The sequence below is a fragment of the Bidens hawaiensis genome, unplaced genomic scaffold (assembly GCF_021521415.1).
Source record: "Bidens hawaiensis isolate Kalapana, Puna unplaced genomic scaffold, B.hawaiensis_p1.1 tig00001143_1, whole genome shotgun sequence".
NCBI classification, from domain to species: Eukaryota; Viridiplantae; Streptophyta; class Magnoliopsida; order Asterales; family Asteraceae; genus Bidens; species Bidens hawaiensis.
This window is the reverse complement of record NW_027491065.1, coordinates 11,922-84,010: the sequence shown is the minus strand read 5'-3', so window position 1 is coordinate 84,010 and position 72,089 is coordinate 11,922.

The window sequence follows — 72,089 nt, the reverse complement described above, 5'->3', positions numbered from 1 at the left end:
GAGAAAGTTGCCTAAGTGTCATATCTTGTATGCTTTGAAGTTATCAATGAAATACATGCTTAACGTTTACTTGTTGTGTTCAATCTCAATAGATTCCGCACTTTGAGATACAAGATGTAACATCGAGAGATCCTAACTGTTGTCTACAACATCAAGTCATCACCTTTCAAGTGGTATCAGAGCATTATGGCTCGTTACTAGCTTGAACACTTCAAGTTTTCAAAGGTTTTCTCTCCAACTACAAATTCAACTGTCAAAAGTTCTCCAAACTTTCACAAGTTGTTTCTTACCTATCCGTGACAAATCCTTCAAGTTTTCATCCAATTCCTACAACATTTGAACCTTCAAATTCCCAAAATACCATTATGAAGATCTTCCCCGTATATGTCATGTCTCATTATATGTTGATCACGTATAACATATACGGCATATAACATATACGCAGCATATGTTTTAAGGTGAATACTTATACATTGACCATCTACATATCCGTTGACCATAACTCATTACATATCCGTTGACTTTCATAGACCAACATGGAAAATCTAAGTGCATTTATGTTACTGTCGTCTACCCTGCTTCAAAACATTAACCTGGAAAATGATATGGGGACATCTAACAACCCTTCCAAGCTACTTAGAATGGAAGATTATCCGTCGTGGGCCGACGAGTTTGAGACGTATGTTCAAGCTTTGAACTACAAAACGGACAGCCGTTGAGGAAGAGTACATTATTCCTAAGAATGAGAATGGTGAAAATTATCGATTATCTCAAATTGCTGATGCGGATAAAGCTTTGTTCCTAAAAGAGAAGAAAATGTTGAATCTCTTTCAACAAGCTATCAAAGCTGAGATCTTTCAACTATTGCATGCATTGTTGAACAACGATCGAGGAAACCCTGACATGAGAAAGAGTAAAATAGCACTGCTTAAGAAAGAATTTGATATATTTACTCGAGTTAAGGTAGAATCTTTTGCACAGCTGATTGAGAGATATTGTTATCTAGTGAATGAAATGAAAAGGTTAAAGATTGACAAGCTAGAGTATGAATACATTGATAAGCTTGCGGATGCATTAGCTGAAGAATGGGGTACTTTTATTATGATTCAACAATCAAACCCCATTGCATATGCTCGTCTAAATCTTGCAAGTTTTATTGAGAAACTTGAAGCTCATGACCTGGAGCTCAGAAAGAAGCAAAAGATGAAATCAACCACTGTATCACAAGATGTGGATTATACTACAAGGGTTCACAATCAAGTGCTTCTACAAATCCCAAGATTCCTACTGCATTCTGTGCTGAACAAACTGGTCAAGCCTTTGCAACTAGTGTACCTGCTACTTCTGTTACTCCACAATATAGTAGTAGTTACTCAGGGACCATTCCTGTATCTCAAGCTTCTAACACACAAGACCCTGATGTGTTACAGTGCAACACTGATGTAAATTTGAAGAAAACTGGGTGCCTAACCACTAAAACTGTCAAGGAACATATGGCATTTCTGGGTTCAGTTCTGGAATCTTATGAATGTTTAATTGCTGAACGGATTGGCAACTACAATATGACAAAAGAGGATTATGATCAGATCGATCCAGAAGAGATGGAGATGATTGAAATCCGTTGGTGCATGGCAAGTGTGATAAGAAGAGCACAAAGATTCAAAGAGATCACTAGAAGAAATGTATTGGATGGTTCCAATTCAACGCTAGGCTTTGACAAATCCAAAGTGAGATGTTTTCGATGCAAATAAAAGGGACATTTTAAAAGAGAATGTACAAGCAACAATGTAGAGGACAATGCTGCAAATCCATTTGGAAGGGATTATTATAAGCAAGAAATTTATCATCGCCCTTCTCAAAATGAGGTTGATTCTATCAAAGGCAAGAAAGCAGAGGCTTCTACTTCTCAGCAAAAGGCTGCTACTGCACAGATGGACGAGGGGTTCAACTGGAACTCGATATTTCAAGCTAATATAGCTAAAGTTGTTGAGGAATGTGAAAAGGTTGAGAAGGTTGAAGTGAAGCTAGTTGAGGATGTGTTTGAAAAAGAGTGGGTGGATGATGACAAAGAGGATGACAAAGTTGATCAAGATGATTCTGATGAAAATCTTCCAAGAACCTATGACAGAATTCACACGGTTTCATCTGATTATCTTACCTCATTATTTCCACCTGATATAATTGAAAGTTTTGCAAGTTGGTTTAATGGTGAGGAAGTGACACACCGCAAGATAGATTTAGGAGAGGAAGATATTATGGATGAATCAGAAGTCAAAGAATCAAGTAAGGTTGAAGATTCAAAGGAGAAGTTGGTTGATGGAATTGTTGAAGACATGACTGATGAAGATTCGGAAATTTTAAGTGAGCAACCAACCGATCAAGCATTCATGGAAAATGAGGTAGTTCTAAATTCAAATTTATGTGAAAAATGTGAATTGCCTTGCAATGAATGTGACTTTAAGACTCTTGAAATTGAAGAGTTGAAAAGGCACTATGACAAAGCATTGTTTGATCTGAATGTTGTTAATGAGGCATATTTGAAACTTCAAACGTGTAAAAAGAATTTATGGAAAAGAATTTTACAAGATCAGAAAACCATTTCAATGTTAAAAAACACGGTTGAGTACAAACAAATTGCCATCAACAGACACATAGACGAAAATGCAGCACTCAAACTTGAGCTTCAAACACTCAAGATTGAGACTGAAAGGGTTAATTTGAAAATAGTAAGCTATGCTGCATCGTCATATGTTCTTGATCACATTATCCCTAAAAATTCATCAAAACATAATGATAATGAGACTGAGAGCATAAAAGAGGATTATCATGTTGTGCCTCCAAGTATGTGGAATGCTTATATTCCCATGAAACCAAAAGGTTTCAAAAAGCACTAAATGTGGAACTCAACACTCCACATCATGATAACTCAAAGTCTACTGATGATGATTGTGTTAAATTTGAGAAGAATGAAAGTTCTAGATGTGATATGTCAACTGGAGTAAAAGTGGCAAAATCAATGTTAACCGAGGAAACGGTTAAGAATCATGGGTTGGTTAAAGAAAAGGAAGTTGTGGATTCGAAAAGATTTGCAAAAATAAGTTTTTATAACAAGCAATCTCATCGATTTAAACCACTTCAAGATAGAAAGATTGCGTTTGTGCATGGTAAGACATCTGAATCTGAAAAAGAAGCTTTTTTTAGAAATCAATCGAATAAAGAGTTTTATCGGTTGAAGGCAAAACGTGATCAGGTTGAAACTACATCTCAAATCAATAAGTTTATTGATAGGAGACGTTGTTTTAATTGCAATGAGATTAGGCACGTATTTTACGCTTGTCCCAATAGATATAAACATGATCACATTCTGCCTCAAAAGACTGTTAGCAAGAAACCTGGCCTAGGTTATATGAGTGATAAGAAACCAGTTAGTGTTCTTGAAAATGTAAAAATCTTAAAACGGGATGAGTCAGTTAAAATTGATGTTGAAAGGGTTGTTAAAACTGATGATTCAAAATCAAAAGTTTCAAAAACAATTCAAACAACGTTTTATAATAAAAGGAAAGCCACAGGTCAAAACTGGGTGGTAAAAACTATTGATAAACCACTAGAGGTTGTTGAGAAAGTAATAACTGAATCTGAGTCACAAGTGACCAGTGAAGATTCATTAAATGGTGATTCAGATTATGATGATGTTAAGTTGTTATACAAAAACTTCAAACAACCCACGACCAAGAAGGCTTGGGTTTCCTTGTTTTACTAAAACTGTTGACTGTATATGTAGGGGCTTCCAAGATCCCAGATTCTCGTTGGATAATGGTTAGTGGAGCCTCTAGGCACATGACAAGTACTCTCTACTAGCTGAATGATGTCAAATCAATAAGAGGAGGGTATGTCGGTTTTGCTGGAAACCAAGGAGGACAGATAGTTGGTGAGGGCACATTGACGAATGGGAAAGTAACATTTGAGAATGTCAACTACATTTCAGAATTGGAGAATAATTTGCTGAGCATATCACAAATTTGTGATAAACACTTCTCTACTCATTTGATTGACCGAGAGTGTTTGATTTTGAAATCGGGTTTCAAAATACCTGAAGAGTGGATCAATTACGCGTGTTCCTAGAGAGAATGATCTTTATGTCATGAACATGAGCACTGCATCAACTTCTTCAAGGTCTGCTCAATGTTTCATCTCAAGAGCATCTGAACGGGAATCAGTTTTATGGAATCGGAGGACGGGACATATAAGTGTGAGGAAGATGAACCATCTGGTTCACAAGAACATGGTAGAGGAAGTGAAATTAAGAAATTTTCAGTTAAGTGAAGAGTGTTTGGATTGTAAGAAGGGAAAGCAGACAAAGAAACCTCATCCGAAGAAAAATGTCAACACCATCAACTTACTGTTCGAACGTCTCCATATGGATCTATTTGGTCCAATGAATGTCAAAAGTATCACAGGAGAACTTTACTGTTTTGTGATTACCGATGATTATTCAAGATTTTCGTGGGTAAAGTTTTTGGAATCAAAGGATGAGTCATATGATTCCTTCATGATCTTATTCAAGAAGTTGGAGAATTTGTATAATCTACCAATCCGGAGAATAAGAAGTGATAATGGGATGGAATTAAAGAACAACAAGATGCTTGAGTACTGTTATGACCGGGGGATTCTTCATGAATTCAGTGCACCGTACACTCCACAGCAAAATGGGGTCACTGAACAAAAGAATCGGATATTGATTGAAACAGCTCGAACTATGCTTTCAGATTCGAAATTACCAGTTAATTTTTTATCAGAAGCAGTGGCGGTAGCTTGTTATACTCTCAACCGGGTGCTTACAGTCAAGAAATTTGGCAAGACGTGTTTCGAGCTACTTAATCGTCGAAAACGTAATCTGAAGTGGCTTGAACCGTTTGGATCAACGTGTACTGTTCTTGAGCCGAATGGCAAATTTGGTCCCAAATCTGTCGAAGGTTTCTTTGTGGGGTATGCTAGTCCACTTAGACGTGTCTACATTCCTAGCCTCCACAAGATTGTCCAAGTCCAAAATGTCGATTGTCAAAGATACACTCCTACCGTTCAATGACCAGGGGATTCTAGGCTATTTGATTATGAAAGCCTTTGGGAGAGTTTCAAACTCCTTGAGGAAGTTCTTTCTGATGAGACTTTGACGATGTTTTACAATCAATAGTTATCAGAAGACAATGTACCAACGCCTGAAGTTCGTGTGTATGTTCCTCAATATATACATGATAATGTTCAATCTGATGACATGCCAGAGACTAATCCTGTTTTTGATAATGATGGTGAATCAGCCGAGGAGATTATCGAAGCCATTTCTCCATCCATTATTTCTGTTGAAGAGAATGTGACTAATCTTCAAATTGAAGAGTCAGTACCTACCGAGGTGGTGCCGAGAACTATATCCTACCATCCCGAGGATTATATAATAGGAGACCTGAATGCTGGAGTGCAAACAAGAAGTCAAATCGAACAGAACCTCCAGTGTTTTTACTCAAATGTTTCTCCTTTGCAAAATCAATTCTCATTTAAATGTTTTATTTCTCAGATTGAGCCGAAAACGTATAAAGAGGCCCTAACAAAAGTAAGCTGGATCAATGCCATGCAAGAGCAGCTTATGCAGTTTGAGAAGCTCGGGGTATGGAATTTGGTTGATTTACCTGAAGATAAAAAGTAGATGAACACCAAATGGGTGCTCAAGTGTAAACGGGATGAAAATGGAATCATTAACAGAAACAAGGCAAGACTTGTTGTGTTGGGATTCAACCAGAGGGAAAGTATCGACTATAACAAAGTGTATGCACTAGTTGAAAGGCTAGAAGCTATTCAGATCGTTCTGGTGTTTGCTTCTTGGAAGGGTTTCAAAGTTTATCAGTTGAATGTGAAGTCAGCATTCCTTAACGAGAAGATCATCGAAGAAGACTATGTGGGACAACCACCGGGGTTTGTCGATCCGATCCACAAAGACAAAGTGTGTCTCCTTGATAAGCCCTCTACGGTCTCCATCAGGCCCCGAGAGCTTGGTATGAGACATTGTCCCAGCATCTTTTGGACAACGGGTTTATCAGAGGAACCATCAACTGTACACTCTTCACCAAATCTGTTAATGGACATCTACTAATCGTGCAGATATATGTCGATGACATCATCTTTGGGTCAACAAACGATGTTATGTGCAAGAAGTTTGAAGAAGTAATGAAGAAAAAATTTGAAATGAGTGCAACAAGGGAGATGAAATTCTTTATTGGACTTCAAGTAGAACAGTTGTCAGATGGTATCTTTATCCATCAGACAAAATATGTCAATGACGTATTGGAATAGTTCAACATGTCTGATGCATCTACAATCAGCACTCCTCTACCATTGAATCATGGTATCGGTCCTGATCCCAACGGGGAGAAGGCTTATCAAACGTTATACCGATCCATGATAGGCACATTGATTTATCTTACTGCTTCCCGGTTAGACATCATGTATGCCACATGTTTGTGTGCCCAATATCAATCGAATCCGAAGGTTTCATATCTCATGATCGCCAAGAGAATTCTACACTATCTCAAGGGATGTCAGGGGGTCGGTCTCTGGTATCCAAAGGACGATGAGTTTGTGCAGAGGGCATACTCATATTCGGATTATGGAAACTGTAAGCTGAATGCCAAATCTACGATGGCAGGGTGTCAGTCCTTCGGAAAGAGACTTGTCACCTGGCAATGTAAGAAACAGACCACGATATCGTTGTCTACCTGTGAAGCTAAGTATGTAGCAGCTTCTAGTTGCTGTTCTCAGGTTCTTTAGATACAATAACATATGCGAGACTACAGTTTGAATTTTCTTATTACCCCTATCTTCGTAGATAATAATCCAGCTATATCAATAACTAAGAATCCGGTAAACCATCCAAAACTAAACATATTGAGATACGGTATCACTTCATTCGTGATTGCTACGAAAGGAAGTTGATTACCGTAGACAAAATTCACACCGATGAACAAAAAATAGATCTTTTCACCAAAGCTTTTGATAAGTCAAGATTTCAATACTTATTAAAATTAAATGGTTTAAAAGTTTTGGGCGATGTTGAAAGGTGGGTTACCGAGATAGTCGATGGGTCAGATACCTTGTGATCCTATATATCATAGTCAAATTTTCTTTTGTAAATAATTATTCATATAATTTTTGATTTTAGGGGGAGAAAATTTTCAGAAAATCCAAAAACATTAAAAAAAAATCATAAAAGCCAAAAACAATATGAAATTTGAAAATGTCAAAAACATTAAAAAATGTTGCTCCTCAGAAAGTGAGTTTTTGAAGCACAAGGGGAAGATGATAGTACATTGATCATCTAGTCCCAAATCCAGTAAGAAGTAAGCATAAAAGGTTGTGTGCTTAATTGTATTGGTGCATTGGTAGGCCTTTAAAAGAAACAAGTTAAGGATAGTAAGTGATGAAAACTTAAAATTTCATGTATTGATAATGAAGGCAGAAATGTAATAGCTGGTCATACTCAAGCCTTTTAATCAGAATGATTGTTTAAATTTGTTAAAACATAGCTATCAGTAAGTGGTTAGCGCTTCAACGATGCATGGTCTTATGGCCTTAAATCCTGTATTGATGGGATGCTTTAAGGTTCCTGGATCCATTTCGATGTAGTTTATCATCTAGGTATTCATTTCGATGAATATTTAAACAAGCTTTAAAAAGCAAACCCGCAGACTAAGTTGCTTTATAAGTCATTAAACTTGATCGCACAAGTACTTATGTACTAAATTCATTACTGACTTGATCAAAATCCGCTGTTAGACATACGTTGTCCCCTTGCTCCCGTCTTATTACCATTAAGAAACGGACCACAAGGGACACAACGTATGCAAGCCGACAGATGAAATCGTGCATACTCATCCATGGGAATGGACCTTAGGGTATTGCTTCATAACGGTGGTATGTCTTGTAGTGGGGATTATCTACTGATATGCTTTAAATAAAAGTCTTTTTATCTTCTGATTCGAAGGTTTAAGTCAAGTTGGGGTGACTATTTAAAAATCAAATTATGCCTGAATCAAGATTAGAACTGATAAATTATGAGATTTTGTGCCTAATTGAACCAATTCAATGTATCACAGAAATTCCTGAATCATTTGTTTAGAAGTTTTAGGTAGAAAACAATACCAATGACTGACTTAACACCAGTCATAATAAAGGCTAAAAATAAAACTATGATGGAAGGGCAATTTAGTCAATATGATTCCCTGCTCAAACTCTCAAAAATATGTGGTTTATGTATTCATTTGATTTGATATTTGTTTCTATTGAAAAACCAAAAAGATTTTCTTTCTGATTTATTTTTCGACTCTTGATGTGCGGGTGAACTATCTCTCTGGATTTTTCATAAGGCAAAAAATCTTGTTAGGTTTTATCAAATCAAAATCAAAAGATCAAAACGTTTATCTATTTTGTTCAAGGTCATTAATTTGGACTTGGTAAGATAGTGATTTTTCAAACTGAGCTTATTTAAGTTATTCTTATAATGTACAAGGACATTGATTGTACTTGTGACATTACATTGGTGTGAATTAGACGAAATGACAACATGTGATTATGCAACGCATAAGTTGCGAAACTTATACGGTGCATAAGTTATACGCCACATAAGTCTTTCAACTTATACGCTGCATAAGTCTGAATATATATATAGAGTTATATGAAGCACATGATACTTACACGCTTGAACTTGCTTGAAAATCTCGCTGTCTTGATTCACTGCTTTTCATAATCTGTTGGTGTTATTGTGGATATTTGTTTTGGTGATTTGCACACCACTACAAATCTGAAAGGTGAGATAATGTTTCAGATCTGAATATGAACAGTAACCTTGTTCACGGATAAGTCAAATTGATCTGGATAATCTAGTGTTTGATGCTAGTTATTATCATTTGATCTTTAGATTGATATTTTGAGTGTTTTGATAGCACTTAATTGGATTATAAGGGGTTTATTTGGTTAGATCTATAATGAAGAACATATCCGTTCGTATACTCAGATTTTTTACCAGTTAAACATTCTTATATCATAAAATTGAACTCAAATAAATAATGAACGGACATTAATGATAGATGTATGATAATTTGTATGTCCTAATGAGTTGCAGATTAATAATTTTGAGTTTGGTCAAAAAACAAACATATACGCCGTATATGTTTATACATATACGGAGTGCATGTTATGCGTTGACCAAAGTCAACATTCAATGGACTTATACATTAGTAAGGACTTATACGCTATATAGAACATATACGGTGATAACTAGACTTATACGTTGTTTAGACAAATACGTTAGTCTGACATATACGTTGTAATATATATATATATATATATATATATATATAAGCTGATTATACACTTATATGTTCAATCAAGACTTATACGTTGGGTTTGACATATACGCTGAGTGGATCTTATCCGTTGATTGAATTCAATGTTAACATGTGTATTTGTTCTGTGTTTGCAGAAGGGTAAGAAGGCAAAGATTACTGATCCGAAGCACAATATCTATGCTTATTTGAACGAAGAGGATCATAAAGCTGAGAAGTTTAAAGTAATCATGCCTTTCTTGAAGAGATCCAGAATCTACAAGGCTATTACACATTCAGTGAATCCATATGAGAGCATTGTGACTGATTTTTGGAAAGAATGCAAAGGTGTTCGGTACAAATATCATATCTACAGTACAAGGTCAGAAGATTGTCGTGAATGAAGCCCTGATTAGGAAAGTCTTGGAGTTTGGGGATGAATCATCAGATCCAGTTGATTTGGATGAAAGAATGGTTGAAGGATGTATGCGTAGAATGGGTTAAAGAGATTCTCTGAATAGATTAGCCTTAGTCATGGCCATTCAAGTATTTGTTCATATTATGGTTCATTGCCCTGAACATCGGAAAGGTGGTTACGAGGAGATTTTAGATTACCAGATGACCATGATGGCTGCTTTGTGCTTGAACCTTAAGTACAACTTCTCCCGAATGATATTAGATAACATGAAGATGAATTTCGGAGATGAACAGTGGTTGCAGTATCCGAGATTTGTACAGATTTTCGTTGAAGAGGTATTTCCAAAGGTCAAGAAGGAGGGACCAAAAATCTTTCTTGATCATATCACGGGCAATAATATGTCTAAGCTTGCTACGTATAAGAAAATCAAAGAAGTTGACATTCCAATGTTCAGAGGATTATTTGGACAACCTAAGAATCCTGATTATATTGCACTATCTGACAATAAATGGAGGAATGATGGTAGTGATTTTGACCGGGCTAAAGAAGAAAGATTAATCTTGGAGTTTAAACCAGTGGGTAAACGTTTTATCAAGTTTGAGTCTGATTCAGAAGGTGAATTTGTTACACCTAAGAAGAAAAAGCAAAAGATTGTAAAGAAAGAAGTCATTACACCTGTTACTAAGGAAGAAGTTTACTCAGCTACATCTGAGAAGGATCCTGAAGAAAAGAGTCAGATTCTGAAGGCCGAAGGATGAGATTAGCTAATCCAAGAGCTAAGTTTGAGACGAGGGCTGAGAGTTCCAAGAAACATAAGTCTACAGATGAACAGGACGAATCTTATGTTCCTAAGAAGGTAGTAGAGAAGCCGGTGAAACCTAAGATGGTTCGTATAAAGAAGAAGTAAAAAGGGCTGCATCACCAAAGTTAAAAATCATTGATGAGCTTGATATTGAACAAGAGATGACTGTGACTCCTATCAATCCAGCATTTGTAATTGAAGAAACAGCTGTTGATCTGGGCAAAGATGATAACATTTTAAAGACACCGGTTGTGGAACCATCTCCACATGTTCAAGTTCCACATGTTTCACCTAAAGCAGCTAAAAAGGTTCCTGATATTAGCTTACCTTCACTAGATGCAAGCTGTTTTGGAGATTTTCCTACGTTCAGAGATCATGACTCGTTGAAGGCTATTGTTACCAAACAAGGGATTCGAACTGATAGTTTGGTGATTGAGAATGAAAGGTTGAGGAAAGAAAATGCTGACCAAAGAAAGATCATTGAAGATGGTGAGTTGAGAAGAAGGCAACAAGCTGATTTGTTACACCTACATATGAGATACTTTCCCTTAATTGAAGACAAATTGGGAATTAATCTTGTTGAAGAACTTGGTAAGTCAGAAGATAAAGTGTTCACAAAAGTTTATGGTGGGGAAGCACTTACCGAGGAGATTGACTTTAAGATTCAATATGATCAAGATCGTGTTGAGGCCAAGGGCAAAGGGGAGGTTAATGAGCCAACTGTACATGTTGATATTCCTGAAGTTGGTGGATCATCATCTGGATTTGTGCATTTTGATGAACCAGAACAAGTGGTTGAGCGGTGTTGGAACAGATAGTTGTTGAACCGCTAATTGAACAAAGTGTTGAGCCAGTGATTGAACAGGTTACAGTAGAAAAAGTTATACGAACTGAGCCAGAAGATGAAGAAGAAGAAGATGAAGATTTTATAGACAATGGAGATTCTCCTTCACAGGATGATAATGATGATGATGATCAGGATGATCCGAGTACTGGTGGTGGTTTGGGTGTGTTGGTAAGTTCTGGTACAAGTGCAAGTATTGAATCTATTGTTGAACCAGTAATAGCAAGTGAACCTGCTCAAGAACAACATCAAGCTGGTGGTAACGTTGAAGAGCTTAAATTCTTGATGTTGATCCTATAGCTTTCAAGCCTCCTGTGAGATTTTACTCTACTAGAGAAGAATTAGAGGAAAGAGAAATTGAGGTTACTAGAGCGGATCTTGCCAGAATGCTGAATATATCTGAAGAAGAATTTTTGTTTGATTTTGAAAAAGATTTTAAGTTCATTGGACGATAACGTTCTGGTTAATGAACCTATTGAAGAAGAGGAGTTGGACAAGAAGCCAGTAACATATGTAAATGCTGTTGATCATGTATTTCTGGAGTTTGATGAAGAGTGTGATGAGGAAATTGAGATGATAAGTCAAGAATTTGATAGTCAAGGTAATCCTGTACCATCTGACAAAGGCAACATAACTGAAGAAGACGAGGTGAACAGTCAAGAGCAGGATTATTGGTTTGAAAGGAGGAAGATTGAGCTGAAACGCATATACTTGAATCCAGTCAAGTATTACAAGAAAGAAAAGGAAGTAAAGCTAGGCAAAATTGTGAGTATTGCTTATTTGAAGAAGATCAGAAAGGTTGTTGTTCGAAGAACATATGGCGTACAATACTTTGAAAGCCTATGTGAATTGAAATCTCTACCATGGATGGACGTCGTGGACATAGTTGAAAAATAATTATTGTGTTGTCCTAAATGTGGACCAGTAAAGGAGATCTGGGAGTTTATTAAACGTCAAGCAAAATGCAGATTCAGAAGCTGGACTCCTCAAACACCATATCTGCATGTCTCAAAGGTCAAGAAAGATCTTGAAATAGATGAGTTTGTGAAGACCTGGAGATATAAGCAGCCTGCGACTCTCAAAGTGATTCCCATGTACCCGATGGAGCAAGACTTCCATGTCTATTTTCGTTGGTGGTATTACAATGAGAACAGGGGAGAAGCTCAAATTGTGTTGAGCCGAGATGGTGTCTGGGACATGATAGATATGATGGATCCTATGTGGTTGGTAAACTGTTCAGAGAAGGACATAGAGACGCTACATAAGTGCAAGATTCGAGTTTCACGAGATAAACATCATGCGTCTGCTATGCAATACCAGAAAGTGATCCAGATTTGTTATAAGTATAAAATCCATTCTGGTGAGGTGTGGAAGAGCAAGTGGTTTGATTTGGGTGAAGAGGAAGCTCAAATGGAGAAAGAGAGAGAAGAGGAGATTATAGAGAAGATAAGGATTGCGTCTTTGAAGAAATTCCAGTACAAGGGTATTGGAGTATCGATTCCCACTAATCATAAGCCCTCAACTAAACGTTCATGGGAGGATATAAGGAGGGAGTATCAAGAAAAATTTTTTGGGAAGAAAGACTAAAGTGTTGAAGATCGAAGACCTAGAAACATCCAAGGGGGAGTTTGTTAGAGCATAATGTCTATTTCTAAGGTCTTAGAGGTTTTAGATATGATTGTATAGGGCTAAAATTGACAAATGTATGTTTTGATATTGTGTTTAACGCATAAGTTCACAAGACCGCATAAGTTATGCGGCGTATATCATATATGCTGTATAACATATATGGGCTTGGTGTGTGTCATGTTGTTTCCTATAAATAGGGGACTTATGCGTTATTATGTAGACTTTTGGTGAATGTTAGAGTGAGAGAGTAGAGAGAGAAAGTTGCCTAAGTGTCATATCTTGTATGCTTTTAAGTTATCAATGAAATATATGCTTAATGTTTACTTGTTGTATTCAATCTCAATGGATTCCGCACTTTGAGATACAAGCTGTACATCTAGAGATCCTAACTGTTGTCTACAACATCAAGTCATCACCTTTCAGCGGGTATACGAAGGCATTAGGGTACTAAGTTTTGTTTCGTGTACTCGATCACTTCTTTATCTAGAAGAGGTAGTATAACAGTTCTATCTCTGCATATAACTTCCGTTTGAATTCAATTAACTAGTCCATACTGACTATCACATAACAACTCCTCACTTCCACCGGGAGTGCATTGACAGGGAATAGCTAGTTGTTTAGGTTGAGAGGGAAGTTTTGAACAGTATGTTTAACGGTTATAGTTTTACCTTTAGTGGGTTCTATAATATAAGAATTTATTATTTTACTACTCGGTATATTTTTCCAAGGTAAAGATTTGTAGAAACGATACCTCTATTAGTGTCCGCATTAAATAAAACTAAAGTATACTAGACTCAGAATGTACCCGTTACTGTGCTTACTTTATCTGATTTAATCACAATACGCAACCTCTAGTCGGGATCGATGCTGGTTCTTGATTTTGTCTTCTCTTGCAACTCGCTTCAAACCAGGGCAGTCTTTCTTGTCGTGCCCCATACTGCCACACTCTTAGCAAAGCATGCCGGCTTATTATGGGTTTGTTTTGGTGAATTGGTTGTTGTCAGATCAGTTAGGGTCGAGGTAGTTGTGATTACTAAAGTTGGGTGGGTTGGTTTATAATTTTCACAATAGTTTTACAGTTACGGGCATATTATACAACTTTCCCTCTTTTATGACACACCTTTGTTCGACATTCTCTTATGTGATAATAATTACATTTCCTACATTTTAACGAAAGTTCATTGTATATTGTTCGTTTAGAACTAAAGCTGATCGAAGTATCGGTTTAAGTTGTAGAGCACGCATGTTTAGTTGGTTGTATCTCTTGTACACCTGTTTCATGATTGGTTCACTTTGTACCAGATGCTTCCCCGGGCATACTCAACAAAGTATTTCTGACCAAATCAAAAGTTACCACACCGGCTTGTGTCACGGCATTCTCAAATGTTTAGTGGTTAACTGGATTAACTAATGCCCTTATTTCTGAGCTACTAACCATGGCACCATTCGAGCCAGACCGTTAACACATTTTGGGTATTCCAATTTTTCCGCACCTTTCATTTTCAATTTCTCGGGTTTGTGTCCAAATTTTTAGGTTTCATTCATTGGACGAAAATGTTTTAATAAAAGGGTTTTAAGTTTTATCCAAGTCATACGGTTGGTTGCCTCTAGTTCCCAAATTTGCACAATCATTATCTATCACATATGTGATGATCAATTTCCGGTATTGATAATAGATTTTATCGCTTCAATTCCTTTTACTAACCCATTTACTCTTTTAGTACCACTAGAATTTATAGATTTGCACAACGTAATTTGTTTAAACAAGTATTCCCGTTGTGAAGGATCACTGTTATTAAGACTAGTATTCGTGTTCGGTAAAGAGATTTTTATTGCCAATGGCATTTAGTGGGGGAAATTATTATTATCGATGGTAGCATTAGTGCTCAGTTAGGGAGTATTATTCGTGGCAATATTAGTATTTGTTGGGAGAACAACATTTGTAATTGTATTAGCATTGGGCGGCGAAATAGTATTCGCGGCCGCATTAGTGTTTGGCATTTGGTTTGTATTCATTGCCGTGTTAATGCCAGCAGCGAATCGTGTTGCTATTGTCAGAGTTACTATCTGCAGTTGCCGAGCAATCATCTCAGCCACAATTGCCTCAAATAATATGTTTGTTTTCTCCGGGGCCATTCTATAATGATAACCAATTATACCGTAACTAATAATAGTTCGCTACACAACTCATCACAAAAGGTATCACATTAGCAAGTAATCAGGTATTTCAAATAGCACATATGTATTAAACATCTCTGTCCATGTGTCTATATATCAAGGATAGCATATCGATTTAGCCTAACAAAGGCCATTGCCTGTATGTAAATATCAACAGTTGCCACCAAGTGACAAGAAATTTTAACCCCGTAAGGTTCAATATTGTAACGGAAGGTCAAAGTTGTCCTCCAGATCAGCATAGCACACACTATTAGATGCTTGCATGGAGTATCGAAAAGTTGCTACACACAACAGTACCGTACTATCCTTATCCATCCAAGTACACATTATAACAATTACAAACGGTTTATAACTTGCCCGACAATTATTCCGGTACGATCCCATTATTGGGCAATTTTTTTGTTCAGCCTCTCCGAAAGTAGACATTTTCTCATTACAAGTTTAATTAGTGTGTTATCATAAGAATGCACTCGTATATTCCACTAAACTCTTAGTCCTTAGAGGTTATTAAATATAACTATAGAACATATTCCTTAGCCAGGTCATTCGGTACACGCCAGCATGCTGGGTCTACTAAAAGTGGTAATTTACTGGTTGGGGGTAAGTATGTCCCATTCCAGTCAGGCACGTCATCGCTTCATGAGCATGAGGTTTATCTCCTATAATAATCAATTGGTATAGCAAAAATATAGGAGAGGTTGTTAGGGAAGTTTATAAAAGTTAGTTGTACCGGTGATATGTAAAGAAAATTAATATTATTAATATTTCTATTTGAAATATCATTAGTACATTATATGTACTGGTAGTCACGATTGATCATATTATAATTGAAAACTCAGTTTTGGTAATTATCATATTATAATTTGATAAATTGGGCCCATCACTAGGTATACCCCCTAGGAATGGTGTTTGTTTTTGAACAACAGAAATGGAAGGATGACCGGAAAGTAGTTTAGTTTAATGTCAAAGAAACGAGTTTATAAGATAAAGATTAGACCCAAGCTAAGAAGTATTATATGTATATTCCCTTGAAATTATTATCTGTAAGTCACACCTCCCACGGTTTGTTCCCGGACCTTGTATATTAAGTCCCTTTGTGGTTCTGTCACATCCCCAGATTTAGTTTACACTTGCTAACGCATCCTCGTATTCTCGTTCACAGGCAACACTGGTTCTTTGTCTATCATAAAACCACCCGATCTCGATACCTCTCGGTGCAGTAGTTAGTCATAAAAGAACGTTTTCCGATAGCTTAGATCAGCGTAAAGGACATTATTAATTAGGGCAGAGATACAATAATATTTATATATAAAAATATAATATAATATAAATTTTTGATACGATATAATTTTAATCATAATAGGAATTAATATTAATTATAACCGAATATAATATTTGTTACGGTAGGGCTCAATATTATCGGTAATACCGTACGTATACGTATCCATATACCTCGTTTCAGGTAAGCACGTATGCATGTTTCATATATACTCCACATCCTCTTTATACACGTATGTTGCCATTTTTACCTATCTGTATGTCCAGCGACTTCTCCCAGAATTCCCTCGTACAGGCAAGTCTGTGATTACGTTCCAGACCATAATAACTCACTTGCCCTACAAGTTCATCCCGGCATCCATCAGTATATATCGTTACTCATTATTGACTTTCCCAAATATAATCGAGCCTACGGTTATATTATGAGTACCCTAAGGGATAACCTAATCCTTTATAACCAATGGATCTGATACCAACTTCTGTCACACCCCGTTAAGCGATTTGGGGAAGCGTAAAACGAAAATGCAACTGGTCTTAAATACATTGTTCATAATAAAACATTACTAACTATTTTACAATATATTACATCGTTTTAACATCTTTTACAAACTAAGTGATACAAACAAAACTAGCTCTTCAATTACTTTACTTCTAACTCAAATTCTCACAACATCGATTACAATCCACCAAGTAGCACATAATCAATCTACTCCACCTTTCTGACTACCTGAAAAGCAAGGTTATAGAAAAAGTCAACTACGAATAGTTGGTGAGTTTCATAAGTTTTAACGAAATCAGTTCTGCGTACCACACAGTCGTAGTTTGCATGTACGCGCGTATATAAAAATTGTATTTACGTTTGTATATATGTACAGCTGTGTCTCTGTGTGTACATATGCATGCATGTAAGTTTATAATATAAATTCGGAAATACGATAAAATCGTGATTGTTTGTTCGTACTACGTGTTCCTAATTTCAATGTTTAATCAACCACTGTGGATCCCCTTCCTCCCACAACGGTTCTGCGTAACATCAACCACTGTGGGCCCCCTTCCGCCCATAACGGTTCCACGTGAAATCCAACATTACACAGTGTATACACAAATAATTAGTAATTCCTACACCACATTCTTTCCTACATATATTCACATAGTATGTATATAGACACACACACACACACATATATATATATTTATATATATGTGCACATATATAGTATTTGTCACGTATCACCAAACACTGTGACCCCCTTCCGCCCACAATATCCTCGTGGCCTCTACTGCCCACGTTGTTCTCATGGTCATCATAGACGACGTTATCCCCATGGCCGTTACAGACCACGTTATTCCCCATGGCCGTTACAGACCACGCTATTCCCCATGGCCGTTACAGACCACGTTGTTCACTCATAGCCGTTACAGACCACGTTGTTCACCCATGGCCATTAAAGACCACGTTGTTCACCCATGGCCTTTACAGACCACGTTGTTCACCCATGCCCATTACAGACCACATTATTCACCCATGGCCATTACAGACCACGTCATTCCCCAGCTTGTTATGTTTAACAGTAAACAGTGTATTTGTATAAATGTATTGTCATGTGTAATTTCATTATATTTTGATATTCGTACCATGTCACTAAATTTATCATTCAACAACACTATTCACCATTCATTTGCACGTAATCAATCGTTATGTTTGTAGGGACTTTTTGTATGTAAATGTTCAGGTGATTTATATCCTGAACCATTTCCAGATAGATAACGTATGTAGCTATGCTTTTCACCCCAAAAGAGTTCGAAAACAGTTTGGAAAGAGGGGTCATGAAACTCACGGTTTTGTAGGCACCTAGTGCGAGGTAAGCTCGGGGTTCGTTTCCCTTACTATCACTTAGTCCATATACTCAATATTATAATAATATTAGTATTATAATATTATTAAAATCTTTATACTAAGTTGGGCTGTATAGCTAGTCTGGCTGTGGCTGTAACAACCAGAAAGCGTCAATAGGCTTAGATTGTGATATTGTTTAATGTCTAGTGTTTAAAATCGACCTTGGCTCAGTTTCCCCATTTCACCAGTTGGGCCAAGTTTCGCGTTTGCGCGCTTGGAAAACAGTTATGGGGATGTAAACTTGGGTAAACGTGTAGGTTTTAAAATGATTAAGTTATAAAGAAAGATTACAATTAAGGGGTCTGGATTCGCTGCGAGGCTCATTTTCGTTTATTCAGTTTGATTTGGATAAAAACGCGCACAATCTATCCAAATTGTCCGGATTTCTCACAAAAAGTTCGTTTTTACATAATGAATCCGAAAATATGCTTTTTGATCATTCTTGATGTTCTGATATTCCAACAGGTTCGTTAATCACGAACTAGACGGTTTTCGTCAGAATTTAATTTGTTTAATCTTAAAATTAGCATAATTAATTATTCGTTAATCATTAGATCATAAAAATTTAGACATTTATCAATTAAAATATTTAGATTTTTATAAAAATATTTCTGGAATTATTTACTGATTTATTAATTTATAAATTTTATCTACTATATTTAGCCCGAAAATCGCCCGTTTATACCAAACGATTTCCAAAAATTCCGACAAAATTCCCGAGTGAACAAAATATATCCCAAAACAACCTGTTACAATTGCTGAAGCCAACAATCAAACCAAATACCTTTTTCGAGCCGAAAACGACCATGAAAATTCATATAAACGTGAACGCATAAAACATACTTATGATTTACCAAATGACCCCAAATTTTTTACATATTATACCAAATCTAAGTTCCCCAAATAATTTCATAATTTTTCAAGCATTTTAACTATTTTTTCCAAATAAACGTCCCAATTCGGTAATAAATTTGCCAAATATTCTCGGATAGTTTAAAAATTACCAAATTTTAACAGGGACTCAATGATATGGTTCCTGATGTCCCTGCAAAATTTCATGATCTAAAAATATGCACATTACAACCTTAAACTAAACAACCCATAATCGAGTATATCGGCACTACCTTTGCGGTTTTCGCCCGTTTTCGCTCTCCTTAGGTACAGGTTCTATATCACAAACCAAGCATGAATTATCAATAGACCAGCCATGAAAGTTAGGGTTTCGGTTAGGGTCATAAACCGAACTTTTGAACCGTAAAAACGCCGTTTAAACCCTCTAATCCGTGTTTATGGCAAGAAAAAATATGTCAAATCAGATTCATACTCTTGTTTAACATCAGATTCTGATTTTGCATGATTGTGAAGTATTTTTCATGGATAGATCGGATTTTTCTTGATCAAACTTAATTCTAATTATAAAAACTTATTTAAAACAACTTAAAAACATGATTTACCTTATTGTTTTTGGTCAAAAACTTGGAGAATCAACTGGAGCAGGTTTGGGTTCTTCTTATTTTGGCCAAAGAGTGTTTTGGAAGCTTTAAGAAACAAAATATCCAAGGGGCTGGGTGGTCCCCTTCTTGCGGCCGCCAACAAAGGGGCTCCCTTGGGCCCCAAATTTAACCTATACCACCTTGTTTTCCATGCCGTAAATGAAATCCCAATTACAAATTTATTTCGGGTTCGGTTTTTGTTGCGAAAAGTATATTGGGTACGACAAATAGTGCAAAAACGAGTGTTTTTCGGCTAATATATTGTAAATTTAGAAAAACATACCATTTGTTTGTAAAAATCGAAAATATTTTCACGGATTGCTTATAACATCCCCAACAAGTGTTTGGTAAGTCTTTTTCGGCTTAACAGATGATACAATGCTTGTTTCGGAACTATCTTTCGCGTTTAAATCCATAGCGGGTAGTTAAACGAGCATTTTTTTCGTTTAACTAGTTTGCTGTCATACTAAGGCCCTAATATCAATATGTTGGCTTATAATAGACATATATCACTTATAGATGCCTCCCCCCCCCCCCGGGATATCCGGGTCATAACCTGACCCGTTCGGTTATTCGTTCGTTTGATACGCAATAAGCGGTTAATCGCTTATTCGATAAAAGAATACTAAAGCATATTCGATTTTGTCGCGGATGTCACACATGATCTATTATGTTTGAACAACAACAATAACCAAAGAAATTTCACCCAATAGCAGTTCATCATTACTCTAGATATGAACCGACTGTTCATATAAACCGTTGATCTAATCAAGAACAAGAAAATGTAGATGATGAAGAAGTGGTTGTTATACCGGCGATGATGGATCCATAATGATCTGATTTAATATGATGACAAGAAGGCAGATCTGATGTTTGTGGAGAGAGAGAGAGAGAGAGAGAGAGAGAGTCCTTGGGTTAGAAAGAATTTGAGAGGTTTTGAGTGATAAGTTTTAAGTGTAAATGAAAGATATTTTGGGTTTAACCCATATATAGGGTTAGCTTATCTCGCGATAGGCTCAAAACATCTAGATTTTTAAAAGAATTTACACTCTCAGCGCTCGGTCTTTAAAATTATTTAAAGATTTAAACCCGAAAAGTATTTATACACCGAATCCAGACATTCAAATATATACAATTATTATTTTGCCGATCCAAACGCTAACAGCCTTTGCAAGATAGATCTGTTTTTTAAGCAAAAGATAAAGAAAACTTAACGTAACATATATATAAAAAATTAACTAAGATTCATTAAATTCAAAATTAAAAATAAGAGAAATTCAAATACATTAAATGAAAACTTAAAAAACAATTTTGAATTAAAAATATTTTAAAATAAATTAAAATTAAAGTAAACTAAAATTAAAAGTTAAAACAAGAACAAGAAAGATAAAATAAAATAAAATTAAAATTAAAAGAATTAACCTAAATAAATAATTTTAAGTTAAAAATAAAACAAAATAAAAAAAATAAAATAACCAGAACTAATAGGAGTGAAGATGGAATTAATATTATATTAATTTACAGAATTCTCTGAGTTATATGTTTTGTGAAAAAGTTCACGACATGGAATCATATTGATTTATAATGTCCTAGACCGCACTTCCATTTTGATGTTAATGTGCCAAAAACCAAAAGTTGATTGCAGATATGTTTGCCCACTTTAAACTTGACAGATGTTTTGATGCTATCATGATATGTTAAGGTATGATTTAAGCACAACGTTTGTGTGGTCCCCACTCAATTGGACATGTTGCTGACTCCATCATACTTCTGGCTTAGTTCATGTTCACATATCTGACTTGATCACCTACGCTGTTAGTCATATGGGGTTTATATGATTAAATGGAACCCACACATCAATATCACCTCAACTTAATTTAAACCTTTCTTATTTGATCACAGTACGCTTATTGACAATTAATTGTTTATTTAGGACACATGACTCTATCTATAAATATTAAAATAAAGTAGAAGTTCAGGGCCTTAGCAATCAGGTCTTTTAATACCATATTATCGCGTAGAGAAAGTCCAAGACTTGAACAAAATAAATAAAGCAAAACAAAGAAGAAGATTCAGGATCTTAACGATCAGATCATGTATGACTACAAACATAGAAAGTCCAAGGTTTGAATCAAAATAAATGGAGAAATAAATTAGAAGTTAAAAATCCTAAGATAGACAACTTTTCAATTTTGTTTTTCATTTTGTTTTTGTTTTTGTTTCTTTTCTTACTATTTTTCTTTTTTTTTTTCCTTATACTTTTCTTGACTCAACAGAATTACATTTGACACTTGATTACATAACACAACTATGATCAGGTAAAGAGAGTCTTGGGTATGACATGTTATTTACATTTAAGTCATCATTGATATGACTTTGGTGGAGTCATGCAATGGCTTCATGAATGTGTAGCGACTAGCACAAGTTGATATTTAGGTTTATATCACATGACACTTACTCGTTTGTCAAGCCTATCTACACATCAAACGATGATCTTGTTGGCTTTTGATATACTCTTTTCATGTGCTAGGATCATCAAAAGCAATTTACTATCATTTTCCATTGGTCAGATCAATTTCTTAAAATTTTATAAAATTTTATACCTGATCCCCTTTAAGCAGGAGCTCCCTCCAAGCAGGACAATATCTTTTGGAATAATTTTAGATATTTTTAAAATAAAGTAAAATATTTTTGAATAGTTAAATGACTTGTTTTTCTTGAAATAAATTTAAAATCTTTTTGGTGAGTTAAAGTTAACTCAATTTTCTCCCTCTAAAATTGTGACATATTTAAAAATATTTACAATTTTAAAACTAAAATAGATAAAATTTACTCAAAAGAGATGATGCCAAGCAATTCAACAAGATATAGAAATCGGGCACGATCAAAATCTTTTGTAAAGAGATGCGCAAAGTTGAAATCGGTATGGACCCTTTCGATATTGACAAGTTTTCCATCAAAACAATCATGAAAGAAATTCATTTGGATCTCAATGTGTTTTGTCTTTGAGTGCTGGACTGGGTTTTCACAATATAAACCTTATCCTCGCATCACATTTGATTAGGGTGTTAAATAAATTCAAACCGTAGTACAGCAGCTTATGCTGGATCCAAATCACTTGAGAACAGCAGCTAGATGTGGTGATGTACTCAGCTTTGGCGGTGGAGGTGGATGCGGTAACTTGCTTCTTGCACTACCAAGAAATTAACATATCTCTCAGGAATTGGCATCCTCCTAAAGTTGACTTTCGATCAAGATTGCATCCCCCATAATCGCTGTCGGTATATGCATGCAAGGTTAAAGGATACTTTTTTGTATACTAGAACCCAACCGAGGCTTTCCTTTGAGATACTGAAAGATGCATTTGACGACGGTTAAGTGAGACTTCTTCAGGTCTGACTAATATCTGGCACACTGACAAATAGGGAACTTGATGTCTAGTCTGCTTGCAGTGAGATACATCAAGGAGCCAATCATTGACCTACAAAAGTGTTGATCAACTGGCTTTCCTGATGGATCAGGAGCTAGTACAGGTTGAGTAGCAATCGGTGTTACAAAGGTAGATGCATCTTTAAACCCAAATTTCTGAACAATGACTTGGAAGTATTTTTCTTGGGGTATCAAAATCCCGTCCGTCTTTTGCTCAACTTTTAAGCCTAGGAAGAAAGTCATCTCACATAACAAATCATCTCAAACCGACGCTTCATGACTTCAGAAAACTCCTTGCACAGTTTATCATTCGTTGACCCAAAGATAATCTTGTCAACATAAACTTGGACAAGGATAAAATAATCACCAACCTTCTTGATAGAGAGTGTCTGATTGTTGACACCTCTCCTATAACCATGCTAAATGGATGTTCAGCAAGAGTTTCATACCATGAACGGTGTGCTTGGTGAAGGCCATATAGAGCGTTGTCAAGACGATAAACGTATTCGGGATGATCAAACCTGAAGGTTGTTTGATGTAAATCTCTTATTTCACTATCCCATACAAGAAGGTAGTCTTCACATCCATTTGATAAACTTTGAAGTTCATGTGTGTAGCATAGGCCAAGAAGAGACGAATTGCCTCAATCCTAGCCACAGGAGCACAAACCTCATCATAATCAAGACACTCACGGTGCGAGAAGCCTTGCACAACCAACCTGGCTTTGTTTCTTATAATCACCCCTTGTCATCCTTTGTATTTCTAAACGCCCACTTCATTCCGATCGGCTTCTTGTTCACAGGCTTCTTGACTAGCCTCCAAACACTTAGCTTCTTGAATTGTAATAACTCTTCATGCATGCTTCAACCCAGGAATTCTTCCTTAGAGCCATATTGTAGTCTTTGGGTTTAACCTGTGAAATAAAACAAGCAAAAATACATATGTTAATTGTACTGGATGTGCTACGTGTTTGGATCCAGCCAAAGGATCTTCTATGATGTTCTTAGTCAGGTGAGTCTGTTGAATTGCCAGTTGAGGAATCGGATATACAGGCTCGATTGGAGTAGCTTGGATCTCCACAGATAAATTCTCTATGTGATGGAACACGGAAGCAGCATCGATAAGAACATTAGTGGGTGGTTGAACTAATTTTGGTTGTTTAACCACATGTTCTTGATCAATAAGGCTATCCCATAAATTCTTATAGAAAGGAAAGCGATAACTTGAACCAGTGTGGTGTCGGTGTTATCAGAAGCTCCAACGGGAATGTCATTTGAAGCAGTCTCTTTGGCAGCAAGCTGAATGTCATCTGAAGAGGGAGGTGTAGGAATAGACTCAACCACACTAGGTTCTACCTGAACATTCGCCACAGGCTCAGTCTGCTCGTTATCAACGTTTTCAGCCGAAAATGAATCTGAATCTGAATCATAGGCATATTTAATGTTGACCAAATCAGTGGTATCTGCTGGAGGAGGCATTGCATTGACAACAGCCGGTTTAGGTGCTACAGGCAATACATTCCTGTTTAAAGGACCAGTAGACAGATTGATGTCTTCGAAGTTTCTTAATAAATAATGTATTAAGATTGGCTAAGTATCTATGGTATGAACTGGTGCAGCTGCAACATGAGGGGCAACATGTGGGACATATACTCCACAAAACTGATGAAACAATCCTTCATAATCAAACATCTAATTCGGACCCGTGCGTGCATCTGTTGGATTCATTTTCTGCCAGTCAATGTTGTAAGCTTTCACAATCACTTTGGCTCGCTTGTTGTAAACCCAATAAGCACTCTTGTGAGCAGCATATCCCACAAAGTAGCAGTTATCTGCCTTCTTTACAAATTTGGAAGTTGTGTTGGCATTTGATTGGAGCAAAATGCATGGACATCCGAATGTTTTGAAATAGTTGACTCACGGCTTCGTTCCATAATAGACTTCATAAGGAGTCTTGTTCAGTTTCTTGTTCAGCAACACACTGTTCTGGGTGAAGCAAGCTGCATTGATGGCTACCCCTAGAAAATCAATGGAAGTTGGGAATATGAGAGCATTGTTCTTGTAGCCTCGATAAGTGCTCTATTCCGTCTTTCAGCAACTCTGTTTTGTTCTGAAGTGTATGGAGCACTGAACTGATGAAGTATCCCCTTGCTGTGACGAAAATCATCCATAGCTCTGTTGCAGAATTCTGTCCCATTATAACTTTGGGTGCACTTAACTCTCTTTTCAGTTTGGTTCTCCACTAGCGTCATGAACTTTAACAAAAATTGAGCGGTCTTATCTTTGTGACCTAGTAAGAAATTCCAGCTGAAACGAGAAAAATCGTCATTAGTAACTAGACAATAGGCTTTTCGGCCTATTTTCATTGGTTGAATGGGACCAAAAAGGTCCTATGCAGCAGCTGAAGAATGGACTTATGGTATTGACGGTTTTGAGTAGGCGAGGAAGTTTGTGCTGTTTGCATTTAGGGCAAGAGAAACATTTTTCAACACAAGAAAAAGACCCCTCACATGTTCACTTTTACCCAACTTGTTAAATTTCTTAAAGTTAACATGACCCAAACGTCGATGCCACAAAGATGAGTCGTTCTCCAAGGCTTTGGACATCAAACAAGAAGTAGTTTAAAGAGAATAAGGACTTCTCATTTCCAAAATATATGCATCATTGTGCCTCGAGTATGCATCAAGTTCCATTCTTTTGGGTTTCAAGATAAGACACTCATGTTCAGTAAAGATAGCTGAGTATTGCTTACCACATATTTGGGAGACACTGAGCAGGTTGTGGTTCAACTGCTCCACAAGATTCACATCGTCGTAGGTTAATGTGTCATTTGAAACCTTTCCTCACTTTGTTATTTGCCCTCCCACATCAGCAGCAAAGGAAGCGTGTCCGCCGTCAAATGAATTAACATAAAACAGTAGACTCGTCTCCTGTCATATGTCAGGTGCAGCCACTGTCTAAGTATCAGATATTGTTGACATGCCTTATTGATTGATCCTACACACATAAACAGCTAGTTAGAGGTGGGGTCCCGAGACTTAGTTGTCTCAGAAAGATTGACCAAAATGTCACCAAATTTTATCTTGTTGTTTTTGAAAATAAAATCATTTGGCGAATCATAATCTAAAGAACAATCCCGTGAAAAAAATGCAAAAGCACGTCTTCAGTTTTGAGAAGATTTTTGGAATTGTCTCCGTTTTGGTTTTTAAACAAAATCCTCAGATTTCTCAACCTTTGGATTTTCTCTCTTGAATGTTTTTGGTGAGTTCTTCGGTTTTTCAACTTCAGAACCCTTTTTCGCTCTCTGCCTTTCCCTGTTGTTTATCCAAAAGGATTTCTTATTTTTTTTGTGTCCGGGTTTTACATCTGTCTAACTGGTTGAACTGTCGGTTTGGTCTATCCTTTTTTTCGCATGACAAGCAACCTTAGGATGGGTTTTACATCTGTCTAACTGGTTGAACTGTCTCTTTGTTGTTGGTGCCAGTTCTTGCAATGTCTTGCAAGATGAGACAGATTTCCAGAAACAAAATAGCACTTTCTTTGTTGAGTTCTGTAGATATTATCTTAACTGAAATAAATGTGATATGGCAGGAAAGGTGATGCACGAAAGGGAACATGTTTGTAAAACTGTCAGACCTACGTCCACGGTCATCAAAAGCATTTTCATAAAAGGTGTTGATATTTCTTGGTTGTTGAGAAGCATAGTAGTTGTTATCAAACTGGTCATATGATTGAGGATTTTTGTAATAGTTCGTATTTTGAGAAAACGAAGTTTTCTTTGGCGGAGTATATTTACATGAGGTACTAGCCTTTTTATTTTCAAAACATTTTCTTTCACTTTCTATCCTCAACCTTATAGCTATATGATGAACAAGTAGATATGTTCATCTCAGCAACCTTTTCGAAAATAGTTTCATCAAAAACAGTTTCACAGTCTGAATCAAAAGCTGAACTATCACATTCATTTAAAGCACTTTTACAATTTTCAGCATCTTTTTTTTTCACAAAATACAGCACTTGATGATGAGACAAGAGTGTCATTCATTGATTTATACATATTATTACAAACAGAGTTGACATTTGATTATTTTAAAGTCACAACATATTCAAAAAGTGGATCTAAAATCCTTTTCATTTCACAACTCACGTTATCTTTCACACATCCACTTTCCTTTACATCACCTGCTACATAAAATGAAACACCATTAGAATCATTAGTGACATGTGTTGGAGCAGTTGCTTAAGAATTAGGAGAAACACATTTCACAGGATTTGGTACATGACCAACACCATATGCCATTTCTTCTTCGGGAGGGGTATTGTAACTAAAGTGGGGCAAGCTGGTGTAATTGTCATTTAACGGTGGAGGCACAGTTGAATAATCATACCCTAAACCCGGCTTTTGTTTAGCACCCCTTTGTGCTCTAAGAATATCATTCATCTTACCTAACGCTAATTCAAATTTTTTAGCAGTTAACTCAAGTTTCTTGTGAGTTACCTTTTTATTAGAAAGCTCAGATTCTAAGCTTTTGACTTTATCCTTTAATTCTGTAACAATGTTTTTATAATATTCAACTGCTTTTTCTGATTGAAAGATTTTGAGTTTCAGATTTGCAACATCGCCATGACGAGTTTTAATCTTAGTGGTATAAACTTCATCAACTTTAATGTATTGTTCATTCAGACTCTTTAATTGTGAGTTATTTTTTACGCCAACATCGCATTTATATCTATAGAACTCAACCTTATTAATGCAAGCTTAAGTGTAAAGATTGAAGTGTACCTCATGGTTGGGTGGTGTGGCAAGGCTTGCTGATGAAGAGCTTGAAGCTTTATGGTTGTTGGTGAAGGCCATTTCAGCAAAGTTCAATGGGTTCTCCTACTCCATGAATTGTTCCTTCCAGTCAGGCTCAGTAGAAGCTTCAGTTTGAGAGACAAGGGATCTTGAATTTGTGCTTGAATTTCCCTTGTGAGGATTTTCACCAATCCTTAGAACCCCGTGACCGGAGTTTTGTCCCATAGGCTTCTTCCAACTGGACTTGTTTCCTTTACCATCAGAAACCTCAGTGACCCGGATATCACTTGCTGGCTTGGGTGGATTGGTGCATTCTCTTGCAAAGTTCCCAGGTTCATTACAATTGTAACACCTAAGCTTGTCTTTATCAAATCTAATCCTTTTCACATCAGCACCCTTGAAGCTGTCATTACCGTACTTCTTCATGAAGTTTGTTGCTCGATGAACAGCCATAGCCATCTGGTACTCGTATCCATTTTCTTTAAATCCTTCTTGTTGAACTCAGGAAGGTCACCTTGTTAAAAAGATGGAGGCAAAAGCTTTCCCTAAAGTAATTCCTCATGACTCGAAAGAAAGGCATGAACCAGTGTAATGTTTGAGTCATTAATTAGAGGAGTGGAATGGGAAGATCCAGAGTAGGATGAGCTTTTGCTTAAGGGATTGTTCCGACGTGTTCTCAATGCTTGCTCCATAGCTTTATTCACCACATCTTGAATGGAACTCGAACTTTTTGATGCAGAAACATTTACGGGAGAAATTAAGGCTGAGTTTTATGCTGGTTGAGCTAGAAAAGTTTTGACTCCACTCACAGGGAACACAGTTAGGTGAGCTTGACCGAGGAATGCAGAGGTTATTCCTAATCCAGTTGCAATGCCAGCTTGATTCAAGGAACTCATATGATTGTTCATCCTTAAATTGTTATCTAACTCAAATGACTTGATGATTGAGATCAAGTCTTGAACTGAGAGTGATGTATGATTAGTTGTTCTTCTGATTGTAACCACGTTTGCGTTCCAAGAATATGGCTGCAAGTTTAGCAACTTGTGATTTGTTTCAGACACATCAATAACAACTTGTGCACTTCTCATCCTTGCCAACAGTGTCTCAAACCTTTTCATAAGATCCCAACGCTCTCCCCTTGCACATGATTAAACATGTTAAATTTTCCTTTTAACATGGCTTTGTGGCTGTTCCGCATCTCAAGATTACCTTCAATTTTCTCGACTAGAGCATCCCTCAGACCTTTAGCAGTTGTATGTTCAATTAGTGTTTGAGTAACCTCAGTTGATAAACATACAGTCAAAGTACTGAAAGCCCATTGATCTTCCATGACCGTTCTCCTATCATTTTCATCATATGCTTTAATCGGCTTCGGTTCAGGTCCAGCTACAGTCATTATAGTGGGTATATGAGGGCCAAATTCAAGTGATCTCAAAAGGGATAATATCAGTTAACTTGATGAGGTTCTTGAATCTCCATTTGAAATCATTAAAGTTGTTTTCTAATGACATAAACTTGGGAGGCTTAGTAGTCGTTCCAGCCTTATTCTCAAGCAAAAGGAAACTCTTCAATAACTCAGAATCACTAGCCATGGTACAAATCAGCTTGTGGTTTCAAGTAAACTTCAAACAGTCAAAAATTACAAGTCCAATTGAATCGGATCACACGGAGATGCCATTGGAAATGTTTTACAAACAGATCGCGCAAGAATGCGATGCGATTGGTTTCAGAATGAATCTAACTGCATGAGCATGCGAGCGATTGGTTTATGAAATGCGACGCGATCAGAATTTTTGAATATGCGATGCGACTAGATTTTGAATGCGAAGCGATTCAAAAGCTCCTATGCGATGCGATTTGATTTTCCAATGAGATGAGATTTCTTTTGTGTGATGCGATTGGATTTGTAAGCGATGAGATTTGAATTTTTTGGAAAGTTAAATTTCCTTGGAACTTGTTTTGTACGATCCATTTCACCACTTTTTCAGATTTTGGTAACAAGTATAGTTTTGAACCTACAAAATACGATTATAACACTTTGAACACAACTTCACTAACCCGTACAATACATAAATCACACAAGAACCCGTAAAAAGACAAGATCTTGGCAAAACTCATAGACACACTTTGATTCTTCAAGTACACACTTTAAAACTCATAAACAAGACCAAAATTCAAGGTTGTGATCCAAGAACCTTAACTAATAAAGCTGAATGCTCTGATACCAATTGTAGGTCCTGAAACCGGATCAAACAACAAATATTCCTGGATCAACTCTCTAGTGTTAGCGGAAATCACACTAGAACAAAGATCTCGGATCTTTTTTGGGTTTAGTTATTTTCGGACTAGAGAAGGTGGAAGAGAGAAAGTAGGAGTAGTTGGAAGGATAAGGTTGATAGATTTGCAAAAGGCTGGTTTGTGCATGAGCAACTTGCACTATTTATAGTGCAAGTCTCATGCACATATTCTTTTCACATATGGCCCAAATGGGCTTACAATACAAAAGGCCTTAGGCCCAAATACATGAGATAATACAAGATGACAATCATACAAATGTAAAAAATACAAAGACTTAAATATACAAAATAGGACCTAACACCCTCTAACAACACAGATGGTTCAACATTGTATTTTAGAAGAAAACTTATCAATGTCCAAAATAGACAAACGACGAAGACCATATCTTATAAAAACTGTAGTTGTGCGCTACATGGGCCGAAAGACGAAACTACAAAATATGTTTCCAACATGCTAGAATTTCATACACAAAAAGACCATTGTCATCTGACATAGCTTCATTGGCCACAACCCCTCTCTAACACCCTTCCAAGCATCAAGTCTGTGTTACTAGATAGGTAGAAGGATACATGAGTTTGAGGCCTTTAACACAACAATAAAGATAAAGATACAAAAGCATTGGACTGTAGTTTAAATCTTTGGAAGGTATGGCACAGTTGAGGAAATTCTTTTCACCCTAATGGAATTGGCAATTGTGCAACTTAAGGTTTACTCTTTGGAAGGAATGGCACAGTTTTACTCTGGTGTTCAGTTCAGGCTACACGCTCATCAACACCAAAAGATCCCATTTCTGATCATAATTGGAGGTAACTCAATATATATATATATACACACACACACACATATACATATATAGGATCCGGATAATGTGATAACTTTTTGGGAATTGAGAACTATGAGTGTAACACCCAGGCTAAAGCGGAAACGCCTGAGTATGACGTACAGATTGCTCAAACACACGTGACACTATTAGGTGACCATAATAAATTTATTTCATTTAAATCTTCATGTAACACAAGTTTTTCAAATAATACAAGTTGTAACAAATAAATAAACAAATGATAAGTTGTTCTTTGAATATCCTATAGCCATGCTATGTGTCTTATAACTTTCGTCCTTGTATCTTTACACCTATAACATATGTATAAAATAAAGTCAGCTATGAACATAGCTGGTGAGATTCCCACAGTTTGATATAATACGTAAAAATCATACAATTCATGGACAAGTGATAAACGAGCAAGTCCTTTCCAGTTGGTATCAATCAACGTACTCCAAGTAAGGTTCTTTCAGTTGGTAACAACCAACGTACTCGGATAATGAGGCCCTTTTCCACTCGATACAAATGGACCTGAGTGCAAAGGGGGGTGTATGATCATATTTATTGAGGCTACCACGTGCAAGTAAATTCGAGCAAGTAATCAAGTAACACACAAGTCCATATAGCGAATTGTAGTTTGTAATCAAAATTATAATACTTGAACTTGTAATAAATACATATGCCATCCCAAAATATGAAAACGTTTAAAAAGGGGTTGTGAGAAACTCACCTCGAAATCGAAGATAACTTGAAGTATAAACTGACAGTACAAAAACGAAACCGAAGCAACCGAACATCTCGAACTATAAATACGAGATAACCAGAGTTAATTTAAAGACTAGATAACGAGATAACCAGAGTTAATTACTTCGTTAAAGGGATTTTGTATTGTTTTTAATGTAGTTTAAGGGATAATATTATATTTAAATTTAACGGAATTTTTAACGAACTAAGTATTATTTTTACTAATTTTTGATTAATAATTTAACACAATTATAACAAATATAATGTTTACGAATTACGGATTTTAATGTTAGTTTTACTCGAATTATAATGGTTAACAAAGTCGAATTATAAAGTTATCGTTAATGGTTTAGCGAACTTTAAACTAACGAATTTAAGTTTAGCGAAATAAAGTTTAATGAATTAAAGCTAACGAAACTAATTACTAAAGCTAACGAACTATATTATTTAAATATTATTTCAACTAATAATAAGAGAATTTTATTATATTTGCGAAGCACCAATTTTAACGATGCAATTTATTCCCGAATATGGTTATGTTAGTGTTATAAATATTAACGATAACGAAAAAGGAATTTAAAGTTAACAAATGGAAGAATATTATCGGGTTTAAAGTTAACGAACTTATAATTTAAAGTAACGAAAATTTAAATTAGTTGGGAATTGATAAATATAAATTATGACTAATTTTATTAAATTTAAAAAGATAATATTTAATTTATATTGATTTAAAAATGATTTTTAAATAGATTTATTATGATTTTTTTTTAAATGATTAAGTTGATTTTTAAATAATATAAGTAAAGTGATAAAAAAAATATCAAAATCATGCGTTGACCAAACCCGGGTCTGGTAGTTATATGCCCACATGTTTACCACCAGGCCAGCTTATGTTGTTGGTTTTTAAACAGACATGAATTATATAAATATTAATAGCAAGGTTCATCTTCTCCATCTAAACCCTACGAAAATCCAATTGATTAAACCATTTTATGTTTGTATAATTTATGTTAGGAGTTTTGCTTGTCGGCTTAAAATAAATAAGATGCATATAATAATTACCTGGAAATATGACGGATTTATGTTGAACGGCTCGCCGGAAAACCCAAACTTGACGGATTAATTAAATGGCTTACAGAGTATTTTAGATGAAAAAGGAGATTGGGACATGTTTTAGATACATGTTATGGACCTATTTATACTATTATTCGGATCGTAACTCGTTAAATGGTGTTAATTACGTTAGGCTGATTTTCCGGCGGTTTCGCGATGATTACGGGCATGTTAATGGATACTTTGACACAATTAAACTACTGATTATTCTTTAATATCGAAGACTGAAGCCGTTACAGGGTTTAATCGAGTTATCTCGCGAGATTTAGGGGGTTATAAAGGTCTCGTCAGAACCGAATTCTGGTCGTAGGAATGACGGCCCGAAAAACGTGAATTTAGGAAGGTGGTGGCTGAATTTAATTTGTTTTTATTATATATTAATATTTTACACTTCAGCCCCTTCTAGTTTTTAAGATGTTTTAAGAATAAAAATCAAGTTATATTTAAAATATAGACCTTGTAATTTGAAATGCATATAAAAGTAATAATATATTATAATTTTGTATATTTTTTTTTTGTATTACACTTGTAAAGTTTGGAAGTTGAATAACCATAGGTTTTAAATTCTCGGAGTTTCGTTAATTGAACAAAATAAATAATAAATGAACAACCATAACCGCAAATCATCGTGAATATTGGATTAACAATAAGCGATGAATACAAATCCACGAAACGTCAAAAGAGGTCGACTTAACAAGTGCAAATTCAAATTCAAATAAACGCTAACGAATATCACATGAACGAAACTTGATATATATATATAATACATTTATATATAATTATATATATATTTCTAAACAAAAACCGAAAATTCGAGATGGGTCGTTTTTTTTTTGGTTTGAAAAGTAACGGATGTTACAATGAGAACCATTTTGGACCATAAAAAACTCAAAAATAAAAAAAATCATAAAACAAAAAAAACACAAAAATAAAAAAAGTAAAAAAACTAAAGTTCTTATCTAGCATCCCAATTTCTAAAAAAAAAATAAAAAAAATTCTCGGTTTAACTAAATTATACATATATGTATAATATGTACATATATGTACACACATGTTTTTTTTTCCTATACACATATGTATAATTTAAGGTAAATGATAATGCCAATATATGTACATTACGAAACTAGAGATTAAATGAAAGTATACATATGTGTATAGCTATAATACGAATTAAAAAGAAAAAAAATCGAATTTTTTTACTGAAATCGGAATGAAGTATAAGAATTTTGTTTTTTTACTTTTTTAAAATTTTCATTATTTTTGTTTTATAAATTTTAAATATTTTTTAAAGATTTCTTTTAGTGTTCCAAAATAGTTTTTAAAGTTCTCAATTTGCCAATGGTTTTCTTAAAATCCTTACCCTATATATATATAGGGGTACGGTAGAATAAAAACCCACCCCACTTAATAAAACCATGGAAACTCTTTCTAGACCATTCCATTAATCATTCTCCATCAAGGGTCCATGATTAAAGTTGATCATTTTATTAAAATCAATTAACTAAATAATAGAAAAGTACACTAAAGGATAATATAGTCATGAAAAGGAAAATCCCTCTCATCTCTCTCTTCAGCACCCTTTAAATTCTCTAGTCAATTGTACATGGGGGCACTTTTTTTTGAAGAATAAAATATTTTTTAATTTAGAAATTGAATTATTTTCCCCACAAACCAAATTTTCTCTTTAAATTATCTCTTAAACCAATAGCTATGATCTCAAAACACTCACCATCACATTCGACAAGGAGCAATTGCCGGAACATAAGCGACGACGAGGACACTACATGCTTGATTTGGTATTGTAATTGGACCTTTGTTTCATATTCTTAAAAAGAACGTCCAATTATATATTATATCTATTAGAAGAGGTAAAGGCTCGAGAGCCAATAATAATATTTTTTCACTTTTTATTTTTTCTTTTCTTAATACTTGTGATTTGCCATTTTGAATTCACGTTTTACTTTGAGGTTTTTTTTCTTTTTTTTTATTTTGTTATTATAATTTCTTTTGGATATCTATTATTTTTATTATAACTTTTCAAATCATTATGTTTTATAAGATGACTTGATGATTACCCTATAATAACAGTGTGTTTATGCCACAAAGAAATGGGCAATATGAAATATTGTTAGGTTTACATATTCATGAATGTAACAAAATATATTAAATAACATGTTTTGTAAATATGAAACAAATTTACAAGTTTACATATTTAGGTAAAACAATTTTTTTAAGTGTGTAACGTATTTTAAAAAAAAATGTGTAAATATTGTTAAACAAGTTTACATATTTTAAATAAGTTTACATTCTATAAAAATATGTAACGTATTTTTAAGTATGAAACAAATTTTAAGCAAATTTACGTATTTTTAAACATGTTTGAACATTTTTAGTTAAGCTTACATATTCTTAAATATATAACAAAATATATTAAAGTACATGTTTTTAAATATATAACAAATTTACAAGTTTACATATTTCAGGTAACATAATTTTTTAAGTGTGTAACTTATTTTAAAGAAAATGTGTAAATATTTTTAAACAAGTTTATATTCTATAAAAATATGTGACGTATTTTTAAGTATGCAACAATATTTAAATAAGTTTACGTATTTTTCCTAACAAAAAAATACGTGCCTTAATACTTTAGTTATAATATATAAGAAAAATACTAAGCTTGGCGGATTTTGTACCAACAAAAAAAACGATAATAGTGTGCATATAATAAATTAATACTTTTGAGAGTAATTGGTGATGAAAATTAGACAAATTAACTTAGAATAATGGTCAACGTTGATTGACGACATTCACATTCCTTTATTTATTAGATTGAATTATTTTGTGTTAATAAAAATAAAAAAGACAAGCATTAGATTGATATATTATAGTGTCGATATCATTACATCAATAACTGAGTGTAAAGTATCCAGCCATAAAAGAAAATCAAAAGACACTATACTCTTAAACATAAATCTAACATTTTTTAAAATGAAAGATGTGGAAGCATAATATCCAAGTATTGGGTTTATTGAGTTTTCATAACTTAAAAGGGTTTTCAAACTATACTTGGCATATATATATATATATATATATATATATATATATATATATATAGGGGATGGTTCAGGAGAGAAATGAGATTACTATGAAAAATGTGAGAAATGAATAAGGGCCATTAGTTTTATTTTATGTTTTAAATGCTTAAAAATAAATGGGGAAAGTATTAATGCATGCTCTCTATTCAATTAATATAACTAATAGATGTAATAGTTATCCATTCAATTAATATAACTAATCAAATTATTATAATTGGAAAATAATAAGAATTCATTTCTTTTTATAACTTATTTTTTCTCTCTTGAATTTTTATCTTACACAAGTACAATTTATTCATACATTAAAACGTCTTTCTATTCAAAATCAATTTCTTCCAACTCAATATATTAATATCCATCAACACGTAGTTACATTGGGATAAATAGTACAAAAAACTATCTTACACGTGTTTGAATTAAATATCAACAAAAAAGTACACAACCTACACAAAAACATATAACCTACACTTTTCTAATAATAAGAAAACATATAACCTACACACGAAAAACATATAACCGACACACAAAATTCAGCATCAATAAACTACACATGTAACATCCCGAAATTTCTAAAGTAATATATAATACATTATTTTGTCGGGTGAAATAAACGAGTTAGTGGAACGATAATAATAATAGCAAAATATGAAGACTTAGTAGGATAATTAGATGGGATTAGATAGGGACCAAAAGGAAATATGGGCCTTCGGTCCATGGGCTTAAGGGAGTATAAATACCCCCTTAAACCCCAATCCTTTCCATTCCATCTATTTATCCATCCTAATCTCTACACACCCCAAAACACACACAACCCGAACCAAGATCCAAAGGCGAGGACCCGAGCTCGTTGGTGCTAGATCGTCGTGACGAACCAAAGCAACAAGACCAGCTCGTGTTCGTAGTTCGACTCATTTACGGTACGTTTATATCGAGAACTTATCGTTTAGGTTTGGATTAGTATAGAAATGATAGATCTGTGTTTGTGTGGTAAAAACGAATCCAACAAAGCTAAACTTACTGAAAATGGTTACGATTTGATGGGTTAATCGATTGATAAAAGAACCCGTAACCTATATGCCTAAATCGCACCCTTTAAACATCGATGTTAGGTCGATTTGATGGTTGGGGTTTGTAGGCGCTGGTCAGACGATTCCGTGGATACCTAAATCGAGTTATTTGGTTAAGAAACGAAGACGATTAAGGACGAACAGTAGCTGCAGCCAACAACTTCGCCTGCAAAGCTAAGTTCGCCTGATGAACTTCGCCTGCAAAGCTAAGTTCGCCTGATGACAACTTCGCCTAAAAGCTAAGTTCGCCTGATGACAACTTCGCCTAAAAGCTAAGTTCGTCTGATGACAACTTCGCCTAAAAGCTAAGTTCGCCTGATAACAACTTCGCCTAAAAGCTAAGTTCGCCTGATGACAACTTCGCCTAAAAGCTAAGTTCGCCTGATGACAACTTCGCCTAAAGCTAAGTTCGCCTGATGACAACTTCGCCTAAAGCTAAGTTCGCCTAAGGTTTAACTTCGCCTAGAGTCAAGTTCGATTAGAAAATAAATTAAAACGATAAGTAAAAGTAATCTAATACTAGGCCACCAGATTAAATCAGGCGAGTATTGATACGTGTAACTTATACAGTCAGCCGAGCTCAGTTAAAGAAGGGATTTACAACTATCGGAGGAAGAAGCAGAGTTCAGGTGAGTTTCTAGCCCCATTCCTTGTTATGTTTTCGGGGCTGTGTGCATACTCGATGTGTTTGTTAATACATTTATCCTAAGTGATAAGTGTATGCCATATGTGATATATGTGATGGATATGAATGATTGCTTGTCGGTACGCGAACGATCTTCGGATATTGCGCGTACTGTCAGGTTAAAAATAAAGGTACGAATATTATATATCGAAGATGTATGAACATTACAAATGAATACTTGTCGGGGCGTGAACGATCTTCGGATATTGCACGTATCGACAAGGGGTATGGTTGTTAAATGAATGATGTAAGGAACGCCTAGAGTGTTCTTATGTTATAATGTAATTATTGTATATGTGAGGTATGTGTATACAGGTACACGAATGGTATGTGATTTCTACGTTCGACATAGTAAGTTAGGATGGCAAATCCCTCTAGCTTCTGTCGGACATAGACTCGGCTGGTGATGGCGTAGTTAAGGACTGCGGGCCTTATACGTAATATAGATGATAGATGTAAACGTAGATAGGGACGGTGGGCCTTATACGTGTCACAGATAATAGACGACAACGTAGTTAAGGATTGCGGACCTTATACGTATTATAGATAGGCATCAGCATAGGAAAGGACTGTGGACCTTATACGTGCTGTATTGGTATTGTGGTAGCATAGGGGAGGACTGCGGACCTCGTACGTGCTAAGTATTTGTATTGTGGTAGCATAGGGGAGGACTGCGGACCTCGTACGTGCTATGTATTTGTGTTGTGGTAGCATAGGGGAGGACTGCGGACCTCGTACGTGCTATGAATTAGGTGGCAACATGGGGAAGGACTGTGGACCTTGTACGTGTTGTGGATGTAGGATGGTATAGGGAAGGACTGCGGACCTTGCACGTACCATAAATGGTGAACATAGGTAAGGACTGCGGACCTTTTACGTGTTCACGACCTTGAGTACAGGTATAGACGGCGGACTATGAACGTACTCTCGGTAGACTGAGGTTAGTGATTGTAGATATGTATGTATGTATGGTAGCAAGTATGTATGAAGAACAGAAGGGTAACTAGTTAAGTATGGATATGTATCTTCGGATATGTATGTATGTGTATGTATTGTGTGGCGTCCGATTAACTAGAACTCACTCAGCGTAGCTGACTTTTAGTATGCACGCAGGTGATCAGACCAAAGAACTAGCATGAGGATGGCACATGGCATGGATTGAACGGCTGGCATCATAAGATAGAAGAAAAGATGTTTTAAATGTAATGATTTGTTTTATAGTATCAAAGAAGAGATTGAATGTTTTGTAACGAATGCTTCAAGTAAACGTTTCCGCGAAAGTTTTAATTAACTCTGATTGCAAGAACTGTGTTTATGAGTAAATCTGACGCTAAAGTAGGGCTACCGGTTCGGGGCCTTACAAGTTGGTATCAGAGCATAAGTTCGAGAGATTTAAGCATCCTACATGCTTAGACTCGAACAGAGAATGAGATTTAAAATGAGAAAGAAAGAAGATGCCAGTTCAAGATGTAGGTTCCCAGCCGGATCTACACGAGATATCTCGTTCTACGTAGGTGCGGAATCCCTACGTAAGACGTTACGAGCGTAGAAGACGATACGATCGAACACACGTTACTATAAACACAAACACGTTGTATTGCAACCGGAAACACGTGATACAATGATCACTGATTACAGGACTCGTTACACGTAAACTGAATACTTGTTCACTGAAAAACTTAAACTCAAGCCGTAACCTAGCTGATTATAAAGGCGACAACTTCGCCTGGCATGTTCAGGCGAAGTTGTCCCTAACTTCGCTTAGTTCACAAGTTCGCCTGTATCAGCGAACTTGTGAGCTAACTTCGCTTACATACAAAAACACAAATCTAACAAACTCGATTACAGACACTTGCAACTGAACTACTGACATCATGTACCAACAGACTCCCCCTTGGCAGTAGCTTCATATCTTTATCTTCAAACATGTGTCTTGTAATCTTCAACAATCTTGCATCTTCATCTTTAAGCATGAACTCCTTCGCGTACACAAACTGATACAACTCTTTGATATTTCTTCGCTTCGTCTTTCCAAGCAGGAATATAAAATATCTTCTTCTCATTCAGCACCTGCAGATCAGCTTGTGACAAGTTCACTAGATGCATCGGATCATAGACTCTCAGCAGCTCTTGTTCATCTTCGTCTTCCATTACTGCTTCAGCTGTCTCACAATCTACATACCACCACTTCAGATCTTTCAGCACATCCTTGGGCATTAGTTTCATCGGCACTTCTTTAAGACACCGGATCGGCTTATACTTCATAATCATCCAAGGTTTACCATCTGCTCTCAATCCTCTATCTTTGTCTTCAATAAGTCTTCCCTTTTGTGGTTTCAACAGCTCGAACTTCTTTTCTTTTATACTTTCCTTCCAAACAATCTTCTCAATGACTCTAGCCATATTATCATCACTTCGGTTAATCAATCCCAATCTGGCTAAGTCTTTCACTTCACACTCTGGCAATGTATTCAATGACCTCAACATCCTTTTGAAGTACTGAATACCATCATACCTCTTAATAACAAAGAGCCTCAACTGCTCATCATATATCCAGCATATAATCCCCTTTCTCGATTCAGCATAGCCTCTAATGTTGTAAGTCTTCTTAAACATAGTAGGGACCGCCGGTTTCTTCGTTTTGACGAACCACTGAGCATAGCCTTCTTTCCATCTTGGCTGCTCTTCCCATTCCGTCTCATCACTTCCAATCTCTTTACTCATATCAGCCTTATCCACTTCCGGAATTTCATGCTCAATATTCTCTTCTACTATCTCTCCCTCTTCAATCTCATTATCAATCACAATCTCTTCACCAATCTTCTCTATCTCATCACCAGGTAATACATCATCATCACCTATGAACTCATCATCCATCTCCTCAACTTCCACTACCACCACATCATCACCACCAGCTGCACTTGTTGACTCCCCTTGAGTTGTGGAAGTCCCAAGAGCTTGTTCAGTTCTTGGCAACTCTCCACCTGCACCTTTCGATGCATTAGGATCATCGTCTCTATCATTTCTCTTCTTAGTTCTCAACTCATCGCCTTTATAGCTCGTCTCCCCCTGAGATGCCAAGAACTCCTTCAAAGCATCTATGATTTTGCCATGTTCTACCAGCAGGGACGACTGCAACTGATTCTCTGCAATTAGGCGCTGAATAGCCTGGGTCTGGATAAGATTTATCCTTGATTGTTCTGCCACGACCCGTTCAAGTGCTGCTATTCGCTCAAAGTCTGATAAGGTTGCATCGAAATCAAACCTCAGATGAGATATATCTTGAGTGTACTGAGGAGGGATTTCCGATGTAACCGGGACCTCAGAAGTAGGCATAGACGTAACCGCAGGTGGTATCGTCACCGATAACCCTGCAGTGGCCACAACCGTCGACTCAATAAATCGTGCCACGACCTCCATTGTAGTAAGAGTTGGAGGTGGCAACGATACAATCTCCGGAGCCGATAGTTGGAATGTAGTTGGTGGGAGGCCAAAGGCAGATGAGGTAGCCACCACGGGAACATCCGTGGCGCTTGGCCTTGTGACCTGTAATGATGAAGGGACCATTGTCATACCGGACAGTGCGGGTGGGGTGAAACGTACCACCCTCGAGCTCTCACCAGCTCCCGATCCTGCACCTGCCCGTTCCCTTCTTGATCTCCGAATCAACTGATGTACCTCTTCTTCATAGTCTGACTCGCTGTCATCATCAGTTCTCTTTCGTTTCCCATGAATTCGTTCGTGAGTTACCAAAATTCGTCTTGCCTCATTCACATCATTATCAGAATCAGAGTCAGCTACCGTTGTAGCTGCCCTAGTGACATTCACACTCGACACCCTCTCAACTGAGACTTGCACATTCTCTTCAGGATCCACCCTCTCCATGTCAAACCGCCAAACTCTACGTCAAGATCTACGTTCTCCTCCGGTGACACAACAGGAGCAGCAGGTATAGCTTGAGGTGCTCCTGCCAGTTGTGGTGCCGGGTCCCGAAACTCGTCCCCACGAGTAGGCACATACTCCGGGTTGATCAAGTACCCAAATAGTGGAGTATGCCGAGGACGGAGCTCAGGTTTGCTCCTCGCACTGGAGGATCTGCATTGGGCGAAGATCCTTTTGCTCACACTTTCAACGTATCTGATCGGGCGGCGCTGAGGTAGCGTTGGTGCCACGTGATTCAAGATCATCTTAATGAATCTTGGATACATAATAAATCTCTCACGCGCCATCGCTCTTCTTTGTCAATCAATCTCGTATAATACCATCTGACTAAAGCTGTAACGCTTATTATAAGTCAGAGCAGTCATCGCCGACTGCATGGTCGCGCCCATGCCATCAGTGCCCGCCTTTCTCCCTGACATGCATACTATCATGACATGCATGAGAAAGCGCCACTGGTCAAGCAAAAACCCCTTCCTTCTCTGAGTATCTCCCAAGGGACCAGAGTATCCCATCCTCAGAAACGCTCCATCACGGAAAGGAGCCACAAAATCTGTCGGGTCATCCCTCGTCTCATCTCCAAATCGTAAAGCCGCCCGGATCTGTTCAGATGAGAACTAAACAATGTGATTGTTGACTGTTGCTCGCATCACCGGGGGCTCGACCCTACAGTCATATTCCACAGTCTGCCAAAAATCTTCAATGTTTGGCAAGGATATTGGCAGTGTTGTCGTAATCGCGTGGAATATACGCGAGTGTAGTAAGAATGTGATGATTTCGCGGAAATCATCAACTCCGCTCGCCTCCGGGTCTAATGTTATGTACATGTTATGACCCGGGAAGAACTGTCTTTGGTTATCACCACCGTCATCACCGCCTGCACCTCCTACAGCAGCCATATCTGCATCAAACAGACTAAGTTAGATAAACGTCAAAGAAAATCATAAGTTCGCCTGTTACCATAAGCGAAGTTGTGATTTATTCTGTATAGGCGAAGTTAGTGGTAGGGCGAAGTTGGGAACAACTTCGCCTCAACTTGAACTTCGTCTGTTAACTGTTAAGTAAAAAGGTCCAGGCGAAGTTAATGATAACTTCGCCTAACCACAACATCGCCTCATAAACTGTTTCAAAATTAATTATCAGGCGAAGTTAAACCTCAGGCGAAGTTACGGATAACTTCGCCTAAACTGTAACTTCGCAGAATACGAATCGACAACAGTTAAGGTTTCAATTCGACGTGTAGATGATGAATTTGGAGATTGAGGACTCCGTAACACATGATTTTATGAAGTTTTAGACGCTCAAGTAGATTACGACCACGTAATAACTAGTTTGAAATCGGGTGTTTAAGGTTTCGAAAGACGAGGTCGAGAATCGAGTCGAAACGACCGATGATTAACCTCAATAACATTGATTATACGATACTATAAACCTACACACCTTTAATCGAATTAGAACAGAGAAAGATTAACACAGTGAATCGATCGATAAGTTCGCTTAGGGTTGATAGTGAGTAAGTTCGCTGAGTTTGAGAAAATGATAAAGTTTGACCATTGATTTCCTTTATATAGGGTCATAGTTATACCGGCGAAGTTATGGATAACTTCGCCTAGCAGGCGAAGTTATGCACAACTTCGCTGATATTAAAATTTTTCAAAACAAACCCCATAATTTGAACAATTCGCAATTAAGTTAGAAAACATCCTTTAAAGCGTTAAATGATACGATCAAGACCAAGTAACCAGGTATAAAATCAAACAAATACATAAGTAGAAAAATATTTTAACAATAAAGTACACGAGATCAATTTCAGTCTCGACAGGGACTACCATGTTTTAGAAAAGATCCGAACAGGAATCATACTAACTACGTGACTGTCACACAGATCTGTGTTCAGCTGTATTATGACATAAAGAAACAGGTTGTAAGCAGGTAAATAACTTATAATGGTTTTCATCGTTTCTGTGATACGGGTTAGGTTCAATTAAGCTCAAAACTTAAATGGGCAACAACTCAGAGATTATGATGCCTCCTATCTATTCTCAAAGCGTATTTGGCTTTCCCCAAGTCACCCCGAGTTGACCTCGACCCGTAGTGTCTGATGACATAGTAATTACTCTTTGATCTTCAGACTCTTCTTCCCGTTATCTATCTTGCATCTTGATTTAGAAGTCTTATCATTATGAACCCTAGAATGTCTCAATAACACACACACATTTTTTTTTTTAAGTATTTACACAACTTCAGAAAAAACTACTGCAAGTCCCGAATCTGGATCACTGCAGTATCTTGACACGCCATCTTCACGGGAATCAGAACACTCATGGGCTCGTGTATGACTGGGTAATCGCTTTTCTGCCTATCATTCGGAAAGATATATATGGAGACATGCACAACTCATAAGGAGTTTCCACATAACATCGAGTAGGTTTAGTTAGTATCACTTCTACTGTTACGCACCATAAAAAGCTACCATGACATACAATGACTGTTCTAAAGTCTTTTAGGCCTAATAACTTCACTAGTTAAGCACACAAAATCAGTATATCTATCACTTTCCAAGGTTGGACCAATTTTCTGTTAAACATAGTAAAGGAACTTCTTACGAAGTAGTAGACTTGAAAAATAATTTCATCTCCCAAAAAAAAATTTTAAGTTCTATCGCCCCGATCAAGTCAAAGTCTTCAGGTAAACGGCTATCCTGAGGATCCAATGGATCAGCTGGACCGAACACATACGAGTATGTGTCCTTCTAACTAAGTTTGAACGACTAATTTTCAGCGAAAGAATAAAAACACATCATAAACCGCCCCGGTCACTTTCAGTCATCTGGTTAATGGCTATCCACATATTCTACAAGTAGAAATGAGGACCAAACATATCCGAAGATATGTCCTTCAAACTGAGGCAACCGACATAATTCTAAGCGATAGTGACGGGTTTTTTTTTTTTTTTTTACTAAACAGAGACATAAAGCACGGTTACTCGGGATTGATCATCCCATTCAGCTCAACAAGGTTTTGAAATCTGGTTTTGTCAAACGCTTTCGTAAACAAGTCAGCGAAATTATCTAACGTATCAACCTTTTCGAGCACAATCAGTTTCTTCTCAGCACAATCCCGTATAAAATGATGACGGATGTCAATATGTTTTGTTTTACTGTGCTTTACGGGATTGTTAGTTACTAAGATAGCAGCAGTGTTATCAATGCAAATAGGAGTATGAGTGAAATTCAGACCATAATCGCGCAACTGTTGTTGAATCTATAGAACCTGGGAGCAGCAGTTGGATGCTGCCATGTATTCTGCTTCACATGTTGAAATGGCGACTGAGGTCTGCTTCTTGCATTGCCATGACACTAATCTGCCACCAAGAAACTGACATCCACCTGTAGTTGACTTCCGACTCTGATTGCACCCTCCATAATCAAAATCCGTGTAGGCGACCAACTCCAAGTCTCCTCCTCTCGTGTACCACAACCCCAGCTTAGGCTTGCCTTTGAGATACCGTAGAATCCTCTTCGCACCCTTCAAGTGAGATTCCTTTGGGTTTGCCTGAAAGCGAGCACAAAGACAAACTGCAAACATTATATCAGGCCTAGAAGCAGTTAAGTACATTAAAGAACCTATTATTGCCCGATATTGGGCTGGGTCCACGTCTGCATCGTTGTCTGAATCAGCACCCAATTTGTGGTTGACGCAGACTGGAGTATCGTATGGAGTGATGTCCTCCATCTTGAAGCGTTTGAGAACATCATGGACATACTTAGTCTGATGAATGAACATCCCATCTTTTTTCTGATCAACCTGCAGTCCTAAAAAGAAAGTTAGTTCACCCATAGCACTCATTTCAAATCTCTTCTTCATGACGGCCTCAAACTCCTGACACATGGCGACTTTTGATGCAGCAAAGATGATGTCGTCCACGTAGACTTGCACCAGTAGAAAGTCGCTCCCTTTTCTCTTAAAGAACAATGTGCTGTCAATCTTACCTCTTTCAAACTCATTCTCAAGCAAGTAATCGGATAAAGTTGAGTACCAGGCACGAGGTGCCTGATGTAGTCCATACAGCGCTTTACTTAGCTTGTACACGTGATCGGGAAAGTCTGGGTCAGGAAAACCCGGAGGTTGCTCAACGTACACAACCTCATCGACTTTACCATTAAGGAACGCACTCTTCACGTCTAGCTGAAATACCTTCATCTCCTTGTGAGCAGCAAATGCCAAAAACAATCGAATGGCTTCCAATCTCGCCACAGGAGCAAACACCTCATTGTAATCGATCCCCTCTTGCTGATTAAAGTCTTTTACAACCAGCCTCACCTTATTCCTGATAATTATCCCTTTCTCATCTCTCTTGCATTTGAATACCCATTTTGTGCCAATCGCATGCACATTCTTTGGTTTTGCAACCAAGTTCCATACCTCCATATTCTTGAACTGGGCTAACTCTTCTTGCATGGCTTCGACCCACGAGCTGTCCTTGAGAGCCATTTGATAGTTCTTTGGTTCAATCTGGCTGATGAAGCAGGTGTACAAGCATTCATTAATTATGCCCGTATCTTTAATGCTTGTGTAAACACATGTGTGCTCATTCAAGCTTTGTCTTGTTTGTACACCATCGGACAGATCACCTATCACGTTCTCTAAAGGGTGATTTTTGTGAATTCTCGTAGTCGGAACCGAACTGACATTTAGATTGTCTTCCAGATTCGAAGATAGCTCATCAATGGGTGATTGTTGTTGAGAGTGAAACGGATTGAAGAATTCCTCTTCTGTAGAGGCAGCAGGGGTATCGACAGCATTTGACGAGGAAGGCTGACATTCATCATACTGCGGTCGTTGCACCAAAGTGTCTTCCTCATCGTATATCATCTTCGTAGCAATTCTTTCATCAACTTCTGCACAATCCAAATAAGGCATGTTAAAAGATTTAAAAAGCCTATCATAGTCGAAAACCCCAGCGGGTCCCGTGCTTGGTTTTGGTGATTTGTAACTTGTGATATCAGTGTTACACACCACCTCAACCTTGCTGGTCGATGTATTAAAGACCCGTCTGTTGGGTGTCCCAACAACGTATCCGACTAAAATTCCTTCGTCGGCTACTTCACCAAATTTAGAATTGGTCTTTAATATCGAACACGGGGACCCGAATGGTTCAAGACCACTCAAGTTGGGCTTTCTCCCATGCATAAGTTCATAACATGTTTTATTTAATCTTTTAACAGTTAACACTCTATTAAGGATATAACAGGCTGTTGCAACAGCTTCAGCCCAGAACACCACAGGAAGTTTCGAATCAGCCAGCATGGTTCTGGCTCCTTCAATTAAAGTTCTGTTCTTCCTCTCAGCCACTCCATTTTGTTGCGGAGTATACGGAGCGCTGTACTGGTGTTCAATCCCTTTCTGTAAGCAGAAGATCTCCATCTCATAGTTTTTGAACTCTGTCCCATTGTCACTCCTGATGTATTTAACCCTTTTCCCCATGATATTCTCAACCTTGGTAATCAAATTCTTTACCATCTGAACCGTTTCATCCTTTGACTTCAGGAAATATACCCAAGAATATCGAGAGAAGTCATCAGTTATCACCAAGCAATATGATGTTCCTCCTAGGATTTTTACATTCACTGGACCGAAGAGATCCATGTGAAGTAGTTCTAGGGTACTGACTATTGAGTTAACCTTCTTGGTGCGATGGGATTTCTTGTGTTGCTTTCCCTTATTGCATGATAAAGATTGGTCTTCAAAGTTAAAATTCTTCAAGGGAACACCCAGCACCAACCCATTCTTGACAATGTAGTTCATTTTCCGAAGATGAATATGCCCCATTCTCCTATGCCATAATTCGGACTCCGACTCAGTTGCTTTTGACAGAAGGCACGATTCTTCTGTTGCCATTTCAGTCGACCTCATGTCCATAATATACGTATTCTTTTCTCTTGGAGCCTTCATAACAATCCAATCCTCTGGTATCTTGAAACCAGGATACAGCACGATCGCTTCATTCTTGGTAAAGTGCACGGTGTAGTCTTTGTCACAGATCTGCGAAACACTCAGCAGATTATGCTTCAGTTCTTCAACGAAATTTACTTTCTCTAACGTCATCTTTCCGTTAGTCACAGTCCCAATTCCTGTGATCCTTCCACCACTCTCTCCAGCGAAACTCACTCTTCCTCCCTGAACAGGTTTCCATTCGTGTAACAAACTCTTGTTACCCATCATGTGCCGGGAACAGCCGCTATCCACAACCCATAGATTGTTTGCAGCCCTGTTCAACTGTTCCTACACGATTAAAGCAGAGAATTAAAATCTGGGGACCCAAGACCTATTGGTCTTGGGTCGATACATCATGTACCTTGGCTGTCCAAAGTTAGTATCAGAATAATTTCTGTAAGTCCTGAACGGATACCTTCTTGGAGATTGACTATGAGGCCATCCAAACCTTCGTGAATTAAATGAATTATTACTTATGGTTTGGTTGTTAGCAGTGAAAAACTGAGATCGATTTCTTTGAGAACCTGGATTAGTCCAATTTCTGAACTTTGAAGAGTTTTCATTTTTACCATTATAGTGATTAGTTCTATTCTCAGTTTTTGAAGGTCTCATACCTCTGAATCTCTGCTTTAGAGGGCAATCAGCAATTAGGTGTCCTAATTGATTAAATCTGAAACAACTCCTGTGTTCAATTTTCTTTTCAATAGTTGTTTTAGATGATGAGGCTGCATTACTGCCCGTTTGTCTCACATATGGTGGGACATACGGGTTTAGTGGAGATTTCTTTTCAGTTGTTTTATGTTTCTCTCCACTTTTTGGTAACACAGCCTTTTCTTTTGTCTCACTCGACTCGGACGACTTGTCCGAGTTTGATGAGACAGGACTAGGAGCAAAAATCTTAACACTCGAAACAGGCTTACTTGTTTCGCCTTTACTAACTTCTGGATCTTTAATAGTTACCTTAACCGGAACTGTCTGACTATAATCAACATCAACAGATTTCTGATTACTAGGATCATAAGTGTAATTATGATTGTAAGGTGGTGGAACTTCATGATAACCAATTCCTCCCCTTTTAACTGGGGAACTTTGATCACTAACGAGGTGATCAAGTATAGCGGAGGAATTTCTAAATTTCTCAAGTTTCCTGTTAAGTTCCACCACTTTCACCTGGTGATCAGCTATCTGTTTATCCCTTTCAGCTATTAGTTTGGTTTTTTCTTCTAACACTTCATAGCTCAGATTAATTACTTGAATTTTTTCAGCTAGATTTGCTTTAAGACTTCTAATATCTTTCTCACTAGCTTTTATTTTTACCTTGTAACTATTTTCTCTAGCTTTAGTGAAATGATGATCTTCTTTTAAGGTTTTAAATTGAGCATCCAAACTAACATACTGATCAGTTATAGTTGTCAATTGTTCAGACAGATTTTCACACTTAGTACAAGGGAGTTTGGTACTTACCTCAGAGAGCTGGTCTTTCACATCTGCCATGTAAGCTTCATTTTCGCCAGTCTTTTTCTCACTTTCTTCAGTTACGATGTTCGCTAAATTGGCCTGTTCGAACACCTCTTCAACATGCAGATTCCAGTTGTACTCCCCATTCTGTCTGGAAATCATGGCTCTATTCTCATTACCGCCCCCACTCTGTTGTGTAGACCTGTTTTGACTGCGTTCTACACGTTCATTTGTGCACTCCTTCGCAAAGTGGCCATTCTGTTGACAGTTGTAACACCTGACCTTCGACTTATCGAACCCTGGTCTTTCACCAACAAACTTCCTACCTGTCTTCTTCAGAAACCTCTTAACCCTTCTCACAATCATCGCCATCTGCCACTGCAGATCCATCTCTTCCAGATCATCAGCATCGATCTGATCATAATCTTCATCCAAAGTTGCTGGATCAACAATCTTACCTTGAATGTAATTCTCATACGAAGCAATGAAAGATGCATAGAGAGCAAACTGCTGTTCAGCAGATTTAACACTCATGGGCATCTTAGAGTAGTTGTTGTTAGGAACACTTGAAGAGAAACTACTCTTGGTTGCTTGAGGTTTAGAAGCATTTGATCCTCCAGCTACAAAACACACATCACCATTCATGTTGAGAGATACATGACCTTCATGTGTTGAGTAAGCACCCGACTCTCCCTTTGAGTAATAGGCAGATGATTCAGACTTCGAACTTGAACTTGTGTTAACCTTTGCACCATACATTCCTGGATCCTGAATCTGATCAGTTGGTGTCTCTTTTCGAACCATGTTAAGTTCAAAAGTTATTAGTTTGTTGACTGCTGTTTCCAAGTCATAGTCGGCAAACTCTTTGTCTTCTCTCATCAACACAGTGTACATCTCCCATTTCGGTGGGAGAGCATCAAGAAGCTTTTCAACGATCTCATCTTCTTTGTAAGTAATGGAATAGTTGCTGAGTTCGGTCATAAGATGAAAATATCTCGTGATGATATCATCAAGTGATTCATTCTTCAGATACTTGAACACCGAGAATTGAGTTTTAAGTAGTTTAATCTTTGATGCACAAATCCCCACATTACCCTCAAAACGGTTTTCAAGTGCTTCCCAAAGCTCTCTAGCAGTCTTATACTTTCTGAAGGTGTGAAGAATCTCTTGTGGAAGAGCCATTGTGATCGCTGCATGAGCTTTGCTTTCAGCCTCATACATTTTCTTTTCTTCTTCTTCCATCTCTTTGTATTTCTTAATCTGATCACGACCCTCATACTCAGCAGTTGGTGGAATGTAGCCATCTTGTATGCACACCCACATTTTAGCATCTTGGTACTTGACATATTGTTCAAACCGATCTTTCCACGCTACAAAATCAGTTCCCTTAAGCATCTTTGGTGCCTTTCTAGCTGAACCCGCTTCCACTTCCATCTTCACCAGTTCCGTAATGTTTATTGAAGACATCTTTCACAAAACACAAAGAAACCCGAAAAATAAAATTTTAATTTTTTAACAGTACTGTAGGCGAAGTTGTGGATAACTTCGCTTAAGTCTGAACTTCGCTGATTCTGAACTTCGCTCCCTTTGTTAAATTCGCCTGATTCGGCGAAGTTGTGTATAACTTCGCTTAAGGTAAGCGAACTTGTGAGATAGGCGAAGTTGTGGGTAACTTCGCTTGAGATAAGCGAACTTGAGAAGGTAGGCGAAGTTGTGGATAACTTCGCTTAACCTTATATCTTCGCCGAAACCCTACGAACAGTGACGGCAACTTCGCCTGATGAACACGATGGTTTTGCAGGTTTAATTTCTGGATTTTGCTAGGTTTGTGACGGTGTAATGGGTTGTTTATGATGTTGGGAGGTGAGTAGGACACAAAAACTCGGTAAACTCGTCCCGCGAATAGTCAAACGGAACGATTTCTACACCCGCGTGATAATCCCGAACCACAATCACGAGCAAAAGCTCTGATACCAATTGTAGGTTCCCAGCCGGATCTACACGAGATATCTCGTTCTACGTAGGTGCGGAATCCCTACGTAAGACGTTACGAGTGTAGAAGACGATACGATCGAACACACGTTACTATAAACACAAACACGTTGTATTGCAACCGGAAACACGTGATACAATGATCACTGATTACAGGACTCGTTACACGTAAACTGAATACTTGTTCACTGAAAAACTTAAACTCAAGCCGTAACCTAGCTGATTATAAAGGCGACAACTTCGCCTGGCATGTTCAGGCGAAGTTGTCCCTAACTTCGCTTAGTTCACAAGTTCGCCTGTATCAGCGAACTTGTGAGCTAACTTCGCTTACATACAAAAACACAAATCTAACAAACTCGATTACAGACACTTGAAACTGAACTACTGACATCATGTACCAACACAAGATAGTCGTGTGTCACTCAAGCAAGCTCAGTAAAGGTAAAGTGTATGGTAAATGGTGTATGTTAATGTTGGCTTATGAAGAATGAGTGCAGGTTAGGGATAGGATTAATTGAACTTAACTGATTAACTGTTTAAGAGTATAAACAATCACAAGTGAAATCATGAAGGGAAGTATGTAGAACCTGAGGAGTAACGCAGATAGTTAATTACACTTGATCAACGTCATTAACTACTTACTTTACAAATCATGTGCTAAATAATTCCTAGATTGATGACATTTGTGTTTTCCCTTTTAGAATACTAATGGCTGGAGCTGGAGAAATTGTTGGAACTGGAGGTCGCACTGGACGTCGTGGCATGCCTCGTCTTGTCCGGCAACCCTCGGTAGAAGAAGCTTCCAACACCGGAGACGAAGGAGGCGCAGCTGGAGGAAACTCGAGCAATAACGAAGGACATCAACTTGACCCTGCTGTTCTAGCTGCCATTGCCCAAGCTGTGGCAACTGCCATGAAGACTGGGAATCCCGAAGGATCTGCTGGAAGAATTGCTGAAGGATCAGGAGAGAATGGTAGGAAGGATGGTGAGGGAGGGAAGGGTGACTCGAGTGAAGCTGGATCTGTCGAGGTTGGTGATGGAAAGAGAGGTCGAGGTGGGTGTAACTACAAGTCCTTCAAAGGATGCGACCCGCCGAAGCTGACTGGTTTGGGAGACGCAATCGCTACTCTTCAATGGATAACCACTATGGACAAGATTATCCGCATTAGCGAATGCCGTCCCGACCAAGCTGTGGGTTATGTTACTCAGTCATTTGAGGAAGAAGCTATGTATTGGTGGGAAAGTGTGGAGCAGAGAAAGACTAGGGATGAGATCAAGGCGTTGAGATGGGACGATCTGAAAGAGTTGGTGATGAAGAAGTTGTGTGCAGATGCCGAGGTTGAAAGGACGGAGATGAAGTTCCTGAATTTAAAGGCCGGTATGATGACGCATCGTGGGCATACTACTGAATTCAACCGACTATCTAGGTTGGTGCCTGATATGGTTGACACTGAGGTCAAGAGAATCAAATGTTATGTGAGGGGATTGCCACAAAAAGTCTGCATGTTAGTCAGGGCAAATAAACCTGCTACTTTTGAGTCTGCGGTCGAGTTGGCGGAGATGGTCTATGTTGATCTGGCGGCGGATGATGTGGAAGTGGAAGATGAGGAAGAAGGGAAAGGAACTAAAAGAGCTAGGGATGTCGTGGAGCGTGCAGGGAGAAAGACACAGAAGATGGCAGGAAAGGAAGCATGTAGGGTGTGCGGGAATATGCACTTGGGGGAATGCAAGGCTGGTCCAAATCAGTGCTACCGATGTGGGAGGAAGGGGCACATCTCCCGTGAATGCACCGAGGACCAGAAGTGTTACAAGTGTGGTAAGTTAGGTCACATAGCTAGGGAGTGTGGAAAAGCCGTGGCAGTGGGGGAAGGAAGAGGAGACGCGTGAAAGGATGGTCTATTAGCTGCTGAGGAGGTTGCAGGAGAATAAGTGGCATGTCACAGTTGTTTTATGTTTAGTAGTTAAAGAGTGTTTTATGTTACAGTTGAACCTATGTTTGTTTAGCAAGCTTGAATGATTTCCTTTTATGTTATGAAGTACTTGTGACTTCTTGTGATTTTGTATGAACGACCTATGAATTTATCTTGAATGCGTGTTGGTTATGATAAATAGTTGTGTGAGGGTAAAGCGTCGCCTTAGGAGTTAGCGTTATTATATAAAACAAGGTTCCTCGGGAAGGTGAGATGAGACTTGGCACATTGAGGGCCTCATGGACAAGCTACCTTAATAGCTAAAACACATGATCACCGCTCGATGACTACAAGTCAGGAGTAAGAAGGATAACTCAGAAAGCAAAGGTGATTCAATAAAGTGTGCGATTTTAAAGAAAAAGGTATTCCTTTTACAAGAAATAAGCTAGGTTTCGGGGACGAAACCTCTTTAAGGAGGGAAGACTTGTAACATCCCGAAATTTCTAAAGTAATATATAATACATTATTTTGTCGGGTGAAATAAACGAGTTAGTGGAACGATAATAATAATAGCAAAATATGAAGACTTAGTAGGATAATTAGATGGGATTAGATAGGGACCAAAAGGAAATATGGGCCTTCGGTCCATGGGCTTAAGGGGGTATAAATACCCCCTTAAACCCCAATCCTTTCCATTCCATCCATTTATCCATCCTAATCTCTACACACCCCAAAACACACACAACCCGAACCAAGATCCAAAGGCGAGGACCCAAGCTCGTTGGTGCTAGATCGTCGTGACGAACCAAAGCAACAAGACCAGCTCGTGTTCGTAGTTCGACTCATTTACGGTACGTTTATATCGAGAACTTGTCGTTTAGGTTTGGATTAGTATAGAAATGATAGATCTGTGTTTGTGTGGTAAAAACGAATCCAACAAAGCTAAACTTACTGAAAATGGTTACGATTTGATGGGTTAATCGATTGATAAAAGAACCCGTAACCTATATGCCTAAATCGCACCCTTTAAACATCGATGTTAGGTCGATTTGATGGTTGGGGTTTGTAGGCGCTGGTCAGACGATTCCGTGGATACCTAAATCGAGTTATTTGGTTAAGAAACGAAGACGATTAAGGATGAACAGTAGCTGCAGCCGACAACTTCGCCTGCAAAGCAAAGTTCGCCTGATGAACTTCGCCTGCAAGGCTAAGTTCGCCTGATGACAACTTCGCCTAAAAGCTAAGTTCGCCTGATGACAACTTCGCCTAAAAGCTAAGTTCGCCTGATGACAACTTCGCCTAAAAGCTAAGTTCCCCTGATGACAACTTCGCCTAAAAGCTAAGTTCGCCTGATGACAACTTTGCCTAAAGCTAAGTTCGCCTGATGACAACTTCGCCTAAAGCTAAGTTCGCCTAAGGTTTAACTTCGCCTAGAGTCAAGTTCGATTAGAAAATAAATTAAAACGATAAGTAAAAGTAATCTAATACTAGGCCACCAGATTAAATCAGGCGAGTATTGATACGTGTAACTTATACAGTCAGCCGAGCTCAGTTAAAGAAGGGATTTACAACTATCGGAGGAAGAAGCAGAGTTCAGGTGAGTTTCTAGCCCCATTCCTTGTTATGTTTTCGGGGCTGTGTGCATACTCGATGTGTTTGTTAATACATTTATCCTAAGTGATAAGTGTATGCCATATGTGATATATGTGATGGATATGAATGATTGCTTGTCGGTACGCGAACGATCTTCGGATATTGCGCGTACTGTCAGGTTAAAAATAAAGGTACGAATATTATATATCGAAGATGTATGAACATTACAAATGAATACTTGTCGGGGCGTGAACGATCTTCGGATATTGCACGTATCGACAAGGGGTATGGTTGTTAAATGAATGATGTAAGGAACGCCTAGAGTGTTCTTATGTTATAATGTAATTATTGTATATGTGAGGTATGTGTATACAGGTACACGAATGGTATGTGATTTCTACGTTCGACATAGTAAGTTAGGATGGCAAATCCCTCTAGCTTCTGTCGGACATAGACTCGGCTGGTGATGGCGTAGTTAAGGACTGCGGGCCTTATACGTAATATAGATGATAGATGTAAACGTAGATAGGGACGGTGGGCCTTATACGTGTCACAGATAATAGACGACAACCTAGTTAAGGACTGCGGACCTTATACGTATTATAGATAGGCATCAGCATAGGAAAGGACTGTGGACCTTATACGTGCTGTATTGGTATTGTGGTAGCATAGGGGAGGACTGCGGACCTCGTACGTGCTAAGTATTTGTATTGTGGTAGCATAGGGGAGGACTGCGGACCTCGTACGTGCTATGTATTTGTGTTGTGGTAGCATAGGGGAGGACTGCGGACCTCGTACGTGCTATGAATTAGGTGGCAACATGGGGAAGGACTGTGGACCTTGTACGTGTTGTGGATGTAGGATGGTATAGGGAAGGACTGCGGACCTTGCACGTACCATAAATGGTGAACATAGGTAAGGACTGCGGACCTTTTACGTGTTCACGACCTTGAGTACAGGTATAGACGGCGGACTATGAACGTACTCTCGGTAGACTGAGGTTAGTGATTGTAGATATGTATGTATGTATGGTAGCAAGTATGTATGAAGAACAGAAGGGTAACTAGTTAAGTATGGATATGTATCTTCGGATATGTATGTATGTGTATGTATTGTGTGGCGTCCGATTAACTAGAACTCACTCAGCGTAGCTGACTTTTAGTATGCACGCAGGTGATCAGACCAAAGAACTAGCATGAGGATGGCACATGGCATGGATTGAACGGCTGGCATCTTAAGATGGAAGAAAAGATGTTTTAAATGTAATGATTTGTTTTATAGTATCAAAGAAGAGATTGAATGTTTTGTAACGAATGCTTCAAGTAAACGTTTCCGCGAAAGTTTTAATTAACTCTGATTGCAAGAACTGTGTTTATGAGTAAATCCGACGCTAAAGTAGGGCTACCGGTTCGGGACCTTACAACACACGCACACCAAAACGTATAACCTACACACGAAAAACATATAACCTACACTCGAAAATTTATCCTACACAAATACAATTTATTCATACATTAATTTTTTTTTCTATCCAAAACCAATTTCTTCCAACTCAATATATCAATATCAATCAGCACATAGGTACACAGTGGCGGACCTAGCTCTTCATTAGGAGTAGCCTCCGCTACCCGTCAACTATTCGTCAATAGTGTAAAAGATTATTTTTTTGGCAAGTTTTCGTATTTCGTTACCCCTGAAATATATGACGTTACCCCTGTTTGTAGCTCAACCAATTTAAAAGTTCAACCAAATAAAGCCCAACCAAAGTTTAAAGCTCAAACCAATTAAAATCCATTAACAGTTTACAAAAATAATACTCGCTGTTTGGAAATTGGAAACTAGCCAGGCATCAAATAGCTTGCACCAGACACCACCACTCGACACCATTTTGAGGTTGAAGTTTTTAATATGGTTTTGGAGATGCAAATTCAAGAACATGGAAATATATTCAGTGAGGTCTCAATTAGTTTGTTAGAAATTATGCATGGTTTAAATCCTTGCAATTCATTTTCTAAGTTTGATATTTTTAAGATAGTGTCATTTTATGAGATGCGTCCAAATGATTTTAGTAATGAAGAAAGATGGTGTATTTCGGGTGATGATTTTACGACCTTTTATCACATTTTAAAGGAAGACGATGAATTTGCAAAAATAGGTGTAATGTGTGACCTAGCTCGTGTAATGGTGGAAACGGCAAAGCACACCACTTTTCCTTTGGTTTATCGAATATTTAGTGCTGGTGGTTGTAATCGCAACCGTTGAAAGATGTTTGTCTAAAATGAAACTTATCAAGACAGATTTATGCAACCAACGGATGATAAATATTTGAACAATGCTTTAATTTGTGCAGTCGAAAGAGAAACGTTTGATAAATTAGAAGAAAATGATGTAATGTCTCGATTTCAAGCTTTCAAAATCCGAATAGGAAAAATTTGCATCATATGTGTTTAAATTTATTTATTATCGTGTTTCTATACATCAAGGACGGTTATGAGGCAGGGCCAGGTGGTCAACCGATCCTAGCCCGACACCCCGATAGGCCTGAATTTTTATTTTTTTAATTATATATATATATATATTAAAAAATATGTATTTTTTAATGTTTATTACTCAACTAATTTAAGGGCCGTTTTTATTTCTCTTTCGGTCTAAAAATATTTTATGATTCTCGGAGACGGCCCAGGTTTACATTATGTGAAATATAATTAAAAAAAAAATTTTTGAACGTTACCCCTGAAATTGATGTCTAGATCTGCCACTGTAGGTACATTGTGATAAATAATACAAAAAACTTTCTTATATATGTTAGCATTAAATGTCAATAAAAAATATACAACCTAAACAAAAACACTTAACATACACTTGTTCTAAAAATAAGAAAACATATTACCTGCACACGAAAAACATATAACCTACACACGTATAGGATATGCGTATCCATAATTAGAGAGTGATTTATTATGGTTATATTAGTTTTATTAATTGAAGACAGAGAATACATTTATTGTTGCATTTACATTTTTTATTTATTTTTAAACATTTAAACCCTAAAATAAAACTAGTGGTCCATATTCATTTCTCACAGTAATTTCATTTTCTCCTGAACTTAAACATATATATATATATATATATATATATATATACATATATATATATATACACATATATATATAGAGAGAGAGAGAGGAAGAGGATCAAATGAAAACTCACCTTTAGAGAGAAAACTTAAAAACTCCTAAAGAATTATTTTTAATTAAAAATAAAAAAAAATATTTTCAAAATTCTGTTTTAGCCATTATTCTTATATTTTCTTATATTTCACTCGAAAAAATTAAAAAAAATAAAAAAAAAACAAAAAAAAAACGTTGTAATGCATATACGTCTTACTGTGCGATACCATTGTATTACACATGTGTATTACTATGTATTTTTGAGTTTAATAGTGTTTTATTGCATATATTCAATATTTGTGTATTGTATCTGTGTAGTAGTGTTGTATTATATGAAAAAAATAATAATAAAATAAAAGTCAATGTGGTGCACATGTGCGTTAATGTTGTATTACACATACGTACTAATGTGTATTCGATGTGTCTATTAGTCTTATATTGCATATATATAATAGTGTGTATCAAATATGTACAATAGTGTTGTATTCAATGCAATACAAACACTTTTGTATATATGCATTGCACACTATTACACATGCGCACTATACCGACGAGGTTACCGACAAGTTTTTTTTTTTTTAACCAATAACAACATATAAGAATAATGGAAAAAAAAAGAAACTTCAAAAAAAATTTAAAAAAAAAAGTAAAAAATAGTTTTTTAGGAGTTTTTAAGTTTTTTTTTTTAAGAGGAGTTTTCACTAGATCCCATATATATATATATATATATATGTGTGTGTGTGTGTGTGTGTGTGTGTGGGATCTAGTGAAAACTCCTCTTAAAGAGAAAACTTAAAAACTCCTAAAAACTCGTAAAAAACTATTTTTAACTTTTTTTTAAATTTTTTTTTGAAGTTTCTTTTTTTTTCATTATTCTTATATGTTGTTATTGGTTCAAAAAAAAACTCGTCGGTAACCTTGTCGATATAGTGCACATGTGTAATAGTGTGCATTGCATATATGCAAAAGTGTTTGTATTGCATAGAATACAACACTATTGCACATATTTGATACACACTATTGTATATATGCAATATAAGACTAATAGACACATTGAATACACATTAGTAAGTATGTGTAACATTAGTAAGTATGTGTAATACAACATTAACGCACATGTGCACCACATCGACTTTTATTTTATTATTATTTTTTTCCATATAATACAACACTACTACACATATACAATACACAAATATTGAATATATGCAATAAAACACTATTAAACTCAAAAATACATAGTAATACACATGTGTAATACAACGGTATCGCACAGTAATACGTATGTGCATTACAACGGTTTTTTTTTATTTTTTTCGAGTGAAATATAAGAAAATATAAAAATAATGGCTAAAACAGAATTTTGAAAATATTTTTTTATTTTTAATTAAAAATAATTCTTTAGGAGTTTTTAAGTTTTCTCTCTAAAGATGAGTTTTCTCTTGATCCTCTTCATATATATATATATATATATATATATATATATATATATATATATATAGGGGATGGTTCAGGAGAGAATTGAAGTTATTGTGAGAAATGTGAGAAATGAATATGGACCACTAATTTTATTTTAGGTTTTAAATGCATAAAGATAAATAAGGAAAGTATTAATGCATGCTCTCTCTTCAATTAATATAACTAATCAAATTATTATATTTAAAAATTAATAAGAATTCATTTATTTTTATAATTTATTTTTTTTCTCTCTTGAATTTTTCTCCTACACAAGTACAACTTATTAATACATTAAAATTTCTTTTTATCCAAACCCAATTTCTTCCAACTCAATATATTAATATCCATCAACACGTATTTACATTGTGATGAATAGTACAAAAAACTATACACGTGTTTGTATTAAATATCAACAAAAAACTACACAACCTACACAAAAAACATATAACCTACATTTGTTTTAAGAATAAGAAAACAGATAACCTACACACGAAAAACATATAACCGAAACACAAAATTCGGCATCAATAAACTACACACGCACACGAAAACGTATAACCTATACACGAAAAACATATAACCTACACTCGAAAATTTTATCCTACACAAATACAATTTATTCATACATTAAATATTTTTTCAATCCAAAACCAATTTCTTCCAACTCAATATATCAATATCCATCAACACATAGGTACATTGTGATGAATAATACAAAAAACTATCTTACATATGTTAGCAATAAATGTCAATAAAAAATACACAACCTACACAAAAACATATAACATACGCTTGTTCTAGGAACAAGAAAACATATTACCTACACACGAAAAACATATAAGCTACACACGTATAGGATATATATATCTTTGTCTAGTTTATATAATTGTTGATGTCAAATTACATGTGTAAGTTGTATACTTTTTTGTATGATGTACGTTTTTATTGCTCAAAACAAGTGTAGGTTATATAATTTTGTGTATGTTGTATATTTATTGTTTATATTTAATGAACACATTTGTATGATATTTTTTTTTTTAATTACTTATAACAATAATTTTTCTTAGTTATATCAATTGAAAAAAAAATATTATGTTTTGATATTTATTACTAGAAAGGATTTATTATGATTATATTAGTTATATTAATTGAAGAGAGATAATGCATTTATTGTTGTATTTACATTTTTTCATTTATTTTTAAACATTTAAAACATAAAATAAAACCAGTTGTTCATATTCATTTTTCACATTTCTCACAGTAATTTCATTTCTCTCCTGAACTTGAAGCCGATATATATATATATATATATATATATATATATATATATATATATATATATATATATATATATATATCTTACTGAAGACTTTGATCGGTAAGTAGTAAAGTTCAATGCTTGCACATCATATCTCAGTTGTCCAATGACACTTTATATGGGTCCTGAGTGAAGAAGAAACAAGTATGTGCCGTGCTCTTAGAATAAAAGGAAGTCATGACAGCCAATATGAAAGCCAATCTATAACAATTGTATACCATTCAGGCCATTTATCTAAACATATATATGGTCCATGATTCATTTGACCTAAGCTAATATTACTATAAAAAAATGCCATCAACTAGCCCCTTCAATGTCTCTATGTTTTTTTCTGGCCTAGTGTTGCGGATAATGGATTAACTGTGAATGCTTTCGTGGATATTACGTTGCACAATGCCATTATAACCATTAACCAACTCATGGTTTCATCAGTAGATGGCTAAAAGTAATTTTGAAACAAGGGCGGAGTTGTTATTGATTGAAAAGTAGTTTTTTGTATTAAAGATTTTAAAATACGTACTTTTCGCATGCCGGGGATAAATAGTGGAGTCTGATCCATATTGTTAGAGTCACGTACACATATTTATAAACTACTTAAGATGCTCTATGACGATGATGCGCCTATGCCTTATTTAATAAATATACCAATTAAATGAATAAACCAAATTTATATACAAGTTCAACATTCCATCCATGAAAGCCAAAGAAATATACGAGCGCAAGTTGAGGATATTCCTTCTAACTGTTAGCATTCTCACCAAAAGCAATATTTTGATTTGTTTACCAATGTATAACTCACAATTGTATGTAAACAATAATATAAATCTTCATTGAACCCCAAAATGTAGGAACTACAGTCTGAATTTTTTTGCAGAGGTTGAGACAAGAAAAGAAAATGTCTATTAGACGATACGAAGTCCGCATATAGTAATGCGATTTTAACTTCATGAGTGACGGACTGACTACACAATACACATTATAATACAACAGCATACTAGCATTAAAGTAAAAGAAATGAAGCGAGAACGATTTATCTAATAAACTTTGATTTCTTGCTTGCTATTCAGTTTCTCCAGAGATGAGTTTCTGTCATTTGTTGAGTTTCCTGAAATACAGTTAGCACTAAGCGAGTCGAGCTAGCGATTTCAAATATTATGCAAGCCGAGATTGAGCGAGAATTTTATACCAGTCAGTCCGACACTATTGCCTCCCCTCAAATATATATATTTTCTAGCAGCCCATGAAAGCTGCATCAAATTTCCAAATATATTGAATTAGCATGATTGATATGGAAATGAATAATGGGTAGTGCTCAAATAATATTTAAATTAATAACCCTTAATTGCTCACGTGGGCTAAACAAATAATGAGAGAGGATACTGCCCACATATACATATTCAACTTTTAATTGATTAAATATATAGTTGATATTTACTTAAGTTGTGATGTATATTATATAAAATGTTGTTGTTCAGGGTTGATCGATCATGACTAATTGGCATATGGGTCTAACGTGATTAACGGATAACAATTTAAATGAAATCAAATGGTATATGTAAAGGGTACGGGGATGCGATTATAGCATAATGTGAATGAACTTCTATGACATAATTAACCTGATTATATGAGTCTAACATGTAGGTCCTAAGACGGGATAAAACAACAATGTTTTTGGATCAATCTTCTTAAGGGCTAGCAGAATTCACCCTTAAGTAACCGAGATCTCGGATCTTGTTGTGGTTGTTTATGGACCGGTTATAGAAGGAGAATATAGGAGAAGAGAGTGAGAGAGGAGTTGATGAAAGGATAAGGATGAGTAATAGGGCAAAAGGTTCTTTGCATGGTTATGTCTTCTACTGTTTATAGTTATAAAGGTAGTCTTAGAATGCATGTGACCTGAATTGAATTAGTACTAAGGTATTGGAGCTATCAAAAATAATTATTGTTGTTGAGAATATACTATCACTATGCATTGCTTTACCATTAATATAGACCATGAGAGATACTTTTTGTTGGTTGTCCAAACCAAATGGCTTATAATTAATTAGAAACAAATGTTAGTTATGCTATGGGAAACACAATGCAAATATTCAGTTTGGCATCCCTCAAGTCAAATTTACTATCTCAACAGAACATCAAGGTTTCATGATGAAACAAAATGACAACATAAGGAAGAAACAAAACTAAGTAATCTAGCTTAGTTGTGCGAATCTTGTAGGGAGGAATTCCTAGAAACAAGGTTTATTTTTATTGTTTATGGGATCTTCATTATAGAGAAGCATCTATACCAATCCTTCATTGAAATTGGTGTAAACTCATGTGGCATCTTTTCTATCTAGTTAACTCCTACAAATCTAACTTTGTTATCGAAGTCTAGTACTATTTAAACCCTACTAGAATCTCCCAATATTCACAGATTAAACCCAGTTTACAAGTACTAAATAATCGCACTAAGTTCACATAAGCATAGCATATTTTGGAAGGCACCTGCACTCAAAAAGACAATGGCCTCTCTATCAGCACGAATGATTCAACATTGTATTTATGAAGAAAGCCTATCCATGTCCGAAATAGACAAACGACGAAGGCCATATCATAAAAACTGCAGCTGTGCATTGCATGTTGTAAAACTTGAATTTACCAGTGAATCAAATGTGAAATATTGCTTGGATTATACTAAGAGTCGTGTAAACACTATCAGAACAAACTATTTGATCGGTACAATCAAATGTTTGAACGGATAAAACTTAGTATTTTTCAAGAATCAGATTTTTGTTTTTAAGAGATTTCTTGTACCGTGTATTTATTTCGATGATTCAGGTTCGTATATATACTCTCAAAATTGTTGAATGATCAAGAAATAATCTCCACAAAATTCGGAAACGGTTGTTTAGCAGTTATCTCTCAAAACTGATTTTTATTTGAATATTAAAAATCAAATAAACATTGCAAATTTGCCTCTGGTCACAAAAATACGACACACATGGCCCGTGGATAATTAATTCAACAAAAGGCCTAATACCACAATATTAATATTAGGCTCAACAAAACAATATTAATATCTGGCCCATTATGTAAACTAATTTCTCACTACAATAATCCGGCCTGGACCAATAATATTAATAACAATAACTACTCAAACCGACAATATACGAATATCTTATTAGAAACAACCGAGCCCGCACTCCTGCATCACCTAACTCAGTTAATAAGTAATAAGACCAATTTTATCGACAAGTCAATCCAATATCATTAATCATGTTGATAACACTAAAATTACTAACATGCCTCCACCATTTTAGTGATATCCATGATTAACTTAACTTAATTCTCAAAGAAACCCAAACTTATGCATAAATGAAAATGTCCTATGGATTGAATTTTTATCTTAGTAAATTACACGATCCAAATATTCGAATACCAGGTTTTTTTATGGATTGAACCATTGCTATTCATTTGAATACTTGAAGGTAAAATACACATAAGTTCAAAAATCCATATGTTCTTACATGACACTATATTTTACTAGCCTGTGTCCAATCCTTCAAAGAGTATATCAAAGCCAAGTCCAAGCTTCTTGAAGCGGCTAACCTTCATACTTTTATAGGTAGTCCTTTTAATCTCGCACCTGCTAATGCAATTTTTCAAAGAACTATTAAGAAGTCATACTTCAACCTCCTTTATCTTGCAGTCCGAACACAAACCTTGGGATGATTATTTTGATGTGTTCCAATATCTCAATGACAAACTTTCCACATTGAATTCTGCACCTAACGTTGTATTAGATGGGAATTGGGTATCTTGACAAAGGATATTAAAGTGTGGACTTTAAACCCATCCCTATGACTGAGTTATTCACGAGATCTCTTCCTAACTCTTTAGTTAGATCATCAGCCAAATTATACTCATAAATTACAAACTCAACAGATATCATATCTTGCATGATGAGCTCATGAATCATGCTACGTATAATATATAACTTTCTAGACTTTCCATTATACATATGACTATTACTTTTAGCCAACACTATCCCGCTTGATAGCTTTTGGTGATATCGGTTTGACCACAATAGAATTTCATAATAAGAGTTTCTTAACCATTCATCCACTTTTATCAGTTGTTGCAAATGCTAGAAACTCGCATTCCATTGTCAAATGATGCAAATTTATTTCTTAATTACCCAAGAAACGAAACCTCCTCATAAGAGAGAATACAAATCCACTTATTTATAACTTGCATCAACGTATCTTTCTAACCAAAAGAATACTAATGTCATTTCAAACCATAACCCATGGTTTTCTTTAGTATTTAAGAACTTGAGTTACAGTTTCTTAAACAAATGAATCATATACCCATCAAATTTGAAAATTCCAAATGGTTGTATGACCACCTCACCATGATCAATCAACTTGAGTAAGCATATCCTATTAATTCCAAAGGATATTTGTATACCAAAACATAACAAAATTATCCCTTATGAATTCAAACCATGACTATAATAATATGTATGCTTATTATTTTTCTTGACTCCCGGTGCAATCACTTACATATACCACTTAGTATAAAATAACATAATATTCCATTTAAATATTTATTCTAGTGAAAATTCACAAATAATGAATGGCCCCTTTTATTTTATTCAAACAGATCATTCATTTCCTTATCCAATATGCTTATTAATTATAAATATATAAAACAATAATGGCATGCCACTCCTACAAAAATATCCGTTGATTGTAACATATAAAAGTAATAACTCTAGATGCATCAATTATTATTATCATTGAAATGAATACAAAATGAAAGATATTTAACAAACTGTAACAATCTCTTTTACCATTTATATATCTTTCATATGAACTTAATTAAACTACAAGTATGCCATTATTATAACGCATATCACAAAAGTATGAAACTTATTTTTGGCTTCTTTCATAAGTAAATAATCAACATGGTCAGCATGCCATGAATTAAAAACTAGATCTATGATTAAGATACAACATGCATATTTATTAACAAATAAAACATAATACACATTTAACTTAAACACACCATTAGATTAATATTCAAATACAACAACGTTCCAAGTCTAGATAAGCTCAACTTATCAGACACAACGACCGGAAAGCGGAGAGTGGTGGCGACGGCCGTGGGTAAGTAAGAAGGGGGAATAAGTAGAAGTGGCGGCGTGGTGTGTGGCCGGAGATGGAAGAGTGGCGGCCGGGGGGGGGGTGGTTGTCGTGAGTGGTGAAGAGGGAGGAAAGAGAAAGAGAGGTTATGAGGGGGTAGTTGGATGGGATAGGTTATATAATAATAATAATAATAATAATAAATATTTAATAAACAAATAAGTATAGTAAGTTATTAATAATATGAATCTAGGGATGTGAACACTCAACCAAAACCGAACCCGAGACCCGACTCATCCAGAACCCGTGACCCGCCTCAAATAAAGGAAAGAGAATAAAGGTTAGCTTATAAGGAACGTGCGAACGTAAGATAACTTGTAAAATATTATGAATGCATATATATAATATAATATGTGAAGACAAGAACTTAAGACAAGTTGGAATGAGAATTAAAATAATAATAAAATAGGATTAAAGTATATTAACTTAATATGAACAGTTAAAAAAGAATAGTTGTCGGTTCGGTTAACTTAAAAGTTAACCCCGTTAACTTAGAATTGAATAGCATGAGATTATAGAGGATTGATATGTGTACATTATTAACAGTTAGTCGGGCACAGTTGAAGAAATGAATTATTATTAATTCAGAAAGGAATCGACTACAGGTGAGTTCTAGCTCCCTTTTTCCTTAAACGTTTTGGGGATGTATGCATACTCAAGAAAGAAGATAAAGGACGAACGGGATATGTTTTAAGAGAGAAAGTAAATGTGTAGATTAGTAGTAAATTCATTTAACTATAAATATTAAGAATGTATTATGAACGTGAATAAGTCATGATGTGGACATCAGGGGGGTCGTATTACCTTATACATGTCCATATCACGAGTACTCGGAAGAGGTATGAAGACATGTACGCAATAGACAGATGCTCTGCTTAAGGAAATAACAGATTTGGATGGTAAAACGCGTATCCCTAAAAGTCTATACTGTGTTCGGGCACGTGTTGTGATAGTATTTCGTAATAGGTTATAATATCTTGCATATAATATCTTGAATGAATGAGAACAAAAAGTGATCACACGATCACTCGAAAAAAAAAAATAAAAATGGTCTAGTTATAGATACAACGAATTGATTGATTAGAATAATATGTACAATATGGTCCAGTTATGGATACTATGAAAAAGTGGTCTAGTTATGGATAAAACGAATAGGTGGTCCAGGTATGGATACAACGAATAGGTGGTCCAGTTATGGATACAACGAATGGCTGGTCCAGTTATAGATATAATGAGTAAGTGGTTCAGTCATGGATACTAAGTACAGTAGCTATTAATTATGTGTGTGTATGTAGTACAATTGCATGACATGATAATTTTAAATGCATAGATATATGTGGTGTTAATGTATGGTCCAGCTATGGATACTATTAATACGGTAAAAACCAGTGGATAGAGCAGAAAGAAGGTAGGGGACAAGTCCTACTAAATACGTGCGTAGAATAATAATACGTATATTGATGTGAATGAATGATTGCATGTTTGTACGTAGAGCCTTCGGGCCTCGTGCACGAGCAATAAGTTAGGATGGCAAATCCCTTTAATTGATATGGTTCGATTACGATTTACGAGTAAGAATAGAAGGCTCGATTATGAGCAAGTACGTACGGGACTAGTTATAGACAAGTGTTACGTCGCGTATAAATAAAGAATGTGATTTAATTATAATTCGAAATTTAATTAAAAGAAAGAAATGTTAGAGCTCACTCAGCGTGTAGCTGACTTTTAGTATGCATGCAGGTATTATTGGTGATGTGGCAAGCTTGAGGTGCATACGAGGCTATCCATATTGAAGATCTAGTTAGAGATAGATGTATTTTATAAAAGTTTAAATTTCCGCTGCAATTGGTATAGACTTTCGCTGTAACAAACTGAGTTTATGAGAAAATTCAGCACTGAAGTAGGGCACCCAGGCTCGGGGCCTTACAAGTTGGTATCAGAGCAAAAGTTTGAGAGATTTAAGCATCCCTTTTTTTGCTTAGACTCAAACAAAGAATGGGACCGAAGAAGAAAGACGTTATTGATAGCCGTATGCTACTCAAGCAAGCTAAATACGTAAATTTCTTTTTGTATCACGTAGGGATAAGTTAGAAAGTTATATGAAATTGTTAGAAGTAGGATTGCTTGCTTATATTTGAAATGCTTAATTTTCTAACTGCTTTAAGTAGAACCAAGCATAAGTAGACTCACGAAAGGAAGTGTATAGGACACGGAAAGTAACGTGAGCAGCTAATCCTAGCTGGCCACTGTAATTACCTGCAGCCTTACTATCCTTATACTAAATAGTTCCTCACGTGACGATGTTTGTGTTTTTCTTTTAGAATTCAGATGTCTAGTACTAAGAATACTGGGCAAGGAGGGCGCAAGGGACGCTGTGGTAGGCCACTTATCAACCCCGTACCCTCTGAGGAGCCTATTATTGAGCCTAGTGAAGACAAAAGCCTGACTGTACGCGAAGAAGAGTATCAGCTCGATCCTGCTATTCAAGCTGCGATTACTCAAGCCATTGATGCTACACTGAAGAATTTCCAATCAGACAAGTCTACTGTAAGTCGTACTAAGACTGTTGAGAAGACTAGAGAGAGTAGTGAGAAGAACACTGAGACTGAGGTTGAGGCATCAAGTGAAGTTCGTTCTGTGAAGGTTAATGACGGTATGAGAGGCCGAGGTGGTTACAACTACAGAACCTTCAAAGGTTGTAACCCACCACAGCTGACTGGTACTGGTGACGCAATCGCTACTCTTCAGTGGATAACCGCGATGGATAAGGTTATCCCCATTAGCGAGTGCCGTCCCGACCAAGCTGTGGGCTTCGCTACTTAGTCATTTGGTGATGAAGCTATGTTCTGGTGGGAAACTGTTGAACAAAGAAAGACTGCTGCTGAAATCAAGGCCATGAAGTGGGAGGATCTGAGAGAGATGGTAATGAAGAAGTTCTGTGCTGATGCTAAAGTTGAAAGGGCAGAGATGAAGTTTCTGAACTTGAAAGCGGGTAAAATGACATACCGTGAGTACACTACTAATTTTAATCGAATGTCAAGACTTGTGCCTGAGATGGTGAATACTGAAGCGAAGAGAATCAAGTGTTACGTCAGAGGACTCCCATAGAATGTCCTCACACTAGTCAAGGCTAATAAACCTGCTACTTTTGATTCTGCGGTCAAGCTTGCGGAAATGGTTTATGATGACCTGGCAGTGAATGAGGTGGTGGTAGAGGAGAAGAAAGAAAGGAAAGGAACCGCTCCCGCTAAACGGCTTATAGATAATGTTGATAATGCGGGGGGGGGGGGGGGGGGGAAACGTCGGATGGAGGGGAGAGAGGCTTGCAAGGTGTGTGGCAAAATGCATCTTGGGGAATGCAAGGCTGATTTAAACGCGTGCTATAGATGCGGGAAGGCAGGACATTTCTCTTGGGAATGAAAGAACAACCATAAGTGTTTCAATTGTGGAGCTGGTGGTCACAAGGCTTATGAATGCAAGAAGCCCAAAGCAGGAGGGGGGGAAGCGGGAAGGAAGGCGTAGACTTAGAATTCCCTGTCAAGGAAAAAGCTGAAGTAGGGAGCATTTGTGAAGAATGAGTTATTTTGTTTAAGTATTATGTTATGTATGACTCTAGATATTTCATGCTTACTGTTTAAGTTTAAAATTTAGACTCTTGTATGAATGTGATGTTTATGGATTTAATTATGATATGAGTGGATCCTTGTGAACGGCAGTCATGTGATGCATGACCTTAAAATTTAAGGCAAACAGTAGTGTTAACATGGTATAATGCCTTGCCTATTAAAATAGACGAAATGAGACCTGTTAAGTTAAGACAAGAAGCATATCATCGAGGGCTTCAGGGACAAGCTACCTTGAACAGCTAACACCATGAACACCACTCGGTGACTGCAAGGTCGAGAGTAAGAAGGATAAGCCGGCAATCTAGGAAGCTAAGATGGCTCAAAAAAGGAAGTAAACACAATGAGAGTTCGTTTTTATAAGGATTAAGCAGGTTTCGGGGACGAAACCTTTTTAAGGGGGAAGACTTGTAACGTCCCCGTTTCAATTATATGTAATATAAGTTCGTTTTAGTCGTATGACGCGTTGCGTCAGTGTCACTAATTAAATAACAATTGTAGAAAAGGATAAGGAAACAAGAATAATGGACAAGAAAGTGATTTGGGCCTAAAAGCCTTTGGGCTTAGCCTATTTAACCCCTAAAACCCTAAAATCCATCCTTATCTTTATCATTTCACCATCATTTCCCAATCACCATACACACACAAACATCCTGTGCACACAATCTATTCAAGGTCAAATTATCCAAATCATCAAGGTACGTTTGACATTAAAAGTTCATCTTTATTCTCATTCCGTTTCTATTATTCAATAACGAACTAACGAGCTAATAGATTGAACAAAAATGAACCAAGAATCTTTAAGAGACGAACTTGGAACCGACACAGACGAACCCGATTTAGACAAACTTCAAACAAGTCCATAACAAGGATAATGAGTTTACAGAAAGAAAGTAAAAGATACAAATAAAAATAATAATAATAAGATGTAAACGGTCTTCAACGAGATCCAGATCCCGACAGTTCAACCAAACTAGAACCCGAACTAGATCCGCAAGCTCGAGGCTCGGTACACCGAACCTGAGATGTTCCTTGTTCCTCATGAAGGTCGCCAGCAGCCAAACCGGTGGTCTGAATCTGAGTTCCAGTGAGCTGCAGCCCCGGTGAAGGGCATGGAAACCGAGGTACGACTTGCTTGAGCCAAACCCGAACCCCCGTAAACCATATCCAAGCCGTTAAACCCGTTTCGCGCGACCCGAAGACCCGTGCGAATGCGATGCGAATTCCGGCCAAGCAAACCCGATGCGAAATTCCGGCCAAGAGAAACCCCTATGCGAAATCCAAAGTACGCACGGCATGCGAAATCTAAGGTTCGCACGGTATGCGAAACCCTCTGTGCGAATCTTCCCCGTGCGAATCATTTTCTTCCATATGACGGTCATGATGGCCGGAAAGGGGAGAGTGGTGGCGACGGCCGTGGGTAAGTAAGAAGGGGGAATAAGTAGGAGTGGCGGCGTGGTGTGTGGCCGGAGATGGAAGAGTGGCGGTGGCGGGGGGGGGGGGGGGGGGGTTGTCGTGAGTGGTGATGAGGGAGGAAAGAGAAAGAGAGGTTATTGGGGGGGGGGTCGTTGGATGGATAGGTTATATATAATAATAATAATAATAATAATAATAATAATAATAATAATAATAATAATAATAATAATAATAATAATAATAATAAATCTTTAATAAATAAAAAAGTATAATAAGTTATTAATAATATGAATCTAGGGATGTGAACACTCAACCAAAACCGAACCCGAGACCCGACTCGTCTAGAACCCGTGACTCGCCTCAAATAAAGAAAAGAGAATAAAGGTTAGCTTATAAGGAACGTGCGAACGTAAGATAACTTGTAAAATATTATGAACGCATATATATAATACAAAGTGTGAAGACCAGAACTTAAGACAAGTTGGAATGAGAATTAAAATAATAATAAAATAGGATTAAAGTATATTAACTTAATATGAACGGTTAAAGAAGAATACTTGTCGGTTCGATTAACTTATCAGTTAACCCCGTTAACTTAAAAATTGAATAACATGAGATTAAAGAGGATTGATATGTGTACATTATTAACAGTTAGTCGGGCACAGTTGAAGAAAGGAATTACTATTAATTCAGAAAGGAATCGACTACAGGTGAGTTCTAGCCCCCCTTTTTCCTTAAACGTTTTGGGGCTGTATGGATACTCAAGAAAGAAGATAAAGGACGAACGGGATATGTTTTAAGAGAGAAAGTAAATGTGTAGATTAGTAGTAAATTCATTTAACTACAAATATTAAGAATGTATTATGAACATGAGTAAGTCATGACGTGGACATCAGGGGGGTCGTATTACCTTATACCTGTCATATCACGAGTACTCGGAAGAGGTATGAAGACACGTACGCAATAGACAGATGCTCTGCTTAAGGAAACAACAGAGTTCTATGAATGGGAAAACACAGGCACGAATACAATAAAGGACTAAAAGCCTACACTGTGTTCGGGCACGTGTTGTGAT